Source organism: Carassius gibelio, chromosome A14 (assembly GCF_023724105.1).
Source record: "Carassius gibelio isolate Cgi1373 ecotype wild population from Czech Republic chromosome A14, carGib1.2-hapl.c, whole genome shotgun sequence".
In the NCBI taxonomy this organism is placed as follows: domain Eukaryota; kingdom Metazoa; phylum Chordata; class Actinopteri; order Cypriniformes; family Cyprinidae; genus Carassius; species Carassius gibelio.
Window position 1 is genome coordinate 11,641,829 of NC_068384.1, and position 72,089 is coordinate 11,713,917.

Here is a 72,089-nt window from a genome sequence, read left to right on the forward strand (position 1 = left end):
GCCATGGCTATTATGCCCATTTGTAACCTCACTTAAGCAAATTAATTCAAAAAAGACTCTTGATTGTTCTTTTTCCTTTCACTTCATTTACCCTGAAAAAAAAAATGTTTTTTTTTTTTTTTTTTGCAGATATGTAACATACAGGTTTAGAAAGAGTGGGCGAGTATATATGTGATGTGTGTGTGTGTTTGTGAGTGAATGTGTGTTAAGAACCATAAATTGCCACAGCCTGAGTGGTTCTAGGTGATAGTTGTCAGGTGAATTAACTTCTACCTGTCAGAAAGTGTTCATCATTTCAGAGAAATAAAGTGAAAGTGAATTAGACCTTTTGGACAGAACCACAAGAAACTTGTGCCTTTCCCCTTAAATAATAGCCTTCGGGAGGCATAAATAGGTGTGAAAAATTGTATCCAATAACATTTTCAAGCTACACATCTTTTCAGTCAATGTAAGTTGATTCATGAACCGGATCAATAAGTCATTGAAAAGTTCCAAATCTAATGAATTGCTGTCTCTCTAAGTAGGTACTTCTTTTGAATAAAACCAAGTTCACACTACACAACATAAAACGTCAGCAGTTCACTGTGCTGTTCAGACTGCATGACTTACTGTCTGTCTTGAAGTCATTGTGGTGTTCACACACTACACAAGCTTACAACAACTCTAAACACGATACGTGGAAAGAGAATGAGGTGAAACAACATTTGTTGTTGAGTTGTTTATTTGAAAATGGACATTGGGAAGACATTTGTGCTGCAAGCTGTTTGTGTGATGATCTGTTCTGAAAAAATCAGCTCCATTTCTTGTGTCAAAACTTTTCTTAAAGCCATGTTGCTGTTGATCTTTTTCTTCAAGGGACCCATGCCTTGCCATGCCGTAAATCGTCCTGACCCCTGACACCACGTGCAGTCGAGTCGACTGGTCCAGATATTTGGCAATATAGATGTTTGTTTGGCGTCAACAAGGCGTCAGTGAGCCTCTTTGATGTGCTGTCGAGTAGTTCACACATAAAGATTGCAGAGAGCTGATCACCCGCTGATTTGCCCCCCATCACACCCTGACTTGGACGTTGACTTGAAAATGTTAAACTGTAAAATCCTTAACATCTTGTAGTGTAATCTTAGCTTAAGTAATTCCTTAGCAATCAATACAATTTACATTGTACATAGTATAAATGTGTAGTGTGAATGAAATCCTGACATACTATATTCATCATGTTTTCACTGTCATGTGACCTACCAGCGTCATTTGTGTCTTCACTGCCATTCACATATCCTCTCCCATGGCCTCATGGGATAATAAAGTGTCCATCAAATTTTAGAATCTCGCCAGAAATTGCAAGTTGTCTGAGTACTGTTCTTGCCTGGTGTTTTATGAATACTGTAAGTTCTGCCATTTTATTATTATTTTTTTTTTTCTCACTTTTATTATTATTATTATTATTATTATTATTATTATTATTATTATTATTATTATTATTATTATTATTATTATTGATGCTAATCCACTGAAGTGATTGTGAGCACTGATAGATCACTGATAATTATTATTATTATTATTGTTATTTGCATATATAGTAGGTAAGCATACCATATCAGAGATTCATTGATTTTATTTAGGTCTTTTAATAACTAATTTATTTCATTCACTATTTCCACTGAAAGATTTGTTCATTCAGCATCAAACAGCATGAGGCTAAGTTAATGACAACAGAATTTCATTTATGGGTGAGCTGTCCCTTTAAAGACTACATTATAATATATAACACGTCTCCTAGATTAAAGAAGTCTGGATCACTGATAAGCAATAACCATTTGAAATTGTTTGCATGAAGACTGAGACATATTTATGTGTCATGGGTAATGACTCCTCTGTCCACTGTGGAATTAACTTCCACAGGCGGGTTTTTGACCTTGCTCTCCATTTTCCCCACATATCCATGCCCAGCTCAAGATAAATAAAATAATAATAATAATAATCAAAACCTTTCAGCTTCATGCAGATCTGAATCAACAGGAGATTAAAAAATAATCAGAGGACGGAGTTATTACTGTGTACCCATCAGCGTTTTTGAGGACCACATCAGCCTCCTACCTCAAAGGAGTCCGCAGTCACAATTAAGCTAGGTCAAAAAACACACAACAAACAACAGCCATCCAGCACCTGGCGAGTCTGCTTGTGAAGGACTTTGAGAAACATGCTGTCCACCTTTTGTAGGTGTAATATTGAGTTAATATTGAGTCAAACGCATTTGTTGTGTTCTATAATCTGAAAACAGCGTCCTCTACGCATTGAAACTTCTTGCTTGAAAGTTAAACACACACTCATATACACACACGCTCACAGTGTGTGAACGGTGTGCCAAAATTGAAATATCAAGAAGCTGAGGGCTGATTCTCAAAGAAGTACTGATGGACTTTTAAAACGGATACACAAAAGCGGATCACTACAGCAGCCCAGAGAGAATTGAGAAGTGAGGAATTCTTACGTTATCTTTGAACACCATCTCACACATACATACATCATCTCACACTCATTCATACACTCCCCCACACACATTGAGATGGATTTGAGGAATCTAGATTTCCAGAAGCAAAGTCCTCACACATTTTGATATGGTGACACACACAAGTGCACATTCAGTGTTCTTATCCACCCACACCAGGCAACCATTTCTCGCCAGACACATGATACTCGAAGATACTGCCTTCCTGATCCTAAATCATCTTCAGTGCCCACAACACTAAGGCTGGAACTGTGTGTGTAAGTATGTGTAAGGTTAATGTATTTATACCGAATGCAAACATGCTGACGGAATCAGGCATTACTGACTTGTATAATAATTTACCTGATCTACAATGAGCAAGCATGTATGTAATTCAACCATTATCAACCCATTAGAACCGTTTCAGTGTATACTGTAGTATTTTTTTTTTATTTATTTATTTACTTACTTATTATTATTTTGGGGGGTGGGGGGTTGTCTCATTAATATTAAAGCATTGGCATTTTGATGGAGAAAATAGAAAAACAAGTTTTAGTATCCAATTCATTAAAGGAATTATGCAAATAAGGTAATGGTGCAAAATGTTTTGAATGAATTTTACACTTCAACCTCTCAACCCCGGCCCCCATTTTTTGTACTGTATTCTGCACTTATCTACATATTAGGTAAATCAGTTTACAATGCTCTTCATGTCCATCACTTGATGAATTCCACTAAACACTAAAATACAGCATGCAAAAGTAGCTGATTAGTGAACTTGATCTTAAGTTTTCAAAATTATTGTAGTGATGCGATGTCTACATTAAGGATGATTCAGATGCATACTGTAAAAGACAAACTGCTATCATGAATTTGCTCATCAGGACAAAATGCCCCAGCTTGTCTTCACCCTACTGGCCCAATGCATGGCTGTTTCAGTAAGCATGCAGGAACCGAACTGCCCATTCAAATGTGCACATAGCAATAACACTACAAATGACAGCGCAAATTCACTTGAGTGCCTTAGGCATAGACAGCTTATCTGGGCCTTCTACAGAAAGGAGTTAACTTTGCCTGCTGTTAGGAGGAGCCCAGCTACTTTATCTCTCTTATGCATTCGTCTCCCCATGTCGCTTCAACAAGCATCGTTTTAAGATAATTACCGACAGTTAATTCGATATGTGCTTTTGCATGCTCTGCCAGTCTGAGGACCTTTATCTAGCAGTAACGCCAGGGAGAGTGAGGGGTGTGGATTTACAGAGAGATTCCGACTGTGATCGCACAATGAGCTAGATATGTGTATGTGTGCATAGGCTCCTAAAAAGTATTTGGACATATTTGGACATTTCAGTCACATTTAATTTCTGAATTTGGTTGCATTAGACAACAAAAAATAAAACCATGTGATATTGGCAAACAATTGAAACTAGAACTTTTCTCAGAACTAACTCCACCTTTTTATATATTTTTTACCCACTGGACCATCTTTGGTTGATATATAAAGTCAGTTCTTTCCAAGTTCATTCAATGGTTCTAACAGTTAAACACATTTTAACTGTGGACTTGCTCCACTAATGTCTGACAATCGGAAACTTTCTATAAAAGAAAGTCAATTAGCTTTATGTTCTAGTTAAAGGAAATATAGTCTTCAGCTGTCTAATATAACATATTAGAATTATACAAAGGCGAAAAAATGTGGGGGGGGGCAAACATAAATGACTGAACTGAAGAATCTGCTTAAAGTTGGAGATGAAAATTAATAAATTAAAATAAATCCAAAAGAATTATAAAGAAAATGCAGTGTTAAACTTTACTGTTCAGGAAAACAAACAAACAAACAAAATCGAAAAGGATATTATCTACCAGCAATTAATGCCTTCAGCTAACAGGTCTGAGCATTTGAAAGTAGTTGGATATGGTTTTCTCATCATTTATTTTTTCTCAGCCGGACAGTGGAGGGGTCTCAACTGAGGAAATCAAACACCTGCTGTTCTGCACCAGAACATTGCAGGGAAAACACACACACACACACTGTTACACTCTTAAAATGATCACATCCATTCGCACCAATTCAATGCCGAACAAACCAAAGCTTGGCTTTGGTAAGGAGCCTTCCTTTCACTATCTTGAGGGATCAAACAGTGAGACCTGTTCTCATTTCTGCAGCTCTGGCCAGCTGCCTAGTCACACACACAATGCTGCCAACTCCTCTAATGAAGTCCGGTAATTAAGCGAGACCCTGAGACCCGAGGGTCTGTGTGTGTGCGTGTGAATGTGTGTATGATTTGAATATTTGGACTCAAAAGCCTTCTTTTCCTCCCCTTCGTTTCGAAAAAAAAAAAGAAAAAAAAAAAAAAAAACCTATCCTGACTCCAAGGCCTATGATATACCCAGACACTCTGAACTCCAAAACTCCAAGCCATAAAAACTCCACACTTCAAACTCTTCCACTCCTACCTCTATCTGAAGGCTACTCCTACTTTGTCTAAACCCGCAGTGAAATCATCGACTCCACGGGGCCTTTGTCTTCAATCCAGCTTTCACTCAAGTCTGCTTCTTGATTACAGTCAGACTTCACCCTGCAGTCCTCTCGTTCCTCAGCGAGCTGGTACTGTGTGATTGCAGAGCGCGTGCGTGTCATATATGATCTGATGCAGGGAGTCTGACTGCAGGGCCGCTGGCTCTGAGCAGGAGCACGCTTTCTTCGTCATGACGGGGGCTTCGGGGCCTCTTGCTGCTCCGTCCGACTGTAATGAGCCAATGCTAATTATCCTCAAGAGACGTGGTGCTAACCTTGGGCTCACTAGCCAAGGACTTTCATTAATCCCCTGCCAAGATTTACCATGGAGGAATTTGTGCGTATTAATGAGACAATAACAGTAGATTTGGTCGAGGGGTGCAACTTTAGTGGTTAAATCGTAGACGAAAGCCCTGCTAACAAACAACTAGTTTGTAATCAAATGTCAACTGACACTGGCCAAGTTATTGTTAATTTGAGCTCATTGCTTGTGGGAAATTAATTGTCTTTCTTAATAAAAAATATCAAATTTTACCCTCTAAAAATCTATCTTAAAGAAAACAAGAAGAAGTCATAATATTTTGCCCACTGCTCCGGGTGTGTGTGTCTGTGTGTGTTCACTGCTCTGTGTGTGTTCACTTCGGATGGGTTAAATGCAGAGCACAAATTCTGAGTATGGGTCACCATACTTGGCTGAATGTCACGTCACAAAAAAAAAAAAAAAAAAAAGCATTAGCTTATTTTCTTATGTAAAAGAGTTAGGATGGCAAATTCAAAAACCCTTATGAAATTTACACATTCATACAGAGATATTAAATCTCTGCATACTTCCCCACATCCTCTCATCTTGGCTTCTAATCAAGGAAATATTGACGAACAGTTGGTAAATGCCCGGAAGGTCACTGAAATGGAGGGACAAAATTGTCAGGCATTCAAGACTGTACAAGGCGTAGAATTTATCCAAGTATCTGACACTGTGGGAGAACACTGTGGTTTAATGAAGACATTCAGTATGCTGAATGTAAAAAATGCACATAAAAATAGCCAAAGCCCGGTGTCTACATATTGCTTTTTAATTTAAAAAGCAGTAAGAGCTTTGCATATGAACCATATGCCCTAAGAAGTCAACACAATGCATAACTCTACACTAATTAGCAAAGCATACAAAGTGGTTCTGATACAATGCTAAAATGATATGCATTATAATATAATATGCAAATTATAATGTGCTAAAGATAACCAAAATGATAAATCAAGGGAGCAAAAAGTCAGAGTTTTTATGGAAGAGAGGAAAAGAGGTTTGTTTATTTGAGTTTGTGAGTTTCTGTTTGCTGTGGCTATCTGTCCTTTTGTTATATCGATAATGGGGCCGAGCTTCCACCCTTCTGGCTTGATTCTCAAATAGAGATAACCCAGATTTCCGTTTTCCTGCCCAACCCACTTATTCGTTTGGACTTCCTGTAGCCTTCTTCCTATCCCCAGCGCAATATCACATCAATATATAACCAATTTCCAGCTCCAGGACCAAAGCACAATTACTGTGACTGCTCTCAGTGAAGCTCGGATAACGGAATCCATATTGAGAAGATTTAATCCAAATCAACACTCGGACCCAAATTCAGCCCACTTACTCACTTTCAAAGCGTAACACTCTGGATATTTACATCAGTTTCACAATTACTTCCTATAAACGGCATACAGTATGTGGCGAGTGGGGCGGGGCCGAGAGGCGTGGGAACGAGGAGTGAGGCCAGGTGTAGTGATTGGAGATGAGCTACACCTGAGCCCCACCGCTAGTATCGAGTCCCACGTAGGAGATGGAAGGATATAAAACTGGAGTGACGACCGTGAAGGACGAGAGAGGACCAGGCCTGGGACATTACTTTATGTTTTGGTTTTTATTTATGCGCACCAGTTGTCCATGAGGGCTGGTGCGCCGTTTTGTATTTACTTTTGAATATTAAAGTGCTTTTTGATTGTGCGCCGGTTCCCGCCTCCTTCTTCCCGATGAATATGGAGATTTGCATATCGTTACACAGTACATTCAAATTAAATAATATAAGATCACTTGAAATCACATTGCTTCAGAAATCGCTTCACGATGAGGACAGGAAGGTAGAGGGAAACAGTATTTAAATTGGTTATCACAGAACACTTAAGGCAATTATTAGAACTCAGATCATTACATAAATGTCCATGTGTATCATCCTTTAAATATCTGATCGCATCAAGCACCCACACACCCTGGGTGCACATCACACATACACAGTTAATTCTGGAGTTATTACGCCAGTTGTCAGTTCACATAGCAGTACAATGTTTCATCTGACTGTAATCTGTGAGACTTATGCAAAGGAAATTGGATGGTTCCGACCAAATCACATAAATACAATTTATCTGAGTTCCATTACAGAAAGTGTTTTTGCGTGTAGTTTTAGATAACAGAAACATAAATGTTTCTGAATTCATTTCAAACCCACTAGAAGGTTTGTATATCTGTTTCATTGTCTCTCATTCTCTATTTCACTGATAAATTAAAGGACACTAAAAGCTTATCTGATGAATTGGACTCTTGGAGAGAGTCTGTTCCCATCTGGACTAACCATTGCTGAGGTGGCTAAAAATACACAACTGTTTATACCAGCCATAAATATACAGTCTATGTCTCTTGCACAGTGAACACTTAAATGCCCCACACTAAACACAAATATGTTTATTATTCCCCCCATATATTTTAAAGACATCTAATTAGGTGGTGAAAGTGAGGTTATAAAGTTTGGGCAATCTCTCTGGAGATGAACCATAATCGGTTAATGCAGGATGACAGCTGGGGATTATTGCTATTCAGCTCCAGCCTATTTCTACAGCAAAGAAACAAACAAATCTGCATAATGCTTTTAATTTTGGAGCTCAAGGAGTCTGTGAGAGTGACAATGTGTGGATGAATAATGTTAGACATTAATGATTGGATGTATGCGTCATTACTGAGATTCAGTTATTTTGTCTGATTAAATGAACCTGTTCAAAGAAATAAAATACTATCTCAGAATTTTTGCTTAAACCATACACGTTTAATTCACTGTTACTTGCTGTTTCTATATAGACTAGCAATAGTTACAAAATTGTTTTAAAGTAAACCCTTCACTTTTTTTCTGTCAGCGCGTAACTTCTGCCTATTAGTCAAATTCTTGGTTAATACCAAATGACTCATTACAAGTCAGATATGTCTGAAAGACATTGTTCTCTGTTCACAGTAAGTGAGTTGTTGACTCAAGAATCACTTGGAGCAATTCAGTCCAATTAATTAATAAAAGTAAAATTACTTAATCAACAACAACAAATATAAAAAACAAACAAACATCCTCAACGAATTAGAGAACTGTACTGTAAGTCCAGGGTACTGTCAAGAACAGGAGCTTGAACCAGTGGCAGTCTTCCTCATTTTACTCTTAATACTTCCTAAAGGCTTTTATTCTGTGCTTTTACTAATAAGTAAAAAGCAATAATCAGCAGTGCTCAACATGTGCAAAGGACAATAAGGCAACGCTTATATGAGCCATGATAGAAAACTGTGGCTTTAAAAGAGAGTTTCCATAATTTGCTACGTTATTTAGCCTGACTTTTTGCATGGCAGTATAGCTAAATAAACATCCTGCCACAACTCAACTCAGTCTGAAGCAAAACACTCTTTAAGCAGCTTGGGATAATTAGTTAGTTTTAAAATAAAAACTTCTATATCTTCTTTTCTCTTTTATTAACCCTCAGATTTATAATTTAGCCGCTTAAATTTTATGTTAATGAACAAGTGACCTCTCAACCTCAACATATTATAATTAAGATAATCAGTGGAGTCGACTGCCTGACTGCAAATGAAAAAGCTCCCTGTTCCACAGCCCTTGCGTTCATTTCTTGCCATTTTCTTTTTTACCTCTGTTTCATTCTGTTTGATTCTGCCGGTGACATATTCTCTCCCTACCTGCTGCAGGCAGTAATTTCTTCCACAGGGCTGAATGGATGTTGCTTTGTCTGCGAAGATAAGACCTAAAAACACACACACACCTCTTTTTCTCTCTCCCTCTCTCTCTCAGTATACATAGATCCTAGTGGAAGTGCAGCACAATCGTCCAGGATTTAATTAGCCCAACTAATGTCATTTCAAACTCAATGCATTTCTAATCCTCTACAATTACCAAAGACATCAGCGCACTCATTCTGCCTCACCACTGAGCCATATTATCTAGCCAACTGAGAGGCATGATTTCTGTGAAAAGTATAATTCTGATCGCCCTGTAGTCTAGAATTGAACTTTGCCATCGAAAGTAATGTCAGAATACGTGAACCGCTCGTTTAAAAGCTCGTCAGTGGTGTCTTCGCAAATTACAGTTTTCAATTTCGCAATTATGCTTTGATGCCCAATCTTCTCCTGAGTTGCAGGCATGAGAGATTAGTGAGCGATGATTTTATGGACTTCGCTTTGCTTGACTGTCCTTGGTGAGTTAATTGTCTCTAAATTTCAGTCCAAGAAACAGATTATAGTTGGCAAAGAGGGAAATGATTTGGATATGCCATTATATAACTCAAGAGTTGAAGTCATGACTAAATAGTTTTTGATTCATAAACATCTGGCCATTTGGGGAGCTGTGTTTTGGAAAAGGTGGCCTGCTTGCAGCTTTGTGGTTATCTGTTTTGGCCCTAATACAACACTTTGGAAGGTCGCCGATAACATTTGGTCTTTTCGAGTCTTCTGCAACAAAGACTGGAATTTTGGCCATATTGGCTTTAAGGGCAGCCATGTGGGTATGCTGCCCATGGGATGCGGCCATTTTGGCTCCAGGGTAGCCCTGTGGGTATATTCTCCTGAGAGCAGGCCATGTTGGTTTCAGAGCCAGTCTTTTCAGGCAAGTTGCAGCGTTTGTCCTGTCACAGGAAGCAGCCTGTGGGAATTTCTATATGGCAGGCTACAGATGACCAGTGTGGGTAGAAAGCCTTCTGGAGGCCTGGGCAGGACTCTGTGTGTACATATGTTCAAGCAAATATGTCCCAGAGCAATTTAGACAGCACATTATTCAGTATGTTTCCACACACTTATGCGCATTTATCTTTCATCAGCAAAGTGCCAAATCAAAATGTCAGCTATTCTTTTCTCATGTGCTGCAAAGGTTCTGCAAAACACCAAATAATCACCGGACGGAGATTAACGGACCAAATATTTCCAAAGCCCAAGGTTGTGAAGGAGCAACATATGTTCTTCAATCAAAAGACAGATTTCTCCTATAATATTCTGAGGAATAAATAAGAAAGTGAAAGGGAAAGTTTCTGACATTTAGCAGTTTTTATCTTGGTACACACTGATAATCAGTAGAATGAGTGGAATGGCAGCTTCCTATTGCAGATATTATTTCCTGGCATGTCTTTTTTGGTGTCTTTTGGTGATGGCACAGGACTGAGTCAGTCTGGTCTTGCTGTTCCCCATTACTGTATTGCCATTCCTCTTGGACTCCTTGATGAAGATAGCATGCCAAGGTCTTTTCAAATCAATTATTTAAGAAAAAATAAATAAATAAATAACTTCAGCTAATGCCTAAGAGAGATTGTTAATGGATTCTTTATTATTTTTATTTTTTTGTTATAAAATTATAATTATACACCTGTACCTATATGCACTGATCACAAAGGACAGAGCCTGCAATCATTTGGGGAAAAAATAACTTATATCCTTCTAATTCTAACTTTATGACCATAATATCAGAAAGCATATAAAATCTAGCTGGTTATTCTTGGGAAAAGGCTTATTGATTTATAGGAGGGCAAATAGTTTGTTCTGTACCGCAGAAAGTACTATACATCTGAACGTTCCCTCAACTTAAAAGGCTGCTGGTATGTTTTTTGAATATGAATTATCATTGGCCTGAGGTTATACTACTTAATTTTAGATTGAACTATACTAGAATTAACTGACCTTCTGGTCAAGAAAACAAGTGAAATACAGCTGGTTATTCTTGGGGAAATGGCTCATTTATTTTAAAGGTGGGCAGATATTTTGTTCTGAACCACAGACCTAAAATAATATACACCCGAATGCTCACCCTGACACAAACAGCCGCTGGTAGAGTTTGTTTTTGAATATGAATTATTACTGGCCTGAGGTTACACAAATTAATTTCAGTCAGATGATGACTGAACTAGACTTGAATTAACTGACCTTCTTAGAGGACAAATAAGATTTATCTGAACAGCCAATAGTATTCAAGCAGGTCTGTGGCTACATAAGGAAAGTATTCTGACAGTTTGGAAATAATGAGAAAATAAAACCAAAATGCTTGTACAATTGTCATAGCTGTAATACATGGAATGAAATGTTCTTAAATGGATAGTTCATTCAATAATAATAATAATAATAATAATTATACAATGATAAAAATAACAATAAATAAATCAATAGTAAAATAAAAATTCTGTCAAAATTTTCTCACACTCTAGTTGCTCCGAACCTGTTGTAACAACCCATCATTTTTTAGAGCATAGACAAATAAATAGTGAGGCTGAGTAAATAATTTAAGATATCTGGCCGTGTCACAATACATGATTGATTGATTAGTTAAATGCAAGTGTACAGTGTAGAGTGAATCATTCTCATTGAACTCCATTACCATTCAGACACCACCAAGACCATTAAAGCCCTTGAAATGGAGCTTTCAATTTTACATATAAACAACGTATCTGAACTTAAACCACAGTGACAATATAAAAAATTGAAATTCAGGTCTTAATCACATCAGCCTCCCCTCCGCCCCAGCTCATTTAGGGCCCAGAACTTGAATGCATTGCAAAGACTGTGCCCTGGCCACATCACTGATCACACAAGCTCCTATAAAAGCATGCTAATGTACTTCACTTCCCATGTCCTCATCTGCTTATTAATATACATATATAAAAAGAGAACATTATGCAAATCGGGCCCAGCTCCAGATTAGATTTGAAGCCTCATGATTTAGTCTGAAATATAATTCTGAACATATTAACCATCCACCTAAGGCAAAACACTGCCATTCTCTGCTAGTTTAACCTAATTACCCCACAAACATTAAATCCACATTTAGGGTATCTTGGGGGTGAAATGCATGATATTCTACAGGGATTTATGACCTGTGAAATCTTCTTATTAAATGCAGGAGTACAGAGTTCTTACAATCAGAATCTTAAAATATTAGAAAAATATGTAAAAAAATATGTTTTGAATATGTTTTGAATCTGAGCGGAGGCAAAAATAATTGTTGCTTTTATTATTATTAATGCATAAGTACAATTATATATATATATATATATATATATATATATATATATATATATATATATATATATATATATATATATATATATATATACTTATTTTAGCTGCAGTCAATGCAACCACTATTTTAAGCAAAGCCCCTCAGTTCTGTTCTTGCTTTGTCACAATTAGCTTTCCCAAAATGACTCTGAAGTTTATGTTCCCTGAAATTCACAATTAGAGCAGCAGAGTAATTTCAGGCTCTTTTTTTAGTCTCTAAATATCATCCATACGCTGCTTTGCATAACTGAGTGTTTGAGTTGTGCGCTTGCCTCGCAGTCCATCCGGCTTGCCTTTTTACATACATGCTGAACGTTCGGCTGGTTGCCTTGGAAACAGGAATACAGAGTTTTGTGGCCCTTTTTGCTAACGTGTTGCCCCCGGCACTCCCTCTTAACGCTCAGTCACTTCCCATCATGCTCCTTGTTTTTGAGGTCTGCTTTGAAAAGCCATCCTGATCACAGGAGCCCACACAGACCTACAGGAAACTACATGTACTGAAAAACCAAATTAGTTCCATTCAGAATGATGGGATATTTTGACATTTTAAACAGGCTTTTTGAAGAAAATATGGAAGCATACTTATTGAGAAATTAATTATTCTAATAAGGGAATCAGCTGCTGTTCTAATCTGTTCAGTCTTGGACAATTCAATCCATCCCAAAGGATAAAAACTATCCACGTTATATGTGTCCAGAGTCCAGCAAGAAGCTGGATGAATGTGCATCCGGGGAATATGAATATTTAACACATTCTTACTGATTAAACTGCTCTACATTTTGAAGCTTTAACATAAAATGATCACCATCGAGGGACCTTATTTCCCCTCAACTGAAACTGTATTAAGAATGGGGGTAAAAGACATATAGCTTAAATTAAACTTTGCTATTCCCTATGATCCGCATTAATATTCCATAGAATTCAGAAAGTCATGAATTTCATATTATAGCATCCCCAAAAACTCTTATAACAGTCCATATTGTCTTCCAGCTCTCTGCTACATTTTCCTGTCATACATGAATTCGGACATGCAGATCTTTACAGACATTACCATTGTGTTGAGCTGTCAGTTCTGGCTAGAACACGGCAGACATGTTCCAGTCGAGATCTATCATCGACTAGCCTTCAAACTCTCATCCATCAGCGCACTCAGGCTCCCGCAGACCCCTGCCTGATCCCATCACATCAAATTTCAGCGAGCTGTTCTGTAAGTGAGAGACTCAGGGTTAGAGCTGACAATAAGTGAGTGCTATGTCCAGTGTTTTAAGGGTTGTACTGATAGGTTGTTGATGAACCTGGGGTGATTTTGGACACAGCTGGGACAAGAGGATATTTAAACAGTTATAATATCTCTCTGATATTTTGTGTGTGCGTATGTGTGACACATTGTCTGATTTTTTTTTTTCTTTAGTATTTTAAAATCAAACATCAAACATTTAACCAAATTAAGGTTGCCTGCAATACCTGGCAAAACAACTGCTATATAAAGATCTTGCTTGCAACACTAAAATAATATTCTTCCCAGATTAAGCAAAAAAACCTAGGACTAGTTCACAAAAGTAGGTGTTTTACATTTTGACAGCAGTGGTCCTAGAGGCAAAGTTGTTCGGAATGAGGAGGTCTATCATATAATATGTGTGGAATATCACGCAATATACAATCATTAAATCAGTAAATCGCCCCACAGTGGCCAATATCTCTCAAAATTCTCACAGACCTTTAGGGCAATGAGTCAAACAGGCCCACTGAGTTTGTTTCAGATCAACCTCAGTTATCCTTTTCTAAAATGTGCTTCATTGGCTAGTGGCGAACAAGGTTTTGAGATAAACAAAAGTCCTTAAAGACACTTTTAGCACTTTGGACCAAGACACTGTATAGCAAATTTAATGTTGATCAGACAAATAATTGAGTAGTTATAAACATTTTTATGTTAAGCGCCACAAAGAGGCCAAGCTCTGCAATAAAAAACAAAAAAACAAAACTTAAGTTTTTTCTTACACAAGTGTTCTCAGTTTGGCAAAGATATCTCATTCCGTCCAAAAGTTTTAGCCATTTTAGTAAAAGGGGCCCTGCCCCTTCGTGATAGAAAACAATTTTTATTTATTTATTTATTTATTATTTATTATTGATATTAACTCTTAAGATAATCTTTCTGCATTGGTTTGGTTTCAACTGGTCGAAAAACCTTGGACTAGTTAGCAAAAGTATTTATTTCAAAAACTCCAAACGAATTTAACATTTTGCCACAATCAAATCCGACTTGCATTTTGTCTGATGTGAGCCAAGGATTCGAATAATATAAGACACTTAAGACTGCAACTAATGTTTCAGAAGTTATGAGTATTTTTGTACTTTTGATCACTGTAGCGCCCCCATCAGGCTGGGGTGCGTTTCCCAAAACCATAGTTGCTAACCTGTTGAGTTGGCAATGGGAAATTGCATTGCAACCAACAAAGTTGCTAACTTAGTTAGCAGCTATGGTTTTGGGAAATGCGCCCCTGATTGGGGTGAGCCTTGGTGATGTAGATGGTGTGAGTACTACCATCCCTCCAAGTTTTAAGTCTCTATGACTTACAGTTTGGTCTGCCTGATCATTTTTATGTGGAAATTGCTGATGCTTGTCCATTCTAACAATTATAATAAGGTTTCAGCGCTATGTGCTTGAACCCCTAACATGAAAAGTGTACTGACTTTGGAATAGCTGTCCAGTCATAGCAATAGATAATTTTATCAATGGAAAAATTACGCCTTCTTTTTTTTGGTCTTGGTCTTTGGACTTTTAAATATTCACTTAAAAACTGATTAGAGCTTCAATTAAGAAACAAGTGTTCTAATAAAAATATTGAAAGAGTCAAACCTAATCAGAGAGAGAGATTAGCCTTCTAATACTTAAATTTCCAGTTTTCAAATTAATTTAGACTCCAGCATATGGACCTGAAAAAAAAAAAAAAAAACGGAGCTGGGCCAAGACTTCAGCTGGTCTTTAACTGTATTCTTTGAGCCTCAGGGCTCTTAATCTGTTGTTATAGATTTTTACTCTTTTAATTAAAATGTTTAAGAGCCTGGCTTTGAGGCCTAAAGTTAATGAACTGAGTTGCTGGAGGTCTGCACAATATGAAAAGAACTGACCGAGTGAGAAGTAAATTAACCACTGCCACCCATTAGGGCTAGATTTAAATCTACAGCATTGTCTTCCAGAACATAATTACAACATGATTATCATTCAGCTTGGTGGTTTTAAGTCCAAACACACCCTTGTTGTCTCTTTCTCTTCTGTCCTATCTGTGAAAAAATGTACTGTGTCAGCTGTGTGGCTTAAAGCAACAGGGTGGTTGTATAATTTGCCCACGTGCCGTGTTAAAAAGAATTCACCATACATCTTAATCAGCTCTTAATAGTAACAACACCATACATCATTTCAATCTGGAACGAGACCTTGTTCAAGAGAGCCATTGATTAGGATGCTAAGCTCTTGCATAGAGCTGAGTGTTTGTCCTTGAATTAAAAAGTCAGTTTCTGGGCCTGATAATGCCACTCAATTTTATTACCATTCCATTCCCAGTTGTCCCTCGTTCCAAGCAGGAATATACCTAGTAGCAGGGAATTGTGTGTGTTCTTTGCACTCTATAGACGTTACATAGGTCACAGTCCTGGTTTTGGCCTACTTAATGGTTTTGTTCACCTTCTGTTGTCATTATCGCTAAACCGCAGGAATATTTGGCTTGTTTGACATTTCAGATGAACTCTGGCACCCGATCTGAAAATGCTGACTCATGATTTTACAGCTCCGCACGGAGGTTGGCGTCATGCCTGGCAACGAGCTGTCAGAATGGTAAGTGACCGTTCTTAAGATTTCTCTCTTTGGGAGATGCTGCATGAATACAAAGAGGAAGCTATCATGCTCCCTGCAAGGGCTGAGCTCAGCAGAAAAGGTGGCATTCGTGTACTTGCTAGATTTATTGTAGAACACCAACAGCATGAACATTTAAAGATGAAGTGTGTAATGCCCGCGCCACTAGCGTCATCAAATTGGAATTGCAAAAATAATAAGTGCTTCAAACAGGTTTCATAAACACCACTCAGTATCCAGAGGTGTGCACTATTCAGAGCTGAACTGAACAATTAGGAATGCATTTAATTAACTGGTAATCCACTCACTAATGTTTAACGATGTTTGACTTATACTATCAGTCAAACAGTTAAACAGAAATTATAGTACTTACAAAAAATAAATATATGACCATACACACAATGCAGATAAATCCACCTCTTCAGTGCTTGAGCCTGTTATGTATTTTGACAGAGTTCAATGATTTACAAGAGTGAAAACTGCTCTCTACAACTGAAACATTTAGGTAGCATCAACTAACATTTCAGCTTCAATCCATACACAGAAAGATCATTTAGGGGATACACTCCCAACTATATGACCAGTTCTACAAAACCCTCTTGGTGCCAGTGAATGCAGTGTGTGTGTGTGTGTGTGTGTGTGTACAGACTCTCTTTCTCTTATGAATATAATAAAACTAAAGACTTTTTGGATTTATGAAGGATGCAGTACTACTCTATATGTACTCAAGATTAACAGGATATTGAGTGAAAACGAGCATTCCCCCCATCCCCCTTAATGGGAATTCTTATTTTTGTATCAAAAGCCTTTGTTTTACACTGACAAATGCTATTTGCATAGAAAAGTGTGTGATTAATGAAGTTTTTCCTGTGTCTGTCACGGCTGCCTTAGCGTGCCATAAAATTGATGGGGAAAAAACCTTTACTGACAAAGAGGCATTCACTGCAGCCTTACTTTCAGAGGAAAATATCAAAAGTACCCATTTAAGGCATGTTTATGCTTCCGGAGCGTGTTTTGATTAGTAGGCACAAAGTTATGGCCATAAGTTATGTCAGCGGCGTCAGCTTACATGAGTGAATAGCACACGTGGGGTCCCCAAGCAGATGAAAAAGACATCCTTTACAAAAATCGCAACCTCTAATTAAAACCCCCCAGCTGGGTTCCATTCAAGAAACACGGGTGATCGTCTAGGCTTGTTTGAGGGAGAAAGAGAGGGAAAGACAGAAAGTGCTGTGCAGCATATTGTGCGAACAGTCTATAAAGGGAATCGCTGATGCTGGTGCAAACTGAGGGAAGCTTAGGTATGACCCTGGCCCTGCTAGCGCTGTATTATGAGGGAGGCATGCGGGAGGATATAAGACAGGTGGCTGCTGGACATAATTCACAGTGTCATACACCAGATTGCTGAAATCATCACCGCTGTTATGTGCTCTGCACTTTTATCCTCTCAGGCGATGTCTGGACGGCCGTAGGTTTGAGTCTCGAATGTCACAGTTTAGCAGCTCCCAAATCCTGAGCCAAATTGAGCCTCAAACCAAGCTCAAATCTTACCATCCGCTTCTTAAGCCATCTGCAAATTGTGTCAGGAACCTGAACACCTAGAAAGCGGACATGCACGACAGATGTCTGGAAAGTCTGGCTCGCTACCTGTCGATATGCGATTAACATTCTCTTGCTCAAATTTTTATGCTAATGTGACCCTTTTGCTGGTCTTTCCTAGCCAAACACCAGCTTGGGACGTGGTGTGTCAGAGCAGCTCTGTAAGTGCGGATCAAAACACAAAAACACAATGGAATTGCTTTGTATTTGCAAGCCCACTGGCCCTGAGGGCTTTTTGTGACTTTTCTGGCGTGGTCCAACTGCACTGCTGTTTGTTATGTACATGTAAACATGACCACACTCTGTCTGCATTTCAAATCTGAATAAATATTTGCGTCTGATAACATTTGGACAGTATGTTTCGGTATTCAAATCACCCAGTTGTGCTTGAATACAAACAATAATTCCCATTCTCACAAGCACACACAAAACACACCTCACGAAGGAGTGAGCCACTGAAGTTAGAGTACACTACTTCGCAGTGGAAAAAGTAGTGGGCTGAGAGATGATACCGGAGGAGTAGTTGAAAAGCCCACCATGGTGCTGGCATAGCCCGGTTCCCCCCGGTGGCCCCCCTCCAGTTCCCAGTCAATTCACGGGGCTCTCTGAAAGGCCACAAGGGGGGCTTCTCAAGGCCAACTCCAGCCTCCCGCAAAAGGCCACTCAGCTGACATTTCACACTCGCTCAAGTGATTCATGGCAAAAGCAGCAGTCGGCCTTGTAGTGGAAGCCCGCTGATATTTCATTTTTTCATAAAGGTGAGGCATTATGAAGATTTCCCCCCCTTCTTTCAATGTTCATTGTGCCAACATAGAAGGTGTTTGTTCTCTTGTTTTCGGGAAGGTGCAGTGTAGGGTAGCAGCCGCTTTGTCATTCTCTGTAAATACCTCAACAGATTTTGATATTTCCTCATGACTTCAGCCGCATATGACATTTCAGCTCTCATCCAATATTGGCGGATTGTGACTCCAGGGCCACAATAACCACCCCGGCGTTATTCGGATGGACCATTTTCTCTTTTGACCATCATCTGAGCAGTTATTGAGGACATCTGCAAATGAGAGGAAGGTAAAGGACATATGAATGCTTTGATTAATGCACATTTCATGAGAGAAATGCCATCCTGTAGGATTTCGAAAATCCAGTTAGTGTTTTTCCACAGACCCAGCTTTTAATATTTTGTGTCAATACCTCTCTGTGAGCCTCTCCATGTGACTCTCGATTTCAACCAAACATGCTAGTGTCGATGCTAATGTAGCTGCTGCTAATCCTCTTTACGGGACATTTGTCAGCGAAGGATCCAGACCACTAGTCTCATTCCCTCCCATTTCCGCTGTTATCAATCTAAAGACATGGCATTCATACTGAGCAAACGATCCTACATTTTTGTGTGTGTGTGTGTGTCTGGTGCTTGGCATAAGATCAGCACATATTCAATAAGCTCCAGATGGAGGAAAGATGCAGTCATGACGACCTTCAGGACTTAGTAAAGGACGGGGGATGCGTGAGCACATGGGTCTGTGGATAGAGATGATATGTTGGATGACTTCATGAGAAGAACAGACAGAATATGGCTCTTTCTTCAACAATGGACACTTTTAAGAAAATAAACTCTCTTTAAAACCACTAGTTAATTTTTTTTACTAATAATATCCAACATTGAATTTGACATGATTGTCTATTTATATCATAATCTATGACTTCCCAAACACTGCTTTAACATATTGTTCATTAGCATTATTTCTATGACTGATATGACGTTGGTGAATATTTAATTTGAAAAATTTCCTTTTCTTTTCTTTTCTTTTTCCATTTTGTTCATGAAATAATATATTTTACAAGAATAATAGTTTCACAAAAGTAGCAACATAAGAAAATGTTCTGTTTTCTCCGCATGCCATATTTCATTTCATTTTAAGCATGCTCTTCACTAACACAGTGAATGACAATTAAGTACAATATAAACTTTATTGAAGGCAAACAGATAAAATGTTAAGTTAAAATTGGTGGTCTTGATAGTAATGATGCCACAGATGCACATAAATGATGCCACATATATAAATCATGTCAAACACGGTTCAAACAATAATATCTATACATGAAATGCATTGAAAAAGCAGTAAAACAAAGTCTGCGTAATATATATATATATATATATATATATATATATATATATATATATATATATATATATATATATATATATATATATATATACACCTATGTATATATGTGTGTGTGTGTGTGTGTGATCATTCAAACACTTCTTTCCAACATTACATTTAGTGTGACCAATTATGTCACATCCTTTGCGGATAGGAAGGGATTTGCAAATGTCAGGGGTGATTGACAGAGGTATGCCATGGAACATTCTAACACAGATCCTTTTAACGGGATTCTTCCAAATAATCTGCCAATCTTCAAGAAAATCCATAGGACTGTTTTAAAATGGGGTTCATCTGAGCAAGTCTGTGGGTTTAAGCTGGTGTGCTAGCTAATCTCCAGGCAGTTGTCAGTGGCTGCCCCGTTACGGGCTGACGTTGAGTACAGAACAGATCAGGAGTGGTGCATTTACACCAAATCCTGCTTTACAAAGGGCACACAGCGAGGGAGAGGCCTAAAGTAGCTTTTGCTTGGATTGAATTTGCACGCAACAACTTCTCTCGAAAAGCAGCACCCTGCATTCTCCGCAGAAGACAAACTGAGAATAAACAAACAACAACAACAACAAAAGTTTAATATCCCACACAAAGAGCACCACAGACTACAGAAATGTTAACACAATAACCCACTGTAACTAATCATTTACGGAAGTCGGAAGTTGTGGCCTAATGGTTAGAGGGTTGGATTCCCAATCGAAGGGTTGTGAGTTCTAGTCTCGGGCCGGACGGAATTGTGGGTGGGGGGAGTGCATGAACAGCTCTCTCTCCACCTTCAATACCACGACTTAGGTGCCCTTGAGCAAGGCATCCAACCCCCAACTGCTCCCCGGGCGCCGCAGCATAAATGGCTGCCCACTGCTCCAGGTGTGTGTTCACTGCTCTGTGTGTGTGCATTTCGGATGGGTTAAATGCAGAGCACAAATTCTGAGTATGGGTCACCATACTTGGCTGAATGTCACTTCACAATCACAATTCACAAATTTACTCACACAATACCCGAGAGCACACTGTTTATTATTTAATTGTGGGGTGTTTATTAATTCGTATATATACGTATTGGTAGGATACTAATTAGGCTGTCCATTGGAGTAAATGAGGCTGGGGGGATGACATTTCAAATTAAAAATCCTCAAACAACCTATGAAAACTTAGAAGAACTATTTAGGGGAAACCAAAAGGAGGCCTCTTTTAGAATAAAGTCAGAAAAGTTGTTTTTAAAAGAAACCCACTAAGTTCACTAAATTCCTATAACAAACACTTCTAACATTCTTTCAACACCTCCTGTGAGGATTTGCCAGATTTGCAAGAAATAAGGACAAACAGTGTATCATCGTGACTGAAAGTCAATGCACTGACTCTCTCTGAGCTCATCATCAAACAGACACTTGAGTAGATCCTCTGCCCTTTACTGATGCTCCCATTCTCTGTGTTTTAAGGGTGTAGGCAGTGTTAGATTCAAACCTCTCACATTGCTTTGAATTTTGGCTTTTTCATAGTCCTATTTGACCATACAATTGGAGCTGGGTCACTGGCATGCTTCTTGGCAAACAGCTTCTTCAACCTCCCATAGAGGTCAGTATAATGTTCTTCAAACTGTCTTATAGACTGTTGACTGCTGCTCCAACTGAATCCTGTAGCTCATTCAATGTGATCAAACGGCATCTTTAAAAAAAAGTGTTTTGTAAATGTTTTATTAATTTGTACATTTGTATCTCTAGCCCGAATTTAGCTGTTTAGTCTTAATTTTGTTCTATTCATTTATTTATTTTTTGCAGCTGCCCTTCAAATTCACAACCTGAATAATGATCTCTTAACTATGTTGTTTGTGCGGGGAAACGTGGATATTTTAATGATTAAGGAGTCAATTGTAAGGCAAATGCATCCTCATTACTGCAGTCATCTTTGCAAATTCTGTTCATATTCAGGGATGCTGCTTGTACAAACAGCACTTTTCAATATATTTTTTTTTTTTTTTTTTTTTTTTTTGTAGATTTTCTAACATGGTCTCTTGAGATTCATCATCAATAATAGATTCACAAGAGATACCATTTATCATCTTCATGCATGTTCATTCATCTTCACATGAACTACCATACTTATTTTCTCTCTAAACCCAAACTGAATATCTAGCTATGCTGCTGCATGTTTCCAAATTAGTATGTGTTAAATTTTGATCAAAAATAGACAATCACATCATTAATTGTTGAAACAGTAAATTGTTGTCACAACCAATTCAATGCTCAGTATCACGCCAAACACCTGTCACCATAACTGATACAGCCTCTGGTGTCATGATGACTACATATTAGAGATCAACAGATTTCTGTTCTAACTCTTACAATGCATGATAACAAAGCTCAGATTGCTACTATTTTGGCTTAGATCCATATGAAATAATGTTCTGTGTGAAGACTTAAATGCATAAATGTACATTTTATGAAGGGAAATTGTGTTCTGTTTGTGTAGAGTAATTTATTAGAACGCATTCTGTTTTTGAAAAAAAAAAAAAAAAAAGAAAAATCCTACAGGGCTCATTAGGTTTTTCCACAAGAAATCCATTCACACACAATGACCGCAGATTCTGTGATTTAAAAAGAAAGCCATGCATTACATATTCAAATGAAATGTGGCTTAAGTAAATGTGCTGACTGTAAAAGAAAGCAGGTGCTCAAAAAGTCTCATTTTGTCTTATTTTAGCCAGATGTGTCTTTTGACAATCTATGGCGATCCTTAAAGTGGCACTTCTTCACCAACAGGCTATCTGTGCATGTGCATGTGTCAGTGAGTGTAAATGTACTCATTTGAGGTCTCTTCAGATGTTGAAATTCTTTCTAAATAAAAGATTTTGAGCATCTGTCTGGTGTTCTGAGGCTAGGATTGATCAGTCAGAGAGACAAAAAAAGGAGGGAAGGAAGCTTTCACTATGCCTCACTGTGCTCCCACAGATTCTAACTCTCTTTCTCCATCTTTTTTCTTTTTTTTTTCTTCTCTGTTAAGCCTGGAGGGTAGAGTAGGCGACTTATCCTGTCTTTGTGGCAAATTGACAAACAATCTGTATCTAATTACCACCTCGATCCTCTGACATGTATTATAAGCACCACTCATCCTGACAGATAGCGCAAAGAAGCACAATGCGTTATGACTTGAGAAATATTATTTCTGCCAGGAAACTTCAAAGAAGAACCATCTGCTCCCGTTAGAGATGTTTTCTCTGTGTTAATATGTCAAGGGAAAAGCTTCAGGTTCATCACAGAGACTAGTTATTAAAGCCACAACGTGGTCCGCCTGCATACTGCAGTTGAAATAAGCGATAAATCTTACCCTAGTGCTTAGTCAAACCAACTTTAGCCCCCACATGGAAATAAAGTGTTCAAATTAAAAACATTGCCTCCGAATTTTCGATTCAGTCACATATGAAATATAAGTTGCAACAGAAAATTGCTTGTGACCCGCTAATAGCTGTTCCTAATCAAAATTCTGCACGGTCCTTTCCATGTAACAATGACAAATATCACAGTTCAGACACACTGACATCTCTTCTTCTCACGCTCAAACAGCACTACCCATCACTGGCATATACCCTCTTTTGACTAGCTCCTCAAAGGATTTGTTGCCATGGCAATAGAGACCTCTACCATTTATGGGATGTTTTGGAAATGATGATATTTTATACCACACATTGTGTATCTGCATAACACGTGTGTTGATGGTAAATTTAAGGCACACATGCTGAGATATCTCAAGCCGATCACCTGTGCCTCCTGCTAAAGACAAGCTACACTGCCATCTAATGGAGTTATCACTGCTGGAGATACTTAAAGCATGCTTATGTTTGTGAAGCAGGCATCAGATGGTTAGAACAAAGCACAAAAAAAAAACAAAAAAAAACAACACTAATCAAATTAAACATGCAAGCTGATTTAGAGAAGCTGCTGTCTTCCTAGCTGGTGTGCAGCATAATGCAACATACTGTTAGATAGCATAACCTGAGTAGTCAAACACACCCCGCTCTCAAATCTCTCTGCCAACAACCACATGGACGTAGGAGTCTGTGTTAATGAAACAAGGTAATGAGCTGTGCCAGTGCAAATGATACGCTGTGTTGTCCTGGACTTCAACCTTGTGGTTACGGACGCTGCCAAACATGAAAGGCAATCATGCTTGTTAGATTTAGTAAGATCTAATACAGCAGCCTGGCCTGATACATCTTGGGTTGTGATATTCAATTACAACACCAAAAAGCATTATGATTAGCTTGACTTGAAATTAAGTATCTGCCAATATGGGCTGTATGAACAGATAATGTGGTATTGTGACGCAACCAAGGGGAACATTAGAATCAATCATGCCCGTATTCTGACTTCATCCCACATGACGACATAGAGAGTGATTTATAGTAAACAGAAATAAATAAAGCACACACGCTTACACTTTTACTGTACATTATCTCTGTGATTTTCTTTTGTTGCTCTTCGTTCAGCTATATAGTCACACAAAAGTGAAAGTACAACTTGTTCAGTTCTCCAAGTAAAGGATAATTAAGATACTAGTGAGAGGGCTATAAAGTGAAGTTAAAAGGGCTGCCTGGCTTCTGTATTTGTATGGGTGTTAATAAAAAATATTATTTGTTGAAGTAGGCCTATGTTCAAACTAAAAGAACACTGGATCCTACTTGATGTAAAATGTGTTTCTACCACACATACATGTACTTATATGAAAAATATGAATGAAAACTGAAAACATTATGTTTTAGTGTTTCTTAAATGTAAGTACATGTGCGTGTGGGCGACTACAATTTAAATAATTTATGCATAACCAACATTGCAGATGTCTAAATCTTTAAGAATTTATATATTTTTTTACTATATGAATATAAAATTAATTTATATTAATTGGTTGAATCTCTTGTATTTATGATCAATGAGATTGTGTTTTCAATCACAATTAGTTAAAAGCAGTTGGCTTATTTGCTTAATTAGAAATAAGCTGGCACCAGAAGTTAGACAGAACATATGATACGATGATTGTTATTTCAGGTTTGCATAATCATATGTGCATATGTATATATATTACATTTTAAATGCTGTCAGAATGTCTGCATGTTACATTTTAGCATATACACAAATGTTCCTAAAAGCAGTTATGCATAAACAATGAGACAGGACTGGTAAAATGACAAAATGTTCATTTTGGGATGAACTATCCCTTTCAAATTTAAAGCAAAAACATCTCTGTATTTTGCACTTGCAATTACTAAAGGGCAAAGGATGCAAGAATGTTTTACAAAAGCACTGACAAATGCAGTGCCTTTTCCCAAAGTTGGCCCTGCTCCTGACCCTACATGACCCTGAAGAAACAGTGTGTGTGGTGGAGGGATGATGAGTTATACAAGAGGTATTAAACAAGATTACACTGAAAGGATGTGTCGATGTTCTGCAGGGCGTGGAGGAGGGGTGAAGATGGCATTTTACCTCTATAAATCACCGTTAACAAGAAAGAGTAGCAAATCTCTAGCACATACTGTCTATATTAGTACACACAATTTTGCAGTGGAAGTGTTAGCATTTATTCCGCACTTGACATAATTATCGTGACATACAGTAGTTCTGTTTTCATAAGGCTGATGGAAGAAAACAAAATGTCTAAAACTCAAAATTGTTTTCCTCTTTCAGAGAATGGCAGCTGAATACATTACTGACAGTTTATATTTTCAAATCTGTCTTGTAGACACCCGTAAGTGGTTATCAAGCCAGTATGGTAAGTAAGGACACTTGTGTTTAAGAGGATCTAGAGAAATCACTGAACACTGGATGTAAAATATAATTACATATCATTTTATCCTGACCTTGCTAAAGTCCTTGGCTCTCTGTACCATTGCATCATTGTGTGTGTGTGTGTGTGTGTGTTCGTATTCTCGACATAAAGCCTCATTGTTTAATGGAATATTGCTAATTTTGTGTCAGAGAATAGAGGCCATACTGAAGCTGAAAAGCCACATCATATGGCCTGTTGTCTGCTTACTTCTACCACTTTATCCAGAGATAATGAGCCAGTGGTCAATGTTCCTACTCATTCAGATGTCCTCTGTTAGATTGATATTTCTTCATTGATTTCACCAGTATCTATATGGAAGATGGGTCGCCTATCATTTGATTTAACAATTTATTTTTTCATGTCTGCAGTGACCACACATAAGCAGGACTTGCAGGATAGATTTCAATATGTTTTGTAAAAGAAACAACAAATTGGCGGTTTGGAGAACTTATAAGAACATCATTATTCTTTAGTTAATAGGGAGCAGAGGCAGGGTGAATGCCTCTTCTTTCACAGTCAGCCACGCATGGTGGAGGTAATCACACTTTCATTTCCAGCCCTAACAGTGTGCCATGCTTTAATGATTTTAATCAAACTCATTCACTCACTCTTTCAATAAACAAATATGAAGAGTCTGTTTTGATTTGCTTTCTCTTTACCTCCAGAGAAGCCGAGAGAACATTAGAGCCGCGTTAGGAATTATCAAATATGTTTGTGTGTGTGTGTTTGTATGTGCGTAGAATGCTTGATAACACTAGAATATAAACCAATCAGTCAGCATCCACTGGTGGTTTGCCTTTTTATTTTTTTTTATTTTTTTTTCAACTTTCATTATGACAGCTGATTTGTGTTCTTTCCATGCACTATATGATTATCTAGCCCTCTGAATAGGCATACATTATCTTGGAACACATTTCTGCAATATTTCATGCTGCTCTTTTTGCCATACACCAACACCTTTTTTCAGAAAAAAAAAAAAAAAAAAAATCATAAAAGTACAGCACTTTAGTGTAAACATTAACATGAATGAGTTACCGGATGAAATATTTTCAGTAAAGTTAAACTATGGTCTGCTCCCAATCTTTCATGACAAAGAGCAGCATCAACATTCTGTCAAACTGTTTGCAATGACATGAGAGTGAGTAAATGATTACAGAAAATTAACTTTTTATTCAACTATTTCTTTTAGAATTACTAAGTTCAAAACTCAAGTGCATACAAGTCAAAAATATTTTCAAGGAATATTTTCCTTATTTATAATGTACCACTTTTGAGAAGACCCCCCCCCCCCCCCCCACACACACACACACATAGTATGCCTTTACTATTTAAGTCCTTGTAATCAATATTCCTTAAAATTGTAAACTCTTTCTTCTTATGCCCATCATTTATTTGTTGAGCATTTTATTAAACTTTGTATTTATTTATTTTTTTGAAAAGAAGAGAGAGAAAAATAAGTATTCTCTGAATATTGCCTTCCAGCACAACCATAGGCTTCTATCTGAAGCCCCTTTGGTCTTTACAGGGCCCTGAAGACTCGTATCTTTCCTCAGGGCATTATATTATATTATATTATATTATATTATATTATATTATATTATATTATATTATATTATATTATATTATATTATATTATATTATATTATATTATATTATATTATATTATATTATATTATTTAACAACTGTTTATATTTATTGTTAAATTTATTTTTCCCTTCCATTTATATCTTCCCCCGATTCCTTTTCTGTATCATCTATTCTATGCTTAAAGTAGTAACATAAGTACATGCCCACTATCATGCCAATGAGGCTTTGACTCTATAAATCGTAAAAAAAATAAAATAAATAAAAAAATATTAATTTACAATTGAAACAATGGTTTTTGATGACATTATTTGATTCACAAATTACACAATTGATTACATTTTATATTTATCCCTACTAGTATATTAATGACTGATACGAGCCTAACTTAAACAAAATAGGATAATGTTAAAGGTAAATTACCAGTGAAGTGAAGTTCCCTCAAAATAAAATGATGCCTCAAAATAAAACGATGTCTCATCTTGGAGGATGCTCCTCCAACATGAGATATTGTGACCTTGTGTTAAATCGACTTAATGAAAACATTTACATTCCTTCCCAGTTCTGAACATTACCATGAAAAAAAGCTTTTAAGTATTTTTATTTTATTTTTAAATTTGCTGCTTCTGTACTGCTCAAATAAGTGATCAAAGCCTATAGTCCCTGGTTTGATCATTGAATGACACTGCTAAATGAGAGAAGGAAAAAAAGGAGCAAAACAGCCATAACCCTTAGATAAACGCACACACACATCTGTGCTGACAAACCCAGGTGTGAGCCAGTGACGGGAACAGAACATCCTCTGAAAGACACTTGGCAGGAGTTTGTATGAGTTAACAGACATACACCCACCCACACGCATACACACACATATGATTACGAATGCTTGTGTGCAGGTTTAAAATGCATTTCTTGAACAAGACATTTTCGATGCTTGTGTGTGTGTGTGTGTGTGTGTGTGTGTGTGTGTGTGTTTCTTCTCATTTGATTATTCATGCACTCTATAGGACTTCATAATTTCACAAATTGTTCTGCTACATTCTGACATTTCATGATGAGCCAAAACATAATGATAAATAAGATAAATATCAGACTAATTACTGTTGTTAACACAAATACATATTGTATACAGAAAATGGGAGAGAGATAGAAAACAATGGAAATAAAGTGAATCTGCAAGGAAGAAACATTCTATAAAATACCAAGCCACAAAATATGCTGCTACAATTAATATTTTCCAAAATTCACACACAATATTTAGAAGTGCAAACCCTAGAAAATCCGACCCTAAAGGACACTAAGGTGGACTTCTGCTGTATAGTCAATCAGACAAGCTGCCCATTTAAGAAATAGTTCATCAAAAAAATAACATCACTTCGGTGATGTAGGAAATACAAATCACTTTAAAAGTCAAAAAAGCAGATACAGGAAACAAAATTAATTCCAGTGGCTTTTAAATATATATATATATATATATATATATATATATATATATATATATATATATATATATATATATATATATATTGGACACACCTTCTCATTCAAAGAGTTTTTTCTTTCTTTCATGACTATGGAAATTGTAGAGTCACACTAAAGGCATCAAGGGATATTTGACCAAGAAGGAAAGTGATGGGGTGCTGCGCCAGATGACCTGGCCTCCACAGTCACCGGACCTGAACCCAATCGAGATGGTTTAGGGGTGAGCTGGACTGCAGACAGAAGGCAAAAGAGCCAACAAGTGCTAAGCATCTCTCAGGGAACTCCTTCAAGACTGTTGGAAGACCATTTCAGGTGACTACCTCTTGAAGCTTGTCAAGAGAATGCCAAGAGTGTGCAAAGCAGTAATCAAAGCAAAAGGTGGCTACTTTGAAGAACCTAGAATATGACTTTTTTTTGTTGTTGTTGTTTCACACTTATGTATATAATTCCATATATAATTCCACATTTGTTAATTAATTGTTTTGATGCCTTCAGTGTGAATCTACAATTTTCATAGTCATGAAAATAAAGAAAACTCTCTGAATGAGAAGGTGTGTCCAAACTTTTGGTCTGTACTATATATACATATATATATACACATATATATACACATATATATATATATATATATATATATATATATATATATATATATATATATATATATATATATATATATATATATATATATATATATATATATACATACATATATATACATACATATATATACATACATATATATACATACATATATACATATATATATATACATATATATATACATATATATATATATATATACATATATATATACATATATACATATATATATACATATATATACACATATATATACACATATATACACATATATATACATATATATATACATATATATATACATATATATATACACATATATATATATACACATATATATACACATATATATATACATATATATATACATATATATATACATATATATATACATACATATATACATACATACATATATACATACATATATATATATATATATATATATATATATATATATATATATATATATATATATATATATATATATATATATATATAGTACAGACCATATATATATATGGTACTTGAAGTGAAACAATTAGTCTTTGCAAGAGGCTGAACAGTACAAAACACAACATTTTCATTTTTTTGGTGAATTATTCCTTTAAAGGTTATTTTACCATTTATAGACACAAAATGTCCTGTTTATTCATTCCCAATGTACAAGTTTTACATTTAGCCATAATAAGTTTTCTAAATCACCCTGACAGAGACAAAAAATCATTAGCATCTACCTAGAAGCAATTTGGATATCTTCCAGTGTCATAGACATAAATATTCAATGAAGTAGAGTAAAAGTTAAAAATGTAACAATGAGATGGACAGGTGCGCAAGGGCCCTCATAAACAACACTCACATTTCACAGTCAAGTGCATGCTGTTTTGGCTACTAATTGTGTGTTTTGCATTTTCCTGAGAGATTTGCCAATAGACCAGGCAGAATACGCAAGGGCATTTTTTGTCATTGAGCTGTTGTTTAGTAAAAGAAAAACAGAAAGAATTAGAAGAACAAAAGAAGTTCAAAACAAGTCATATCTGCATCACATTATTCATTAACACAGGTTCATGCTGTAATGATATACTGTTTCCTGCCAAAAAAAAAAAAAAAAAGTTAAGTCTGAAGTTAGAGGGAAGATTTTACTCTAGCAGACTAATTTACTATATTAACAGAGATATCCTTTATGCATTCACCTGTAAAGTATAGCAAAACAAATTATTTCAAATTGGTTAAATTAGGATAATTAGCAATGAAATAAATGATAAGAAGTGTAAGGGAAACAGGTCAGTTTAGTTCAAAGGGAATCCCAAGTTTACAGCAATACGTGAAATTGAACAATACAATTCAGCAATACATGAACAGCCATCAATCACTTAATGAACCCTCGCATTTAGTTCCTCAATGAGGTTAAAATTATATTAGATACACCAGTACAAATGTGAGACTGGAGGTAGTTACTTGAGTCGCATGTGTAATGGGGTTCGTTGATTGTCGTTGATTGTCGTTGATTGTCGTTGATTGTCGTTGTTGTCGTTGAAAGGGGGTTTCCCGATGTTGCTGACTGGCTGGAAGTTCAGTAGTCATTGAAGTGTCGTCTTGGGAAGCCCGTGGTTGGGCGTCGGGTGAAGACGCAGAGTTGTGTGAGCTGGTTGAAGTTGAACAGGCACTCAAGGTCAGACTCGGAGACACAGCGTTACAAAACTTAACTCAGAACACAAAACTCTCAACGGAAAAGAATAAACTAAAGTAAAAGAACAGAAGTAAAGTTTGAGGAGACTTGGTGTTTCTTCTCATCATGGCGAAGTAGCAGCAGATGTGCAGGCCAAAGCAAGCTGGAACTGCGCTCAAAGAACGCTAGCAGTGATGACTAAAAGCAGCAGTTGAAAAGCAAATGCTAAAAGCAAAAAAGCCGAATTTGATGATGTCTTGAGTATTTAAACTGGCCTTTTGGCCACACTTCAAATATTGTCTTAACCAATTAGATATTTTCTTTGCTCTGGGTATCGTAAATCATATGTTATCTTATCAAGCACGTGGTCTGAATTTTCCCGCTCTTGCAGGGTATAATTTTGGACATGATTCCTATAACAAGAATATGATACATTTGACAAATAACTGATGGTCAGAAACATTTCAAGCAAGCAGATTCTAACGCATACATACTAAACATGAATATGAATCCTTAAGCTATCCAATATTTATTAAAATACATAAACAATAAGTGATTATAAACATGATAGTCAAATGTGTGGTTTAAATTTAAATGAATATAGAGTTAAGGGATGGACTGATTGAGTTCATTTTGGTCCATCTATATCTGTAAAAGACAGTTATTGTGCCATTCTCTGACATAAGTATATTCAGTGGGGACCAGAGGTTAAAAGGTCCCCTTAGGAATTTCAGTCTGGTTCTGCTAGGTGGGGGAAGTCAATCCAAGGATTGTGTTATTACTTATGGGTTTGCATGTGTTGGCCGGTGTTGCATCTCGATTACCTGTCCCAAACTTTACAATCTCTTCTCCGAAATGAAATTGTCAATAATTGTTCTAATGGTGTTAATGTTGAAAGCTGTTCTGTGAAAGAGCTGATTGGTCGGTTATCTTGTTTCTGACTTGTGGCACTAGGAATGATTTACAACATACCGTTGCCTTACTGAGGAATTCAGCTCATGTTTCAACCATGGTCCCGATCAACTCTTTAATTTGTCTGGTTCGGGTCTGATACGCTACAGAAGTAATACGTTACAGTACATGCATCTATGTTAAAAACTCTTTGCATTTATATAAGACATAATATACTGATATAGAAGACATTGTTATCCAATCATCTTATTGAATACTGATGGAAGAACATAATTCATATAAAAAAAAAAGATATGCTAAAATGTTTATTTTTTTTTAATTTACGAATAAATAAATAAATAAATTAAAATCATGCAAAAAGGCAGCTAAATGGATTCTCTACCCCACTTGGAAAAATGTAGTACATTTTGTCCCCATTTGTAAGCACTGTATCATTTATTTATGTATGTATGTATGTGTATTGTGTAATAATGTATTCATGCATGCATGTATTTAGGTTTTCAGCTTTTAAGAGCTTACTTATTTAAAAATAAGCATTAAACCAAATTGGGTAACAATTCACAGTTAACTTAAGCACTTTTGGCATTTTATAATCGCTCTGGTATTTTATAAAATCTCTTCTATTATTTAGTTTCTAGTACAGCTCACTGTACATCATGGAGATACAAATTGTGAGTGCAGACATATTTCATAAATGGATGTCAAATATGATTGGAACCATTGGTGTGGGCCCATTTTGTACATCCTTTGCAACAAATCTATTCCTTAATTATAGAAAATTATTAGTAGCACTGCAGACATCATGCATCTTTCTTCTTTGACAATCTTACAGTGTTTTAGTAAAAGTGGATCTTTTCATGGGGTGAACTTTAGCTTCTTCAACTAGAGGCTTTTTTCCCTATTTGGCAGGTACTACAAAACTACTTATGGACGCACTTTGGACAGACACTATTTAAATGATAATAGAAATCATAAAACATATGTCATCTGAAAGTATATGTGATAAATTCAGGCTTCACATTAGCTACATAAACATACATCATCTAAAAACTGTATATGATTTACACAAAAACAAACTTTTATCTTGCATGCATGTGACAAGCACATACACTACTGGACAAAAGTTTGGGGTTAGCAAATTGTATTTATTTTAAATTTTTTGAGTGGTAGTATACAGAAAATCTAAAACTGGCAACATAGAAAACAGGAGACTATTTTCATCATATTTTGCATCAGGTGAAATTTTGGAATCAGAGAGTGATGAAAGTGTACTGTGAGACCTACACCCACTGATGTTTATAATAAGCCAACAGCATTCAAACAACAGCACTGAAAGCCAACAACAAGAAAACAAGGTGTGACGAGATGATTTTTTGATTTATTTCTATGTTTTTCTTAGGTTATTAAGCACTGAATTAGAATAAGAGATGGTAATGAGTCAAACATCTCACTTCAAAAAAAAAAATAATAATAATAATAAACTGGTATAGTGATTTGAGCAATATTGACTTTGAAGCCAAACTCTGTAAAGTCCATTTACAGCCGTTTTTTGATGCTAAAAGTTTGTGTGCACATGAGTACAAGGTGTTGCACCATGTTGCTGACTAGCCTGTCAGTTACACTTCTCTCGATAACGCATCCAGACGGCCCTAAACGGCGAGATCCTTGGATACACACACACTCTGTATCAAAGACAACTCAAATTACCCATTGTTTATAGATATGGCATCAGATTTGTTCATTCCTTGGTTGTTCCTCCAGAGAGGAAGTGTTTAATGACAGAGAGCAAGCAGGAACGCCACATGGGGCCATCCGAACCATTGTCAATCCTGCAGATGCAGGATTCAGAAAATGTCCTTGTGGCACTGCATGATGTAAGTCTTTAGAGAGGCCTGAAAGCTAGTGGGGTACTCATAGTGTAAATGATTTATTTAGCACACATGCGCACCACCAAGAAACACACAGACACACTCACGCTGACACTCTGATCAAAGCAGATGTGTGAAGCCCCTGGGAGATCCTCTCTCCCTTTCTGGAACACAGGGGGAGAGGAATTAATAGAGGGATGAGGAAGAAAGCAAGAGGCTAAGGAGGAAGAAGAAAGACCTGCAGAGGCACAGGGAGGGGAAGTGTTTGTGATTAAGGACGTCCCGCCTTCCTTTAAATCTTCAAAGACATTTGCTTTCATTCCTCATACTTCCTTGCACGTATTAGCTCAAAGAGAGCAAATCCTTTGTCATATGTCCCCTCTTCTAGGCGTTTTTTAATGTTGCAATCCAACTTCTGGTGTGCAGGTTTTGTGTGTACAAGCTTTAGCTGTGAAATTAATAAAATGTCAGCGCTCATAGGGAAGGTGTCAAAACAGATCTGCTAGAAATCTGATATATTCTCAGTCACATTTTACTTTGCTGCTTCATATTTGTTTCTGTGAATAAGGGTGGTTTCTACTTAGCAACAGTGTTCGAATTGGGGGGTGGGGAGGGTGGTGGGGTCAGGGGTCAGGGGTTTCCAGACCTCCCATAAGAATTAAAGAAAAAATATAAATATATAAATACTTCGGTACCCTGGTTTTTCAATAAAATTATAATATTTTAAATTTAAGTTTTGACTGCTGTATTAAAATTAACACATGCTCATGTTAAATCAGATTTTATTTTAAATGTGTTTTTACAGCATTGCTCATTATAATCAATCACACATGATTCTGTTGAGCTTAAATATGCAGTAGCCAATCAGGGACATTCAGATCAGTCATCGCTGAGACCCCAGAGTTTTGTTCAGACTGAAACTCACAAATTCCCTCATCATAATCAACAAATTGCAGATGTACGTACAATGTAAGAAAGATATTCTTTTATCATTTACCGTGTATGGACAGCTTTATTAATTATAAGAGGAGTTAAGTGCTTAAACACTGAATGCTCATTTAGAGTTTGTACTTTCACTGCTTGATTCAGTATGAGAAAATGCATTTAGAATGCTCCCAACTTCCAGCAACGTTTTAGACACCATAATGCCTTTTTTTTTTTTTTTTTTTTTTTTTTTTTTTTTGCTCTATTTCACCAACAAAAATGCTTCCAAACAAAGCTACAGCACTGCTGTGTATCTCTGAATCACATGGCAATGTTTAGTTCCTGAATGAATCAGCCATTTAAATGATTCAGTTCAATGATTCATTATTTATGCATTTGTAACTGCAGGTTAAATGCGTTCATGTCCTGCATTAAACAGTGTGTAAATACATCTAAATGCCGCTTCAGATGCAGCTTCTGTGTATCCACTGCATTGCAAAAATGAATTTTATTGATAATGATTTGATTTGTTTGGTAACAGCCCAGAATGTCTTATTATTGTAATTGATATTTGATAAATGTATGAATATAATGAGGAAAAGACAAAAAATATTATCCATATTTATATTAAGTTTTAAGTAATGTATTTTTTAAGGGGGTGTGGGGGTCTAGTTGGGGGACCACCCAAGAGCTTTGACACAATTCAAACACTGCTTAGCAAAAAAAAAAAATAAATAAATAAATAAAAAAATATATATATATGTGCAGAGCTGTGTAGTCTAGATTACATAATCCGATCTAGATTACATAATAAGATTCAGAAAATTAAGAAATTTTAATTAGAGTAAGCTACATTTGATAATACTCGTAATCAGTAATTTTTTTTTTTTTACATAATTACATATTATTATTTGTTCTTCTTTTACATGTTCCTTTCTGAAATAGCCTATTGCTGAGGCAAAGACAGCACTTGACCACTGGATTTACAGAAATAATTTTAGTTTTAAGAAGTGTTTTCAACATGGCATCATTTATTTATGAACACATTCAGTTGTATTTGAATTATCACTCAGTTGTTTATTTAATTACTATGTCTTTGGAAGGATATTGTCTTTCAAACACAATAAAATCCACCAGTTCATGTTATCTCTTATTTACTCTTTATGCAGACATTGTCAAATTTTTTGTCATTTTAACCTCTTCCATCTTATGTATTTACTTGAAGCACCCCTGAGATATTAAAATGAATATTTTAATAAATAAGTATCACATTTGCATGTTCATGTTTCTCTGACGTTGGTTAATGATCACATGACATGAAGGTAAACAAATGAAATAGTATAATTTATTTATTTTTTGTATTGCTTTCATTTTGATTATTATTTTAAAATGATTTATTTTAATTTTACATTTTTATTATTAATAAAATAATAATATCCCTCCCTGGGAAAGTCTATGCCAGGGTATTGGAGAGGAGAATTCGGCCGATAGTGGAACCTCGGATTCAGGAGGAACAGTGTGGTTTTTGTCCCGGGCGTGGAACACTGGACCAGCTCTATACCCTTTCCAGGGTGCTAGAGGGTTCATGGGAGTTTGCCCAACCAGTCCACATGTGTTTTGTGGTTTTGGAGAAGGCATTCGACCGTGTTCCTCGCAACATCCTGTGGAGGGTGCTCCGGGAGTATGGGGTCGGCGGCTCCCTACTTAGGGCTGTTCGGTCCCTGTACGACCGGAGCAAGAGCTTGGTTCGCATTGCTAGCAGTACTGTAAGTCAGACCTGTTCCCGGTGCATGGTGGACTCCGGCAGGGCTGCCCTTTGTCACCGGTTCTGTTCATAATTTTTATGGACAGAATTTCTAGGCGCACCCAAGGGCCGGAGAGTGTCTGGTTTGGGGACCATACGATTTCGTCTCTTCTTTTTGCGGATGATGTTGTCGTGTTGGCCTCCTAAGACCAGGACCTTCAGCGTGCACTGGGACGGTTTGCAGCCGAATGTGAATCGGCTGGGATGAGAATCAGCACTTCCAAGTCTGAGTCGGAACCACTTCCATGGTTCTCAGTCAGAAAAGGGTGGATTGCCACTTCAGGTTGGTGGAGAGTTCCTGCCTCAAGTGGAGGAGTTCAGGTATCTTGGGGTCTTGTTCACGAGTGAGGGAAGGATGGAACGTGAGATTGACAGACGGATCGGTGTAGTTTCTGCAGTAATGCGTTCGCTGTACCGGTCTGTCGTGGTGAAGAAGGAGCTGAGCTGTAAGGCAAAGCTCACGATTTACCGGTCAATCTACTGTACGTTCCTACTCTCACCTACTCAAACCGAAAGGACAAGATCCCGGATACAGGCGGCCGAAATGAGCTTTCTCCGTCGGGTGGCTGGGCGCTCCCTTAGAGATAGGGTGAGAAGCTCGGTCACTCGGGAGGAGCTCAGAGCAGAGCCGTTGCTCCTCCACATCGAGAGGAGCCAGCTGAGGTGGCTCGGGCATCTATTTCGGATGCCTCCTGGACGCCTTCCCAGGGAGGTGTTCCAGGCACGTCTCACCGGGAGGAGGCCCCGGGGAAGACCTAGGACACGCTGGAGGGACTATGTCTCCCGGCTGGCCTGGGAACGCCTCGGGGTCCCCCCGGAAGAGCTGGAAGAAGTGGCTAGGGAGAGGGAAGTCTGGGCGTCTCTGCTTAGACTGTTGCCCCCGCAACCCGGCCCCGGATAAGCGGAAGATGATGGATGGATGGATGGATTTTTATTATTTAATTAATTGTTATCTTTTCATGAAATTCATGAATCCCCTGCAGTTGCTTTACGGACCCATTTGAGAAACCTTGATGTAATATATTGTTTAATACACTTTATGTTGATAATTCCAGTTAGTGGAATATACTTTCTTCTTTGCATTTTTATATCTTTATGGTACAAGATTATCTTATTTAAATCAATGTGATAAATGAGTTTCTTCAAAAGTAATCAAAAAGTCTGATTACATTACCTAAAATGTGTGGTAGCACTTTTAAATAGGGAATTTTCCCTTAATAAATTTCTAATTTTCTGCTTATATAATGGTGATGATGATGATAGTTATTGAGGTAGTTGTTAAATTTAGGTATTGGTTAGGGATGTTGAATAAGGTCATGCAGAATAAGGCATTAATATGTGTTTAATTAGTACTAGTAAATGGCTAATATTCTAGTAATATGCATGTAATCGAATAAGTTACTAACTACAATTTTTGTCATATAATTTGAAAACAGTAACAGATTACAATTTGTAAGTAATCTACCCGGCTCTGTATATATGTAATAAAGACTTAAGAGTGGTCTGAGACACTGGATGAGACTGTGCTTAGTGAAGGAATGTGTGAGCAAATTAGTGGACATTACTGGGGATGACCAGTGTGAAGGGAGGACACATTTATTTTCATCTACAAAAAGCTTTGTTATCTCTATTGAGCAGACTCACAGGCAAATTAACTCTAGTGTTTGTGTGTGTGTGTATTCATAAACAACACCCTAATGACTTAAACATCATAATCCAATCTTTTATTAATATTATTATTATTATTATTATTGGTGTTATTATTATTATTATTATTATTATTATTATTATTATTATTATTATTATTATTAATATTATTATTATTATTATTATTATTATTATTATTATTATTATTATTCATTTAATTTATCACTTTGTAAACGTTGGTGGAAATTAATTTTTTTAACATTTTAAACATCCTGTCTTGCTAAGGCTAATTTCAAATATTTTTCTTAAAATCTGACAAAATTACAGTTGTTCTCTTCATTAGTGATATTTAGCTTGTTTTCTTCTTTGTTGTCTATATAAACATCATAAATCATTTTTTAAACATCATTTATTCTCATGCATAATATTCACTGACACCGTTGTGTAATTTGGTAAGCAACTACACTAATTATTAATCACATTTTAGTAATTAAATTGTTAGCTGTAGTGAAAAAGATGTTGCATCTGTTGTAATTCACATCAAAATTATGTCAGTAATTTTTACACAGTAATTACAGAACTGACATATGATCATGCCATTGTTTTTATTTTTATTTTTTATTATTTTTTTTATTCATTGTGTATTTTCATACTTAAAAAGGATAAGCTTGGAAAAAATAAAAAAAATACAAATATTTTATCATTTACTCACCTTGTGTTGTATCAAATTCTATGATAAAGTATTTTGAAAATCCACTGTTGTTTTGGACCCCACTGATTTTGATTGTATGGACAAAAATAGCTAAACACTTCAAAATAAATAAAAAAAATCACAAAGAACAACATAAGGGTGAACCTGCGTGAGGGGTGAAATTTAAAGTCACTTTAAGATTGAAAGTCTTGGTCAGAGAAAAAGTATAAAACAATACAATTGCATGATAATGTACTTAAAGTAGCAGCAATAAATGATGAAGACACAGTAAATGAATTTCATCACTTCTAAATTTAACCTTTATATTAAAAAGTATATTAATAAAAGTCAACCCACTGAAGTGCATGAAAGTGCCCATAGTTGCAACACCAATATGAACCCATGCAGACTTGCACACACTCACACATATCATCAATTACATGCCCAAGATATGTGTGGAAATGTTCTCTTTAAGCTCTTTAATGAAGTCATCTATATTTGTTAAGTCAGGCCATTGTTTCACAACCTTGTAAAGGTCATGGAAAGTACTGTGCAATGTACTGCAATAGATCATGTATTTTCTCCATTCCTCTCTGTCTGGCCTCTGTGCGCCTGCAAAGAGGAGGAGTGGCACACCTCACCCTGATTAGCATACTAAACGCCATCAGAATCGATATGCTGATTAACTCTGAAGCCCTTGATGGTAATCTCATTCACAGACAATTCAATATCACTCTTATCTGAAGAAGGCATCCCCCTTCAACAACTTTTTGTAATGTCCCCATGTAGATATCTGGCAAAATGTTTTGGAAAAGTGAAGACATTAATTACCCACAAATAGAGGACAAACTAGTCTCTTTATCTCTAGCAATTGTTCCCTCACTCGCTCTCAGACACCATCTCTCTCTGTCCTCTATTGGACAGCACAAAGCTGTGAGTCTGAAGTTTGCCTGCTCTGCATTGCGTTTAGTTTAGATAAAATGAAAAATAATAATAATAATAAAACTTAAATTCCTTTATAACCATCCACTGCCACATAATATATATATATATATATATATATATATATATATATATATATTTTTTTTTTTTTTTTTATATATCAGCTATTGAAAATGAATGGATGAAAGGTTTAAACACAACTTGAAAACACAATGAAAGTGTCCAGTCCAAAATGGCGCATCATGTTTTGACATGTATTTCAGCACCTTATTATCCAGTTTTATAGAAATAAAGTGATTTAATTAACAAGTTTAACATTTCAGTTGACAGATTACTGGTTTATAATAACAATTCACAAAGGGAAAAAAAAAAAATCCTAATATTTTTATACTTTCCGAGAGAAACTATAGGGAAGGTAGACGTCATGTAGCTCCTCAGGGCCATTTGCTTCCTAATGACTTTGTAAAGCTTTTCAGCCAATATGAGAGAAATGAAAAGAAGCAGAAGAAAAACAAGAAGGCACTCTCTGTGTGTGTGCGCGCACTTTTTTTTTTTAGAGCAGCCAGCCTAACAATGTTTAATTGTGTCAGTAAACTGGGACAGCATTGCAATGTGACCTTCCAAAGGCTCAAAACCAATTCTACTTTTGGAGATCGAGAGTCTCAGCAACCGGATACCATGTATTCTCATTATGATTGGTGTCATGGTGCTCTCGGAACAATGGTCTACCACAGTGTGCATGTCAATTCACAGCAAGAACAGTTTCAAACAGGCATTCAGGAGTCCAGAGCAGCAATAGCTCACGTTTGTGTAACAGCATCAAAATTATGCAAGACAGAACAACTCTGAACATCTGAAATAACACAAATATAACTCTGATTCACTGATAAGTAACTTTATTTCCAGATCAGTGGGTGTCTTTGAGATCAGTGAGACAAACAAAATTCTGTTTGGAAGTTTTCTTCTAACGTGACTCTTTGTGATGACACAAGCTGGGTGACAGCTCGTGAGCCCCTATTAAAACTAAGAGAGCATAAAAGTAGGTCATTCTCCTGAGACGGCTGGTTTTGGGATGAAGATCATGTTGAGTATTCTATCTGAATGCTCTTCCAGGTCCTAGTGTTTGATTGGTGATCTTTTGCTCACTGTGTTTGAAGTGTGGCTTCAACATGAATTCAATCTCATAAACATTTGATCATATTTTTGAAACTTGGGGTGCCCGATTTCCAGGATGCCCTACACAGAAAGTATAGTATAGGCAAGCACAGCAGCACATGAATGAACCTTACACAGTTAGGCCTTTTACATGCATAAACTTAATAAAATGAGTTGGATTTATGCAATATCATATATCTTAATATGGGTTGTTTAGAAGCTTATTTCTGCCACGGAATAAAATTATAAAGCAAAGGCAATTGCGAGCCGATATCTCACAACTGCAAGTTATTAACTCATAATTGTGAGTTTACTTCTCACAATTTTGTTTCCACCACATCACAAAAATAAAACAGGTAATTGTTGACTTTTAATCTCACAATTCTGATCTTTTTAAGTCTCTAAATTATGATTTCCATCTCACAATTCAGACTTTTAATTTCACAGTTAACCTATCAGTAAGCCCCTCCCCTCATACACAGAAAGCCAATGGTAGTTGAGTATCAGCTGCACAAGGACTAGAACTCCGATATCTTTCAAAGCATAGAGAAACACTGGAAGATCAGAAGCTCTCATCGGTTTGATGGTGTTTATTATGATGCCCCGCACATGACATGCAGGAAAAAAATAGTAGGCTAAATCGTGTGCACGATTGACTAATTCCCAACCCATTCTCACTCCAAAGGCGTCAAAAACCGAAGCATGGTCAAGCGCCCCTAGCGTCACTTTTATGACGCCAAATGTGCCTCTCGGCGTCGACTATCGAAGCACTACGACCTTCATTGCTTTCAGTGGGAAACTTTTGGCGTCAGAATTCGACACGAGGACATGAGATGTTTATCGCTATGAAATCACGTTCAAGAAGTCTCATTCAGCACACATCGCGATATTTGCTATCAGTTCCACAGTTTGGGTGAGTAGTCGTATATACGCTCTTTTAATGCCTTTTATCAAATGTATTCTGTCTTCTTTATTAATCAGATTAGTGCCATATGTTTAATCGCTGTATTATATCGGTCATCCGCGGCTGTCTTTGAGTTTCATTGCGTTTAAATAAATGAACACAGCTGCTAATTAGTGTGATTAAACTCTATCTGTCACGTGACGTGCCATAGACCTTCGATCCGTTTTATATTATTATTAATTTCAGGATCAATGATGTAAGTTGTATTTGTAGTAAAATCATGGTAATCACGACACAATAGTAATAAATGAAATGTGAAGTTAAAACACAGTAAATGGGACATAGTAACTGTAACTGTAGTTTTACTATGATATATTAATAATCAATACAACAATACAATAATCACCAAACCAGCTATGTTTGTATCACTGTAATGTTAGTGTTTTTATGTGCTTTTATATGACAGATATCACAGTAATCATGTGTTCTGTACCATGCTTTTAATACCTTTTAATGTGAATCCAAAAAAAAAAAAAAATCTAATTAAAAATAAATAATAAAACATGTATTTTTCCATCTTGCAGTTCATTCATATCAGTTTATATATATATATATATATAAATATTTTGCTCACAGATCATTATTAACATTCTGTATATAATTCAATTTTATTTTCTCTCCCCTTTTTTATTATTTATATTTTTAGCTGAAAAGACGTAAAGGCAGTCAGCCCAGTGGTGTTTCTGGAGAGGGATTCCTTCAGAAATGGAGAATACAGAAAGCTGTGGAGGCAGATATTTGCAGCAGTAAGTCTGTGATAGTTTGTCCCTTTTATTAAACATTCCTGCTGTTATAATTTGTACAGCATTTGTTGTTTCTTAAACTGTTGCACTGTCCAAATACCCACACTTGCCATCTTTTCACTTGACCACTTGATTACTTATTTGAAGTCTTTCCTGTATTTGGCCTAGTGTTCGAGTGAGCATGATGACCACGAGTGTGTGTCGAACTTTTCATGACCTGATGACTGTGTTTCCCAATCCTGATCCTGGAGAACCCCAGCACTGCACGGTTTTGGCGTCTCTCTTATCTGCCTTGGAGTCTTCACTGATGAGCTGATGAGTTGAATCAGGTGTGTTTGATCAGGGAGACATCTCAAATGTGCAGTGTTGGGGTTCTCCAGGACCAGGATTGGGAGCCACTGCCTTATGGGACACTTATGTGTTTAAAGAGATTTTTAATATCTAATTATCAATATTTCACATACTGTACTAAACACATCACAGTCTTAATAATCCAGTTTAACACTTGTATGATATTGTACAAGCCCCAGGACGGTCTCATCTGACACTATCAAAAGAATTCATATGACTATAGCTTGTTATTAATTACTTGCTTTCAATAATGGATTCATTTAACATTTAATTTTACAGCATCTTTACAGAGGCTGCTTTTATGGTCTAAACAAAACACAGTGTAATGTATAAGTTGAATGTAATGTAATATTTCTGTTTTACAGGATTGTTTGAGGATAACACTGCAGTTCTCCATCATGCACAAGGACTCACCTCGGTAACTCTTTTTCCCCCGCACACACAGAAATGGTCCCTGGATCAGTGATTAGACTTTGCAGTGGTTTGATTTTTGCAGAAGATGTAACTTTGTTTTATTTATAAGCTCATAATGAATACATTACAGAACCAGTGATGAAAACAATAGTTAAAAATAGTATTTTTCGTATTGATAAAGCATTTTGTTCTCTTTTTCAAGCTTCATACAGTGAACTTTTTAGACTTTAATTAAGAGTTTTAGTAAAGGAGATATTCATACACAGTCATCCCCTAGCTCCAGTCATGAAGTGAATTCATGATGTTATTGTCAAAGCTAGCAGGTGTTTGTTTTCCTGAACACTTTCTCTGTCTTCCATTGTTCAGACAATCAGTGTTTATTTGATGCTGTGCTGATTGAGTTTTATAGATGATATTGCACACTTGACATGCATGTCTTCATGGTGTTTTTTTTGTGAGTTTGAAACATTTACATTGTGTTGTATAACATTTTGGTCAATTAAATTTTTTTAATAAAATTGATCTTTTTCCAGTGTTCTCTGAAAGACATACTGTATTTACTGTTTTGTTTTTTAATAAAAGCATTTTCATTTGCATACTGAAAATAGTTAATGTTTACAACATAACTGCCTTTTTATTCTTTATGGTGGCAAAAACGAGCTTGGTGACAGAGGATGCAGTGTAGTAATTTGGGCATGTTGTCTTTAAATGAGTTTGACATATCAATAAATAATGGAAGATCCTTACAAAAATATGCATGTTTATTATGCTTTATGTATTTATTTGTTCATTCATTCATTCATTCATTTATAATTTCTGTTTTTATTCCTAGGGTTCAAATGGTAGAGAATGGTAAATCACAGAAACACAATGTAATATACAATGTAAATTTTAGAAGCACGTCATTTGATTAGTAAATATATTTGTCTTTGGTCAAAAAAAAAAAAATACAAATCTTAAAAATGTGTCTTATATTTAATGAGAGGAATCTATCTGTTGGATACAACTGCGACTGCTGGGCATGTGCACATCAATATTGCCCAATTTTTGTCAAGCTGAACAACGGAGGAAGGTGAAGACGTTAATAAAACAGAATCTAATAAGTAGCAAGCTTAATCTATTGTTAACCGAATCTATCCCTTCAGCCGAAAAACGAAAGACATCGGTCATAAATGGATAAGGAAGTGTGACGCTACTGCTCAGCTTAGATGCCATTGGCTATGACTTTTCAGGACAGTCTGTGGTTGGACTATCTTTTAACCCATATTAAACAGCGCATCATGTTAAAAAGTATGTTTTGCTCCTATCATCACATTAGTAATATATTAAGTCAACAATGAAGTGTTGCTATCTTGAGAAAAATGACATCTTTAGCGAGATCCTAATCCTAACCCTAAGCATAACTTCAATGAACTACAAAAACAGCCCCCTAGTGTTGCCTTTCTATAGATAGAACGACGGAGGCTTGTGGGTAATGTAGTTTAAAACTTTTTATTAACGAAACTAAATAAATTATTTATTTTAAGGTAAACTGGATATCTAAATATGTTTATTGTGCAAACCTCTATGATATATTTGAGAGGCAGGCTGAAATGTGGTATTTTACAGTGAGCAATATTTAAAATGCTTTTATGCCAGCTTTCCACTTATTTCTGAAAACTGAGCTCAACATTATTTTATCAGCATAGCATAAGTAATAATCCTGCCCATTTTCTCTTTGATATGTTAATTGGACTCTGATTTACAGCCATTTGAAATGTACAGTTTTGGGCTCTTCCGGGGGGGGGCTACTGGGCCCCTGGGGGTAGCAGGGCAGTAAAACCTACATATATGTATTCTCCTCATCATGAACAACAAACTGAGCTGAGTCACATTTATATCTGACAGTTTTCACAGTCCTCTGTTTTCTATTCTATTCATCATGGCTATTATACCTTTTGACAGGACATTGTGAGGCCATCTGATGAAACATGGAAAAATTATAAAGAAATGATTTAATAATGAAAATAATAGATTATTTCTTTGATTTTTGAAGTAAATGGCAAGAAATATAATGGATGAACCTGTAACAACTTGCCATTATCTATTCCCCACTGTAAAGCAGTAATCAAGGACAATGTATACACATTGTGATACTTCACTATTACACAAGGACAAATTCATGCAGTGCTAAGAATATTAATTTATATATATATATATATATATATATATATATATATATATATATATATATATAAGCATTATATATAACTAATTAGCCGAAATCAGTGTAAAAATGTCCTCCTCACCCCCGTATCTTGCTCCTCATGTGCTGGACATCAGTAATGTGCGTGCTCTTGGTTTTAATGCAGTACAAGATCCACGTTGATCATTCCTGCTACATTCTCAGTTATCCGTCAAGTGCTTGTAACAATAAAGCCCATGGCACCATCTTGTAATGCAGAATAATTAATCTTGTAACTCCCTGTATTTCACAAAAAATGTGCATATTTGTTACTAAAATATAAAAAAATTACTTTCTGGTGTACTGATGTCCCAGATGTTATTAATCCGATCAAAAATGTTCATGTCTTAAATAAAAAAAATAATCCCAATAATTAATATGTCGTTTTTCCAAGTCTAAAATAAACACATATGAGCCTACCTAGTAAAATGATGCATTTACCAAGAATCTTCAGAACACAATATTCACCATTTTCATTTTATTGAAGCATAGACTATAAAGTTGATAAAGTAGCATCAAGACAAATAAGATTCAATGAAAATAATTATCATCAAAGATACATTAACCTCATATATTAATCAGTTCACACAGATGAGTGATGAAATGTCCTTAAAAGTCACACAGTCCCATCCAGTCAACTGTGATACAGATCATGTGATACATATAAGACATGTGATACTGTTTCAGAAAATAATGATTCCCATCATCACATCTAAACTGGTTTCATCTCCCCATCGTGATCTTCTTCTCTCGTGTCTGGAAACAGTTTGTGGTTGATGTCCAGCACTGATGAGGTGTAGCTTGTTCTCAGCCAGATGATCTCTCAGTCCTAAGATCCCAGACCTGGTCAAAGTGAAACAAACAATCCAGATGAAGTTGTTTAATGGACAGAGAGCGCAGCTTATGTTCTGTGTGGTTTTAGCAGGGTGAGTAACTATGACCCTTGTAGTACTGTACACTTACCATTCTCCAAGCTGTTTTGAGACCTTTTGAGAAGCTTTTTCTCTGAAGACAATTTACCACATCCTCTTCTTTCACTCCTTTCAAGAGCATCACTTGGTCAAAACCCCTCATTTGGCTGATGAGATCATCTGTACAAATAAAAATACTGCAATAAATATGTCATTCTGCAAGAATTAAGAAAAAGTTACAGAAGCAAAGGTCTTGCTCATGAGACATTAGCATGTGTAGTTCTCAGAGACTCTAGAATTCATCTGTTGTTGCAGTAAATGTGTTTTTTTCCTCTAGAATCTTTCTCCAAAGTTCCTGACTTCTCTCACAAATGTGTTTTAGTCTGTGCAGTGTAATGCCTGGCTTCAAACCAATCAACTATCAATTCACAATTAATAACATAACATTTACAAAACAATGAAATAATGTCAATTGGTGTTTATATCAACTAAACCAATTTCATGACACTTGTCTGCTAATAAAACAGGTGGTGTGTTTTTAAAAACATAATATTAAAAATGTCCAGTCACACTTTGCTAACATGCTGTAATTGTAATAGTATAAAACGAAATCAAGGCTGACATGACCAGTTCTGTGAGAGATCATCATAAAATGTTGTATAACATTGCTTCAACACACACATACCAGAGGACTTCTGTTTGTTTGAGCACAAGATGGCCATCTTCATTCCTCATCCTGAGCAAATCATTTCCTTGGTCTTCCTTCTCTTCTGTGAAACAAGATAATCTCTACTTACTCTCTGTGCAATTAATATTGCTCATTAAACATAATTAAGTTAATTTAAAGTAAGATTCAGACCAGAGCATTTTTGGAGTAAACAAATGTACCTGGGAAGAGCTGATCATGGCAAGATTCGCTGAGACTCAGTAATAGCTCTTTTAGGTTTTAGGAAGGTTTGTGAGGGTTGGCTCTTCAAATAGCTGTTGAGCTCGATATTTTAGACCTGAAAAAGAAGAACAGCATTATCTGGAAAAAATCCTGTAAGACAGAAGGAAGGACATATTATTAATTACGTGCAGCTTGTACATTACACCTCTGTAAAGATGCTGTATAATTAAATGTTAAATGAATCCATTATTGAAAGCAAGTAATTAATAACAAGCTATAGTCATATGAATTCTTTTGATAGTGTCAGATGAGACCGTCCTGGGGCTTGTACAATATCATACAAGTGTTAAACTGGATTATTAAGACTGTGATGTGTTTAGGGATCATTTTTAAGACTTTGACCCTGTCCAGATACCCACACTTGCAGTCTTGGCCACTTGAGAGTGTGTGTACGTGACAGTGTGTGAACGAGACTGTCCCCGGTCTTAATAATGCCAAAGCACAGCGTCCTTAACACACACTAAACCTCTCCAATACTGCTCTGGAGCGCTATACAAAGCTTAGTGTATCCCATCATGCATCATGTTTTGGAATAATTCGTCAGACTTTTTGCTGAGATCTCACAAGAGGTCATGGGAAGCTGTCCAATGTACAGTATGTGAAATATTGATAATTAGATATTAAAAATCTCTTTAAACACATAAGTGTCCCATAAGGCAGTGGCTCCCAATCCTGGTCCTGGAGAACCCCAACACTGCACATTTGAGATGTCTCCCTGATCAAACACACCTTATTCAACTCATCAGCTCATCAGTGAAGACTCCAAGGCAGATAAGAGAGACGCCAAATCCGTGCAGTGCTGGGGTTCTCCAGGATCAGGATTGGGAAACACAGTCATCAGGTCATGAAAAGTTCGACACACACTCGTGGTCATCATGCTCACTCGAACACTAGGCCAAATACAGGAAAGACTTCAAATAAGTAATCAAGTGGTCAAGTGAAAAGATGGCAAGTGTGGGTATTTGGACAGTGCAACAGTTTAAGAAACAACAAATGCTGTACAAATTATAACAGCAGGAATGTTTAATAAAAGGGACAAACTATCACAGACTTACTGCTGCAAATATCTGCCTCCACAGCTTTCTGTATTCTCCATTTCTGAAGGAATCCCTCTCCAGAAACACCACTGGGCTGACTGCCTTTACGTCTTTTCAGCTAAAAATATAAATAATAAAAAAGGGGAGAGAAAATAAAATTGAATTATATACAGAATGTTAATAATGATCTGTGAGCAAAATATTTATATATATATATATATATATATATATATATAAACTGATATGAATGAACTGCAAGATGGAAAAATACATGTTTTATTATTTATTTTTAATTTGATTTTTTTTTTTTTTGGATTCACATTAAAAGGTATTAAAAGCATGGTACAGAACACATGATTACTGTGATATCTGTCATATAAAAGCACATAAAAACACTAACATTACAGTGATACAAACATAGCTGGTTTGGTGATTATTGTATTGTTGTATTGATTATTAATATATCATAGTAAAACTACAGTTACAGTTACTAATGTTCCATTTACTGTGTTTTAACTTCACATTTCATTTATTACTATTGTGTCGTGATTACCATGATTTTACTACAAATACAACTTACATCATTGATCCTGAAATTAATAATAATATAAAACGGATCGAAGGTCTATGGCACGTCACGTGACAGATAGAGTTTAATCACACTAATTAGCAGCTGTGTTCATTTATTTAAACGCAATGAAACTCAAAGACAGCCGCGGATGACCGATATAATACAGCGATTAAACATATGGCACTAATCTGATTAATAAAGAAGACAGAATAGATTTGATAAAAGGCATTAAAAGAGCGTATATACGACTACTCACCCAAACTGTTGAACTGATAGCAAGTATCGCGCGATGTGTGCTGAATGAGACTTCTTGAACGTGATTTCATAGCGATAAACATCTCATGTCCTCGTGTCGAATTCTGACGCCAAAAGTTTCCCACTGAAAGCAATGAAGGTCGTAGTGCTTCGATAGTCGACGCCGAGAGGCACATTTGGCGTCATAAAAGTGACGCTAGGGGCGCTTGACCATGCTTCGGTTTTTGACGCCTTTGGAGTGAGAATGGGTTGTAATTCCTCAATGTACTAAAACGCGCACACAATTTACTATTGCTTTCCCTCGATATTAATATTTCGTTCACTCGATTTATAAATTGTGAGCACGTTTTAGTACATTGAGGAAACGAATTAGTAAATTGTGTGCAGAATTATTTTTATTTTTTTTCTTGCATGTGCGGGACTTAGTTTATGCTACAAATGAATGAAAACTTTCATTTTCTGGTTTGTCACACGCATTAAGTTACAATTAAAGTCCATGTTAACCTAAATAGCTAACTGTTCTCACATCATGCGCAAGTGTACATAAACATAGGTCTACATTTTAGTGCATCTCCATATTAAACTAGTTAAATTTATAAATTAATTTAATTTTACTCTTCGGTACATGAACAGAGTAGATCCTGGATTTTGTTATCTGTGAATGTTAATTAATCTTGTTAGCCACCATATTTAATTAAAGGTTAAGAAGAATTAAATGTGTACTCAGTCATGTTTTCCTCATTAAAAAAAATATCAGAGATTAATAACTGAACAGCATTTTTGTGGTATCTGTTTAACACAGATAAAGCACTCATCTTGGAACAGGATGCCTCAATGGGTCCAAATTGTGAAGATCACATGACCATCTAAGACAATTTGCTTCATCTCCTTAACCCCAATTATCAGACACTTTTGATCATGAAATAAATTAATCATTGCTGCTAGGTCACCGTCCATTACCATATCAGTGAAATATGAACCGAAACATTATTGAGTGCACCTTTAAAGTTTTAATATGTTTGATTTGTTGCATAACTTATTAAATTCCTTTGTTGTGTGACCATGTTTATTTTATCTAAAATGCAATACAATAAATTAAATTTCCTGTCATTACAGTTCAAATTCCAACTCAGGAACTGAAAGACAGGCCATTCTTAAATTCAGAATTTTTTTCCAACTCTGCAGTGATGAGGTGGAAAAAGATGGGCATGAAAGAAGAGAGAGATTACCGCGCATATACCCGACAGAATTAAGATTAATGGTGAAGTGTCTGACACATGTGACCTCAGACTGAGAACTAAGAAGAGAAAAAAAGATACAAGCTACAACGGATGGTTAAGCAGCTGGCAAAATGCCGCCACAGTAACTTGCAGTGACAACTGGCATATTGAGAAGGTGCATCACAGTATGCATAAAGTGTACAAGGAGTTGATGTGTGGGTGTGTGAATGAGAAAGTGTGTGTGAAAAAGAGAGAGCGGGTGATGAGCCTGTGTGTGATGTGTGTTCTGAACGTCACTGCAGCCATCTGGCTGAGCAATCAAGGCCGAATTATAAACACTATATGCTGTCACCTTTGAGAGTCTGCTGACCGATCAATATGCTGAACATTTTTACAGCACACTTAAATTAAAAGACATATAATAGATGTCCAGCTGGTCAAATCTCCCTTTAATAAGAATTGAAACCCAAACAAATTTACATAAGTTGATGTATTTGTATGATAAAATGACCGTTTGACATTTTGAACACACATCTACAACGCAGAGAGATTAAAAAGGAGAGTATTAACCACTTGGGATTACCATATGTGAAAGGATGACTCATGTCTCTTTACATTCCACATTGTTATCACAAAGTCAATTGCATTACGTGTTATTAAATGTGTTGTGCTTGTAAAGGGGCTTTTTTTTAAGAGACACCACCAGGGATGCACAACACTGCACATCAGTACCATATTGGATATTAAATTATTATTAAGCTCCCTGTTTTTACATTAATATTACCTCTGCCATCATTTAAGGCTTAATGTTAAGCTTTAGATTTAAAAGTGTTATTAATTTATTAGTGGTTTTATTAATTAAAATGAAATAATTTTTTCATAATTCACACTATCATAATAAAGATTAGGGTCAGCATGATTATTTTTTTTTTTAAAGAAATTAATAAAGAATTATATTTCAAATAGATGCCGCTTTGATGCTCTTGAACTTTCTATACATATATAAAAAAAAAAAAAAAAAAAGTAGCAGGTTAACACACACACACAAAAAAGCATAGTATTATCAAACTTGACATTTGACATTTTTTGTGAACCAAAGTCAGCATATTAGAATGATTACCGAAGGATCATGTGACACTGAAGTAATGGCTGCTGAAAATTCTACTTTGCTGCAGGGATGAATTAAAACTATATTTAAAACAAATAAATAAATACAATAAAGCTTGCTGTATTTTTGATCAAATTAATGCAGGTATGGAGAGCATAAGAGACTTATTTCAAAAACATTTAAAATTAATATACAGGTGCATCTCAATAAATTAGAATGTCATGGAAAAGTTAAATTATTTCAGTAGTTTAACTCAAATTGTGAAACTTGTGTATTAAATCAATTAAATAAGTAGTTTAAGTCTTTAGTTCTTTTAACTGTGATGATTTTGGCTCACATTTAACAAAAACCCAGCAATTTACTATCTAAAAAAATTAGAATATGGTGGCTGCTAATCAGCTAATCAACTCAAAACACATGCAAAGGTTTCATGAGCCTTCAAAATGGTCTCTCAGTTTGGTTTCAATAGGCTACACAATTATGGGGAAGAATGCTGATCTGACAGTTGTCCAGAAGACGATCATTGACACCTCTCACAAAGAGGTTAAGCCACAAACATGCATTGCCAAAGAAGTTGGCTGTTCACAGAGTGCTGTATCCAAGCATGTTAACAGAAAGTTGTGTGGAAGAAAAAGTTGCACAATCAAGCGAGAGAACCGTAGCCTTATGAGGATTGTCAAGCAAAATCGATTCAAGAATTTGAGTAAACTTCACAAGGAAGGGGGTCGAGGCTGGGGCATGAGGCATCAAGGATCAAAGCATCAAGAGCCACCACACACAAAAGTTTCAAGGAATTTGGCTACAGATGTCGTAGGTAAGCCACTCCTGATCACTGCTTGAGTATAATAAGGCAGCAGATGCAATGCATACCAGGTTTTGCTGAGGAGCCAAGTGGCTCAGCGGTGGTACAGCAACTGTGGCGATGGGACATGACGTCGAGAGTGACTGACTGAAAGGGAAAGTCTTGGTTACGTATGGTAACTCTACGTATGGTAACCTTGGAATCCCTACCAAAGCGCCATGGGTGCTGCCCCTTCCAGTGCCCTGTGCGAGCCGCCTTCACCCCTATTAGGTGTAGGCCGGGGCTCGGAACAAGTAATTCCACTCACCATTATCAAAGCACTACTTCACTGGGTGAGATTGGATAACACTGGGAAAAATGTACCTATTCCTCTTAGAACAGGGATGCTGCGGATGAGATCAGCGGAAGCTGGATGCAATAATAGCATGCCAATGTGTATTGACTCATTTAGTTTACACTCCAATTAGATTGGTCTATCAAAACGATATCCAAATTCATCAGTCACCGATTAACCTAATGAAAGGGATCCTGGGCTTCCATACCACCTCAGCAGTGCCACAAACTAATCACCACCATGCCACACCGAATTGAGGCAGTAATTAAAGCAAAAGCAGCCCCTATCAAGTATTGAGTGCACATACAGTAAATGAAGATACCTTCCAGAAGGCCAACAATTCATATATATATATGATTACTTATTGAACAGTAATATTGTGTTGCAATGCCTAAATTGCAGCATGTAAATGTAATTATATATTTAATTAATTAAAAAAATAAATTAGGATTTTTAATTTTGACCATAACACAATAAGCAACAAAAATAATTTGTATCATATAGTAGTACTAGCCATCATTTTAATATTGTGCATCCTTAGACAATGCTCCATGCAAAATTATGCTCCACTCATCTTCTGTGGTAAAGACCAATAAGGTCTGATTAAGCTAGACAGCAGCATCCCAAACACAACATGCTGGTGGCCGGCAGGGCTGGTTGTTCACCAGCACAGTCCCTCAAAATCATATCTAAACAAAGTTATAATACAGTCTGTCATGTCTTATATTTAAAGTTACAGCACTGTAACAAGCAGAACTTCTATCACATCTTGGTCTCATTGCTGTGTGAATGGGACACTGTCTTATCCCGCCCACCAGAAACATGGCTACTATCCAAACTCACCACACACAAACTAGAGCCAACAGTAGAAGTTATTCTGAGCCGCACTCTTCTCTTGACCCTTCATTTCCATTTTCCTCTACTTCTATTTGCGCTGCTATTTCTCCTCTTGCCTCATCTCTGATCTCACCTCTCCTCACCTAAGGAGCTTACACGCTTACACCTTTCTCCTCACCATGGCCCTTTTTTCTATGCGTGAAGGGATCTCTTTCAGTCAGTCAATCACTCACTCATTCATACTGCTGGTGTCTGACAGGTGAGGTTCAGTCCTGTTAGAAGCACGTCAAAGGAGGCTGAGCAGTTCAGAGACATTAGAGGGTCAAATAAAAAGTAGTTTCCCATTTTTCTTGTGTGCCGCATTAGCTCTCTGTTTTACTGGTGGTCTGCCGCTCACAATGGCTTGTGAAAGATGTACGGGATATTAACTTCAATTTAGGAGCTAAACACTATATAAAATAAAAAAAGTGCTTTTGGAGCCCTCAGAGTCGATACTGCAAATCAGCGTGTGACATTTAGTAATTTCTACCCCATAAGTAATGTTCATTATTATTAATCTTTCATCAAATTTTAATGGGAAATGCTAGTTATTGCACCATTAATGGAACGACTGGCAACAAGGGACTTAATATAATATTAGCAAACCTTGGCATCAGTGTATGACAATCGATATGATAATGTCATTCAGGCAAGCACCTTCTCACTGAGGAAAAAGCCATCCCTACATGTGCATATTTGTCTGTTGAAAAACGCTTGCACTTTAATTGCCTCACTGTCAATTCTCGTTTTCAGTCCAGAGGTTAAAAGTTATAAATTGAAAGACTTTTTTGTAGCAATTTGACCGTTGGGCCATAAATTACGACAAGGAGAGAAAACGCACGGAGCGGAGGAGTGGGTCAGCATGATTTATGAGAGGAGTGAGAGAGCGGCTCCATTAAAATCAACTTCCTCTGCCTCACTGATCTGCATGGTATCTCCACCTGCCTGCCACACTTCTTCAGATATGAATTTCATCTGTTCCCAGCCTCCCCCCTGTACTTCATCAGAAGAGTCATTTCTGGGTGGCAATGGCTTCAGAGCACACACTCCTCATGTCCTGAAGTTGGATTAAAGGTACCAACCTCCTCTGCTTCCCCTAAAGGCAATGCTGTTGTTTGTTATTTTAATTAAAGTGAGTTTTCACGTTCTACATGTGTGAGAGTCGCTGATGCAAAGAGTAGCACGTTGCATTAATGAATTCTAAAATGCCCTTATCTCTTTTCTCTCCGTGAAGGCCCGTAAACAAGATAGTGTCCACCAAACAAATGACAGTTGTCAGCAGAGTGAAGCAGTTTGGCTATTTACCTCACCAAAATCTGATCAAACAGCCACAGCTGATATGCTTTACCAGTGCTCACTCTTAAGCAGAGTGAGCACACACACACACACACACCATTACTCACCAGTCCTTCAACTCACATTCGTCCAATAATCGTTTACTCACTGCAAATAACACAGAAACCTAAAATAGAGGTATTACAGACCTCTCCAGTCCAAAGCACCAGCAGGCCCACTAGGTTCTGTATGAGTGGGCCACTAACAGACAGAAAGAGACGTCTCAAAGGGGGAGCTAAACTAGTCTCTGTGGTCATCATTATAATGGCAGCGAAAGCAGTAATGATCATTGTAAACACTGTACAGGAGGGAGCATGTGCTGTGCCTAGCATTCACTGGAGACACCACAGTCTGTTCATCACTGATCATACAAGCGCGTGCACACACACAGGTAGACCTTGTTTTCATCCCTCTCCGCTTCTCCTGTTCTTTTTTTCTCTCTCTCCTAGTGTGATTTATATCTCTACTGCCCTTCCTTCCATTTTGTCTCCACGGAGCCGTCACCGCCATGATTTGTGCTCTGTTCTTCAACGATGCATCTTAAATTATCACCGTCTGTTATTAAAAAGGAGCACTTAGAGTGTTTGCGGCGGCTTCCGCACACACACAAAACCAGGCAGGGGAGGTACCTGCGGTGTCAGCTGCTGGCTGTGGGCTATAAAAATGGCAGCGTAAGCAAATCTTTTTTTTTTAAAAACAGCAGCCATGCTGTACCGCGCATCAAGAATCAATCATGACACACGCTGCCATCAAACACGTGTGCCAGGCCACATGTGTACGTTAGCGCAGGTGGAACGGGTGGAGGTGTGTCTGCAGATGCTGTGGGAGTTTGTTGGATTTCTTGTTTGTTTTTGTCATTCTTTGCTCAAAAATATGAGTCAAAAAGGCTTTATGGAAAAACAAGTGCTCGTTGTTAGCGTTGAAGTTAAAATGGAATTTAGAACTTGGAATGCTCCATTTTTTATTCTTCAATTTTGCAGTCTAACTACACTGCTGCTTTCACACTGTTTTGCTGAGGTGTGTATCTATCAGCAAATACAAGCTCCTCTGAAATTAATCATGATTTAAGGTATTATGTGAAAGGAATGGTGCCATATACCGTTGAATCTTCAGCATGCAAAGAGTATTGTATATTCGTTCACAAGCACACACACACACACACACACACACACACACACGTTTGTTTTAGTGGAAAGTGGGGACATTCCATATACTGTACAAACTGTTTATTCTATGGCCCTACACCAACCATACACCTAACCCTAACCCTCACATGAAACTTTAAAAAATGGGGACATGTGTTATGTCCTCATAAGTCACCCTCTCCTGTAATACCTGTGTCATACCCATGTCATTATACAGAGTTGTGTCCTGATATGTCACACACACACACACACACACACACAAAACCTGGGGACATGTATATATATATATATATATATATATATATATATATATATATATATATATATATATATATATATATATATATATATATATACATATATACACATACATACACACACACACACACACACACACACGACATGGTTCTATGTTACTTACTATTTCAATGCAGATGCAGGGGGTATTAGGACCCTGGTGTGTGTGTGTATAAGTGAGCGTGCATGGTGTATATGTGTGTGTGCGTGTGTAAATAAACAAACAAAGAGAAAGATTGTGATTAAAGAAAGATTAGAGAAACACTATAAATTTAAAATGCATATATCAATTATCAGTTAATCTACAGTACTATTAGGTGTACACTAGCATACAGACAGCTTCATGAACTATAAGCCACAAAGCTCAGATTTCAGTGTCTTCAAATGTTGGTGCTGAAATTCAGCAAAACTTCTAAAGGCTTTCATGTTTACAGTTGCTTGTATATAGTCTTTATAATTGGTATGTGAGAAAGCTGTAATTTAAGAATGACATGCCATTTGTTTTTGTTTTTTTGCAGTTTTCTTTCTTTCTTTTTTTCAGCACAGCAAACACCTCAAAACAGCATGTGCTCACAAACTCAAGTCTTGTTTTTGTGTGTCTAAGCTAATTCCAAGAGTTTAAAGCACATTGTTTTTAAAATGGTGGAAAAAGCCTTTGGATAAAATTGTTTACCAAGTGAGTGGTAATCCTACAAGTAACACTTGACTACACACAGCATGACACTGGAGAATATTTTTTTTTTTAGTTCCAGCTGCCAAAGCAGTGTGTTCAGCTACGGTAGAAAATAACTAGCGTGTAAACTTGATTGCTGTGCCATTGCAGTAAACAGGTTATTTTATAGGGTAAATCAGCATCTTGGATGAGCCATCAGTATACACATAATCTCTGATTTGGCAAAGCAGTGATGCATTCAGGGGTCACAGCACACATATTTTATCCAAATTACCCATCACCACCAGTTGGACTTTACAACATGGTCATCACTTCATTGCAGGCTCATAGATTTCATGGATCAGTTCTGAGAATCTTAGCTCACATGAAGGCAGATCAGGCTTAACTCAAGCAAAAATAAGATATAAATTAGATAACCCCATGCTTTAAATAACAAATTAGAAAATTGTTTTATTTTTATTAAGTGTTATATGTTAACAATAAATATTGTTTTAAATACATTGTATTATTATTATTATTATTATTATTATTATTATTATTATTATTATTATTATTATCATTATTATATATACCTACCTTTTTCAGCTTGTTCACATATCAGGTGTGTAATTACTTTAAACATGGTAAAACAGCATATGACATATATACAAAATATTTTACAAAATAACAAGAAAGTAAAACATTTACACAGACAAATATATTCCAATAACAATAATAAAAATATTTAAAAAATAAATAAAAAAAGAGCAAAATCGTATTAATATCAGCTGCACTTTAGAATCTGAACTCTCTCACTTTGTCTAAAGTGGAATAGCATCTTAATAATTTATATTTTATTCATGTTTCTCAACGGCAAAAACTAAGATTCAGTGGGGGAGGGAAAAGTGCACATGGAGGGTGATTGTGTGTGTCCTACATGCACTGTTGTCCCCAGCTTTCTGTCTTTCTTGTCTTAAAGGTCTGAAGAGGGAAAAAACACCTGTTTCTACAACAGGAGGTACAGACAGAATGTGGAGAAGAAAGTCATAAGCAGAGAGTGAACAAAAAAGAACAACTGATTTGCAGCACAATGGCCTGGGCATCTAGCTGAGTGGTAGAGAAGAAAGAAAAGAACAGAAGAAATGAATGTACTGTAGAAAAAAAAATCATGCTGTTTAATTCCTGAATATAATACTCCTGAGTCCTGAATATGATTGCTGAATGACCCTCATGTTGATTTAAAATTGTATGACTGACTTTCTTCTGAGGAACACAAAAGGTTGATTTATTTGTATTTTTTTTTAATTGACCACTTTTGTCAGTTTTAATTAAAATTAAGAGGAACAACAAAGCACCATAAAAGTGGTCCATACTGTACATATCTTTTAAAAACATATTATGTCTTTTTGTGAGGAAAATATCTAAATTTGGTATTATTCAAGATATTTTGCTCTCATTACTGTATTACACAGCAACAGTATAATGCAATACTACATATTTCTATTATAACTCTGTGAGTGTGAGTGAGTGACATCAGCAAGACATTTATAAAGCACTAATAAATACTTTCAATAGGCCAAACAAATTCTAATCTCTGTTTTCTGCATGCATAATTATACCAAAAGTATTACATTTGTTTGTACATTTAAACTATGACACAAGCATGCCTTTATCGCAGCACACATTCATTACAATTCTCTCACTCGTGCCAGCATTAGCATTAAAACAATTTGAATGGTAATGTGTGCTAGTAGAAAATGCTGGAATTTAATCAAACAATCCTTTTGGGTATTTATTTACAATATGAAGAACTTCAGGTGAGAAATAAGAGCGGGAAAGAGAGAAAGCGGCCTTGACCAGGACTAAAAAAAGAACTTAACATAGAATATGTAGAACCACCAGGGATAACAACCAAAGTGTCCTGTTAATGGTTAATACTTTACTCACAGAACAAACCTTCTGGGATCAACAGACTGTGATGGATGGTAAAAAATATATTTAAAAAAAACAACATAATCACCCCCAAAAAAATCACAGAGCCAGTGACCAGCCACTCAGCAGTGGTACAGCAGCCTTGGTGATGGGACGTGACGTCTATGTTCCCTTCTTCAGTAAATAAGAGTTACATACACAACCGAGGTGTTGCATACATATCGGAGGTGTTACCTTTAAGTTGGCCACTCTCAACGTAACGTCAGATGACCAAAAAATTTAGATCCCTACCAAAGTTCCATGGATACTGCCTCTCAAGTGTCCTGTGGAAGCCTCCTGTGCGCCTTCTTTTTGCCGTAGCCCGGGGCTTACCACAAGAAGACCAGTTACTGCTGCTATGGCAAAACCCATTCAGTAAGACTCGATAACACTGGGAAAACATGCCCATTCCACTTGGGACCAGAAAGTTTCGGAAGCCCATAATTCCCGAAGGAGGTTTCAGAAGCACTTGCACATATGATCAACCGTCTAGGAGAATATGGACGATTAGAGGTGATTGTAACCATCTTGGAAAGATGGAGTAAACATGGTCTCTTATGCTATACCGTGGACTTTACACATGTGGGATCCACTAATGTCTCTACATATGAAACCCAGCCCTCTACTGGTTCACACGGACTCCTCGAGTGAGGGCCTGGCACCGGAAAATATGCCATGTCTGCCTGATAAGGGGATGGAGGAGCTCAAAAGGGTCTTCGACATGGACTTTCTGGAGCGGTTTTAGCAAGCCAACCCAAAGCTTGGGCCTCTCAGTGCCTCTATGTATTTGAGGTGAGAACACAGGAGGATACCGGCTCCACATGAAAGCTATAGAATCTAGCGAACGTATTAGGGTCGCCCAGCCTGCAGCACTACGAATATCTGTCAGTGAGGTGCCACAAGCCAGCACCCAGGAGGATGAAACACTTCTAGTAGAGTGAGCTAAGAACCTGAGAAGGCAGGGCATATCCTGTACCTGTTAACCCAGGGTGATGGCATCCACAATCCAGTGGCCCATCCTCTGCTTAGAGACGGCATTCCTGAAGCATTGTGTTCTGTCTACGTAGCTTCTCAATGCTCAGACTGAACAAAGTAAAGCTAGGGTTGGGTCTGCCTCCTCCAGGGGCAGCGCTTGCAGGCTCACCACCTGATCATTGAAAGGAGTAGTGGGAACCTTGGGAACATAGCAGGGCCGGGGCCTCAGGATTACCTGGGAGTTATAGCCATCCCAAACTCTAGGCATGAATCATCCACTGAAAATGCGTGCAGGTCCCCTACCCTCTTAATGGCAGACAATGCAAGAAGAGGCAGAGTCTTAATTGATAGAAACTTCAGCTCGAGTTTCTCCAAAGGCTCAAATGGGCCCTGCTGTAGTGCTTTAAGTACTAGAGACAGCTCCAAAGAGGGTTTAGAGGGGGGTGGTGGAGGATTTAGCCTTTTCACCCCTATAAGGAAATTTATGATCAGGTCATGCTTCCCCACCAACTTCCCTTCCATGGAGTCGTGGTTGGCATCAATCACAGCTACATGGACTTCAAGGGTGGAGGGAGACAGCCTTCATTCTAACCCCGGCTGCAAAAAGGACAGCATGACTCTGATTGGACATTTAGAAACTCTGCGTCCCTTCCAGGGACAAGCCATGCAGTTTTCAGAGGTCTGGACACAGGTGCCATAGGGTGCCCCGTCTCTGAGTCAGAAGATCCTTCCTCAGAGGAATCTGCCAAGGAAGGGCAGGCACAAGGTCCATCAGTTCTGAGGAACCAAGTCTGACTGGCCCAGTAAGGTGACATGAGCAGGACCTGCTCCTCGTCTTCCCCGATCTTCCACAGTGTCTGTTTAAGAAGGCTCTCTGGGGGAAATGCGTACTTGCAGAGGCCCTGTGGCCAGCTGTTTGCCAATGCTTCTGTGCTGAGCGGCAGTGAGGGGTTTCTGGAGAGGCAAACAGGTCTACCGTAGTGGCTCCGAAACGAGTCCAAATTAGCTGGACCGTCTGGGGATGGTGTTCCCAGTCTCCCAGGAGCACACCTCGGGACAGCTCGTCAGCTGCCCATTTGTGCAGACCAGGAACTCCATATTGAGAAAAGAGAGCCTCTGCACCAAGGAGAGTTTTCCCTTTTACCAGTTGACCCAATGGCCCAACCAACTGAGGTGCAAAAGCACCAAGTCCCTGTGTGCATACATCTAATCCTGAGACTGAGCTAGTATGAGCTAGTCGCCGGGGTAGTTGTTCTCTCAGGGGAACAAAAGGCTGCCTCCATGTGAAGACACGGTGTGACGGAGACAGCCCGGAGGTCAGGACCTCTTACTGATGTGCTCGTATGAACATAAACCACAGCAATAGTCTGTGGTACGGAAGGATCAACACATGAAAGTACGCAGAACGATCACTGCAAACCACTCTCAGGGACGGATGCACCAGAAAATGCATTCAATGGGTACAATGACATAGGAGCTGTAAAACCCCATCTCCATATCGGCTGGATCTGGATCTCCGCACACAAGACAGGAGCATCAGCCACCTTCGATGATGAGAAGCGCATGCCGCTGAACTTGGGAGGGGAACTGAATCACAGAGCTGAGTTTCATGGTCCGCAAGAACCAACAAGATGATTTGGGTTTCAAGGCACCCAGACACCACACAAGCTAGACCAGCAGGACCACCAACGTACCCACAGTGGGGCAGCAAGATTGACCGCAGATGGTACGACTCCAAGATTATCATCTTCCCATAATGAGAACATGACTCATTCACAAATGCTAAATTCCCAGCATGCTAAATCCCCAGGTACGTGAGGCCTGGATCATACATTGTTTATATCAAAACCCACATCGTCCTTACAAAGACGTAATATTGAGTTTGATAGACGTCATCTTTAAAAAGACACATCCATGAATGCTTTGTTAGGGGTAGAAGTTATTTTAGTGTGCTGAATGGGAGATGCAACACAAATGGGGTACTGCAATAATTACATGCCAATGTGCATTGGCTTATAACTTGGAAGCTTCAGTGACCATTCATTGTATTTGCATGAAAAAAAAAGATAATGAAAAAACACATTATTTTGTGTTCCGCAGGATAAATGAAGGTCATACTTACAAAGACACGAGGGTGAGTAAATAATGATTATTACTTTTATACTGTATAAAGGAGTATTAATTTAGGATCACTACAGAACTGCTGGCTTTAATAACATTGCCTTTGCCAAGTAAATGCATTTATAATAGATGGCTGAATTGAGATTAAAAATAATACTCTACTGCAGGAGTAAACTACAAAAAAAAAAAAAAACCTTAACACACATTAGAGAATGAAGAAAATAACAACACATCCTAATGTGATTGAAAATCGCTTAAGCCCTGCAGTGATGAGAGGTTGATTAATCCCAAACTGCAGTAAACTCCAAAAGTCTTTAAACGGGAACAGTTTTGTCATTAGACCTCAAGTTAACCAATTTGCAAGTAAAAAATGTGAAAAGCCAGCATTTGCAGAAAGAACTGATCATAAATGGGGTGCTCAGTAGTTTTTGAAGCAGTGCAATTGCTCTGTTGGGGGGGGGGGTAAATAAAAAGAAGAAGGGAAAAAAATGCATTTCTCTGTGCTTTTTGGAAATGTCACATTTTTGGAGGCGGTGTGAAGAAGGCTGGCTCTTCATACTGAACACCACTGCTGGCCATTAATATGCAGCAAATAATTAACCCCAGCTTCCCTCACCTTTCGCATTCAGTTCACAACAGCACTTAAAAACACTCCACTGGAGCACCAGCTAACCACGACCCAGACAATGGAAGCATGTGGGTATGAAATAGGAAAGGTAAGAGGCCTTCATGCACACACACACTCACATGCATAATCCGAAACATACACAAGTCATTAGCACAGCAGAGACATTTTAAAAGAGTGTGCATTCTGAATAGGCATCTTTGAGTGTTTGTGTTTAAGTGCAGAAGTTTCTAACCTGTTGGATCTCATGATGTTGACCCCAGATGTCAGCTGAACACTGTTTGCTGGAACGCAGCTTTGTGTCCCACTCTTCCCACTAGTTATCCTGTTCCCACGGTAACACAGTATGCATGTTGACAGAAGGCAGTTGCCAGGCAACAAGGCTCTCATCAAGCCTGTTATTAAAACATCCCTGTGCATGAAAGGAAATAAACTTCAGAATCACAACAAGTCCGGATATGAGTTCCACCACTCACTCCATCACATGAATTATCTGTGACTGTTTATATATATATATATATCTTTCTTCATGTCTCGGGTACAGTGAAAATCTTAATGCTTATTTCTTACGGAGAAGAAACTTTAAAATGCATGCCAAGTTTACTGTACAATGTTTGTAATAATCCTTGTGTGGTGTTCATATGTTTATAATTATATTTTGTGGACCCGCTGCAGTGTTGTTGTTTTTTTTTTTAAGTATATGTTAAAATATTCAACAGATGTTTACTTCTTCCCAATCACAAACAATATAAACAACATACAGTATATTGTCAGAATTTGGCCTTTACAAGTGTTAGATCACAGGAAGCTACAACCTTGTGTGAGAGTAGCAGGGGCAGAAAAACAAAAATCACACTTACACTCAGACTCTTACAGACTCACTCTCTCACTCCCTCCCTCTCTCACTAACAATTCAATTAAATTCAATATGTGCTTTATTGGCATGATAATCGTTACAATATATTGCCAAAGCATATTGTTAACATTGAATCCAAAACAGATAAATTGAATTCAGGGCAAAATACTTCAAGTTTGGGATAAAATGTTTTCTAATGTCTTGATAGTTATGGCAGCTGGTGAGTTAGTGTTGCTCGGTCTCCACTTCCCCATGTTTACAGTAAGGGCAGATGTGGCTGTCTCTGGGCAGCCAGTGCTGTCAATATCTGCTCGTCTCTATAGTCAGAGTATGACTGCTCAGTCTGTACCTCGTCATTTGTCTTCTTAATTTACAGTCTTTCAATGTACTCAGATATTCTGAACTAGAAGATTTTCATTTCAATAATTACATTATTTTTATCTTCATATCACATCAGAACAGTTGTATCACCTGATTTTTTTTTTTACTTCATGTCATCCATCAAAAATAAATTGTAATAAAAAATGCTGTTTCCCTCAACGCCACTTTTGAACTTCATTAGCCTCAATCATGAAACACGGCAGAAAGTTTTATAAAACACCTGAAAGTTTGGCATCTAAGTACCATCTCTCTCTCAAAAATGAGGAAGTTCAGCAATACCTTATTTTCTCTCTGGTGCCACTTGATTTTAAAAGGCATCAGAAATTGCTTTGCAAGCTGTACAAAGCTTTGCTTTACTAAACAGCTTTCAACTGCCATCTACTGTGTTGATGGACCGGCACTGCAGCTTGTGTACCAGCTATACATTGTTCAGTGCAACCAGTTCAAAAAGAAAGAAAGAAAAAAAGGCTAGGAGAAACATCAAAGTGTTCCTCTTCCTTCCTTTTATCTGCTTTGGATGAACCAGGAGAGATGGTCAAGCCACAGTAAACACCCCATCCTCAAAGCACTGGCTGAAATAACCAAAGAAAGAAATACAAATAAATGAAAACAGCTTATGTTTGCTTTAAGTGGACTTTGATTACAGGTCACTTTAGAGTCTTTGAAGTCTCATGGGACTTTCCCATTTCATCAATGCAATATCTAATCATATATCACACATCAACTTTTATCTGTTCCTACATTAGTCTTCATTTTCAAAACATTCTCACAGCAAGACCACATGATATAAAAATTATATTTATGTATCTATTTTTCATTGCATGCCACTGGTTCTTTAAAAAATTATCTGAAACACTTGTCTATAATAGTAGACTCAGTATGTAATCTACCTATGTGTATCTTTCTCTCTCTCTTTCCCTCTCCCTCCACTCCAGTAGTCTTATAGGAAAGGTGGGAACTTAATGAAGTGTGGATGATCGACTCCAACCCATTTATCATTGACTTTGACTCCAGTTTGTGGAGTCATGAATAATTTATTGTGTATGAAAGAGAGTTTAGAACCTCGCTGAGGGTTTACGTTTCTTTTCTCTCTTTTGTGTGTGTGTATGATATATTCCTCCTTGAAGCTTTCCTAGAATTCAGATTAAGCCAGGCCACAGTTGTGGTGCTTAGTGGTAACTCCATTTTCAGAGCGTTCCGTGTTTGCAAACAGATTCCTTTTAATCGGCTATGGATTTCTCCCTCAGGAAGGGGTGGGGAACTGGTGGAGGTGTTGGCACAGACACTGAAGGGATGCCTTGTCCAATTCTCCAAGGGAATTAAGAGCACAATGAAAAGAATAAAGACTTTTTGTCATGAGTCACATAAGGCAGAGGGCTCCTGCTTCTCACCCATCCACAAACCTGGACTTCACTGACCCTGAGGTTTGGTTTGTTTGATTAATGTGAAAAAAAGAACTCATAAAAGAACTACAATTGAGTATTTATGAAAATATAACAAAAGAGAGAATTTAAGTAGGCTCTAGGTATGTTTTAAGTTTTGTAACTGCCTTTTGGGGATCCAGAGGGAAGTTTATTACACAATTCACAGGCAAAGTCCCACAGGAGCAACCTGAGATTAAGTACCTTGCCCAATGGCACAGAGAAGATAGGACGATATTTTAAGCATAGCAACTTTCTAGTTTCTAAATCACTCCAACTTAAAATTGAACCTGCAACCTTCCAGCTAGCAAGTCAGATTTGTAGCCATTGAGACACCACCACATGTCAAACTCCCTCACCAGTCCTCACTCTAATTATACACTAGATCATCAGACAGTAAGGTTATGACATAAATCATGACAGCATGTGAGAACATTAAGTATGCCGTCTTTGATTCATTTGTGGACACACACACACACACACACATATTCATAGTTTACAATGGATGGCAGCAGCTTTGAGATCAGAAATATGGGTCTCTACCCTGAAGACTGTTTTGATCCCTGTATTAGTGGGTTGCAAGTAGGTCATACCATCTCGCAACACCCATGATAGTGTGACAGTAAAAATCTGTTTTCTGAAAGCATGGGATTTATATAGCATTACACCTGGGGCCACCTGCCTCTTCGCCTGAAAACAGACTTTGAAAGAGGAAATGTTCCTTCAATGTATTGTCACATTAAGCATTAGTGGGTTTTACCTGCTCTCTCTTTCTCTCTCTGTGTGTCTGTTTTTAACTGTGCTTTCCACGGCACAGTGGGTGGGGTAATATTAAAGACTTTCAGTGATCCCTTGTTCTCCCAATTGAAGGGAAAGGAAACTAAACAAAAGAATAAAGCAAAAACACAGAGGAAATCAATTATATTTCAGCTGCGGCTGCTGTCTCAAGCCCTGGAGACAGGCACAGTCAACAGCAAACTTTATTCATTAATGCAAAATTTAATCAGAGACTCCCTCCTCTGGAAACACCAAATCAAAGCAATTCATTATGTGTAAATAAAATATACAGATCCTCTTAAAGGCTCTATTATGTTTTAATTTCACCAGTCATGAGTAACATCCCAAATGAGATGTTATGAGTGTTGAATGTAGTTCGTAAACAATTAGACTCTATTCCAAAGGGACAAGAACAATCTTACGGAGCCCAGTAGAAAGAGGTCGACCTACGCATCTTTGCTCTCTCAACCCCTTATCAAAGCTATTATCATCTGTTTGATTGTTTCATATGATGGGACACTACCGAGAGTCTCCTGAGTTTCGCATTTTGTGAAAAACACAGCACTCTTCATCAGAGATGTAGACATGCAGTGAGAAAAGACTATGCAAAGTATACGGAAAAAGGAGAATACAACTACGCAAACATTCAGACTTAAAGGTATCCTTTGACTTAGTTATAATTGTCTTCATATCCATATCAAAACATAACACAAATTCAAGGCATAGAACTATTCTCAGATTCGGAGTCAAAACTCATTGAAAATCTCATACACAACATGAAGCCCTTAAGGGCAAGGTGAAAACATATTTTTTAAGTGCCTCTCTGAGTCTACAAAGTTGTTCATTTTGTAACCCAGAAGAAAATTAACCATGGGCTCTCACAGAAATTTCTGTTTTTTTTTTTTTTTTTTTTTTTTTTTTTTTTAAGAATAGTGAATTGGATTTATGAATACAATAAGGTACGTGGATGACATTATTTAAGAGACCTTATTACTCACAGTCATACCTCAAATACTGCTACACTAGGCAGGGTTTTGGTAGTCTGGCAGCGTGGGTACTCATTCCCCATATCACTGCGACACAGCTCGAGTTCCTGAAGAGGAACGTCTCTAGGTTACGTATGTAACCCAAGTTCATCGAAGGAACAAGACGCTGCGTCTCGAGGCCGTAACCCCGGCATCCCTGCCGGCGCTTGCTGGTACACGAAGCTGACGCCAGCTGCACACCACATGCTTTTATAGCTTCCTGGTAGCTTACGTCACCCCCGCCCGTGATGTCACGCTCTTCTATTGGACTGATTACACACGATATTCAGAGTCGCTCACGCTAGACTCGTTCCCCGTAGCGATTCGACGCAGCGTCTCGTTCCCTCGAGGAACATGGCTTACATACGTAACCTAGAGACGTTTTCCAACCATTCTGAGCAAGAAAAGTAAAAATAAATTAATAAACATTAAGTAATACGTATCTACCTTGATCTCAAATACTTAAATATTGAATTTGGTAATAAATAAATAAATAAACTGATTTGTTTTTTTGTTTTTTTGTTTTTAAAAGCCACTCTAAAGGATGTGCACTTACTGGCATTTATATATTAAAGGGACAATCCCCCTGGAGAAGTGTCTAATGCTTCTTTGCACTGTCAGAAGACACGTTCCATATGGCCTCTTCACACAATATGAATGCAACAATGCAGTATGAGCTGCATAAAAAGTAATATGTTCTTTAAAAGCTCAAACAGTCACATAAGATTGCTTAAACTAGGGTGACATTGCAATCCTCTTTTTCATGAACAAGTCCTGGCCAGGATTTCTATATCGCCTAAAATATTCAGGTTTTGGCTTTGTTTTCCTATTTCCATACTTGCCAAAGGTAATTCTCATAGTAGTTTGACCGATAACATGCAGGCATTGTACATAATCAACCAGTTGTGGTGAGTGAGAAGGAGGAATCTACAGAGGATCGTCAAAGCGATGCAAATACACGTACATATTAGGTGTGTTCGAGCGTTGCGCAGACAGATCAGTCTATGACATCAAAGTACCACAAGAGTGAATCAAAAGCATAAGGAGCCATCTGCTCTCTATAGCGCTCCATGGTAAGCCAACACCTGGATGTTTCATGCAATATAGAAATCCTGATGTATGGAGGACGTATGGTCACCCTCCCTTAAAATCACTTTCATCTTTCCTTATTTATGTTAGAAGCTGATGCAGGTATAATGAGTTACACAGGAATATATAATGTTTACTATGATTCTTAAGTACTTTACATCAGTCTTAGTGATATAAAGTACTGCTTGACTTTACTTAAACAGTACACAATAAACACTCATCAATGCAAAGAGCAACAGTCTTTGATATCAGAAATTTGAGTGAGTGAGCATAAAACACTTTTCATTTCACCAGCAGGAAAATGGACTATACTTTAAAAATTCATGTCTTATCACTTTTAAATCTGGCTTGCTTTTTAAAGCCTTTAACTCCTCAGTTGTCTTAGACATTTGACAGATTTCCAAAAACTACTACTTTTTCAGAAAAGGGAAGGGGAAAACATATGGGTTAATGTATTTTCCTCACAGGGATGAAGAGTGTCAAGTCTAATTTGAAAATAAATCAAAGCTATTCAAATAATTCTATTTATATTTTTCATTTTTCCAGTGACTATACAGAAAATTGGGGAGCTTGAGTCTTAAGTTCTCTGACAGCTCGACATGCCCGTTTTAAATCACAAGAGCACCGTAGGTAACATCCATCTTTTACGTAAAGGGGAATTGTGATAGCATGCAACGTTGCCGAGCTTGTCAGTCACCCACCACAATTTTCTTTTGTTCCCGACCCCAGGGTGGCCAAAATCATTTTCTCTCTGAGGTGCAGCCATGCAATATACACCTAAACTGTCATAGTTATTATACAGTATATAACGTACACTGATTTGGTTCTTAAGAAAATAGATATCATATAATGTTAAAATTGTTTGTTACAAAAAAAGTGTTATCTTTTTTTTTTTTTTTTTCTTTTTTTTTTGATTCTTACTCTGCATGGTAGATGAAAATGTCAGGCATATTCCTGTGCAGATGTTCCTGTGACAAGCATCTAAAATACTGACTGCACATAGTGATCAACTCCTTTCTTTATACCCATGGGTCTGATTAGCATTCCCCAATAGAATATGATTTAGGAGTGGGAGAATGGGAAAGCTGGAAAAAAAAAAAGAAAAAAAAAAAAAAAGAATGAAATTTGAAAAGAATGGCTTTGATACTGTGCAATTAATGTAGTTAACCTGAACTGAATGATGCTCCTTCTGTTTTTTTTTTTTTTGTTTTTTTTTTTGTATTATTTTTTTTATATGTGAGTCAGAATCATCATAACTAAAGGAACCAAAGACTTAAACTACTTCAGTCTGTGTGAATTTAATTTAATACATCAGTTTCACAATTTGAGTTTAATTACTGAAATAAATGTACTTTTCCACAACATTCTAATTAATTGAGATCCACCTGTATGTAATAAATACATTTCCTGCAATTGTATTTTCAGTATACTAAACTGGTATACTTAAAATCTGCTAAATTGGAACAACTGATTTTGTACTTAATGCACTTTAATTGTGCAAAAGTAATGCTGAAATACAATTAAAGATATACTTTGTAAATTTTATTGAGCTAAAGTGGAACCATTGCAAGTATACTTCAGGTACACTTTAAATATTTTGCATTTAAAGTCTGATATAATTCAAAGATCATACAATCCTCATCAAAAGTGACATTAAAACACATTTTAGACTTAGTATTAAGAAATAATACTAAAAGAAAGTAATATGCACAATTAATATGCCAAGTCAAGCTTAATTATAATTTGTATATCATTAAGTCTTGAGTCAGTAAATATGTTAACAGATTTGAACTAAACTTAGTATGAAATAAATGTTTTTTTTTTTTATATATTACTTTTTCACTAGGGCAGATAGCTTAGCAACCAATTAAATAGTTTGATATTAAGTGCCAATTAAAGCAGGTGTCATTAACCACTGTTTATGAACCTAGTGACTATTACCTTTTTTTGCTCCAAAATGTTGCATTTTCGCACATATTTCTCCTTTTACATAATGTTCTTCACAATCGTTCTTTCCTCAGTGCAGAATTATTAGAGAAATTGGCAGCATCATGAAATCTTGTACATGAACGCTAGAAAGAAGCTGACTGTCCTTTGAAGATTTTTTTTTTCTCCTCTTCAGTTGTGAGGGGTGAAAATGGAACTGTATGTTTTTGATCAGCGGGATGACATGTTAGGCCTTGTGCTGCTTTGATGAAGTTGTCTTGCATGGCGCTGGATGTAGTTCAAAACCGCTAGATGTGGAGAGAAATGTCGTGGGTGAGGAAAGCCTTGACCCTGTCGGTATAAAGGACACCAGACAGGGCATTGTGCTTTTCATGTTCCTATCAAGTCCGACATTTTCGGGTAAATGAATTCGAATACTTTTACAGAATAGGACAGGTTTCCTATTTCATGGAAACTTTATATATGGTTTTATATAAGGCCATCCTTAAAAATATTTTTGTTTGCCGTAACCAACCCTGTCAATTTAGGACAGACTACATTTTTTATTTTTAGCTTTTAGTCTAACCGACCGAAATTTGCATTAAGACCGACCAATTATTATTATTTTTTTTTTACTCTTCAAACAACTCATACAAAAGCAATAAATAATATTAATTATATTTTAGTAAGTATTGTAAATATGTCACACACAGATTTTTTTTTTTTTTTTTTTTTTTTTTGAATGCGTTACACAGCAACTGCAACTCCAGACACATGCATAACAGGAAATAGTTCTGCACAATGTTTCTCTTTCTACAACAGAAACGTGAATTCTGCCAGTATTCAGACAGTCTCATACATACAGATACAGATTCAGGCTAGAAATCGCCTATGCGATTTTTTGTTGTTGTAGAAATTTCTACTCGTGAACACAGCCATGTTGAAGTCTGCAGTAAATGTGTTGCATTGTTATGGCAGTCCACTCTGCTTATTGTTTTTTCCAGAATGTTGCACTCCTGTTTGTCATTGTGCATAAAACTTCACGCCAATAAATCATCAGAAATATTGCTCTTTACCAATATATTGAGTCTTTACATGCGACTTGCCTGTTGTCCGTGGATTTACCTATATTTGTTGTTATTTGCTGTATAAACCTATTTAGATATGCAAAATCGATTTTACAATCGATTCAGTGAACACTTGTCTCTCAAATCAAACAGGATTTTTTTTTTTTTTCACAAAGGTGACAACCCAAGAAAGCAATGTAAACGGTCTCTCATTTGTAGGTTGCATTGACACCTAGCGGTGGATGCAAGTAAAACAGTATAACAGTACCTATTTTTTTTTTCTTCTCACCTGAAATTCATGCAATGAACATGTTTTTGACAAAGATTTAAATCTGTTTGTGGTCTATATAGCCTGCATCAAAATGATGTTTTATTAACAGGATTCGGGAGGAGCGTGTCAGATACTTACCTAATCAACACAGGTGGACCATAATCAAGTAATCAATCCCATAGTATACATTTCGCTGACTTACCTCTATCATTGACAATTTATCAGCATCCCTCCTCCACCCCATCTCCTCACTTTGAGTTCACTTTATAAATAGACGGAACTCTGAGCCCTTCCCCGGAAAGCACGCCAAATATGCATACCATACCTCGGCTAATTATATGTAAGCGTGAACTCGT

General features: G+C 37.0%; 2 long non-coding RNA genes across 2 annotated transcripts; one reads left to right on the forward strand and one right to left on the reverse strand.

The window, feature by feature from the left end:
- Positions 1-42,754: 42,754 nt before the first annotated feature.
- Positions 42,755-44,059, forward strand: LOC128027500 (uncharacterized). The gene is made up of 2 exons (XR_008186733.1): positions 42,755-43,076; positions 43,464-44,059. It is a non-coding gene; the product is annotated as an uncharacterized LOC128027500 (long non-coding RNA).
- Positions 44,060-45,800: 1,741 nt separating this feature from the next.
- On the reverse strand, positions 45,801-48,080 carry LOC128027499 (uncharacterized). The gene is made up of 4 exons (XR_008186732.1): positions 47,536-48,080; positions 47,333-47,417; positions 46,700-46,827; positions 45,801-46,579 (listed from the first exon to the last, which is right to left on the reverse strand). It is a non-coding gene; the product is annotated as an uncharacterized LOC128027499 (long non-coding RNA).
- Positions 48,081-72,089: the final 24,009 nt, after the last annotated feature.